Source organism: Cryptomeria japonica, chromosome 5, assembly GCF_030272615.1.
Source record: "Cryptomeria japonica chromosome 5, Sugi_1.0, whole genome shotgun sequence".
Taxonomy (NCBI): domain Eukaryota; kingdom Viridiplantae; phylum Streptophyta; class Pinopsida; order Cupressales; family Cupressaceae; genus Cryptomeria; species Cryptomeria japonica.
Window position 1 is genome coordinate 19,160,436 of NC_081409.1, and position 72,089 is coordinate 19,232,524.

General features: G+C 36.2%; 1 protein-coding gene across 1 annotated transcript; it reads left to right on the plus strand.

Moving 5' to 3' along the window:
• Positions 1–2,756: 2,756 nt before the first annotated feature.
• LOC131077947 (probable L-gulonolactone oxidase 4) lies at positions 2,757–7,824 on the plus strand. Its single transcript, XM_058015546.2, has 3 exons — positions 2,757–3,565; positions 5,140–5,395; positions 6,994–7,824. Exons 1-3 carry the CDS (start codon positions 2,876–2,878, stop codon positions 7,806–7,808), a joined length of 1,761 nt encoding a protein of 586 aa, XP_057871529.2. The 5' UTR covers positions 2,757–2,875; the 3' UTR covers positions 7,809–7,824.
• Positions 7,825–72,089: the final 64,265 nt, after the last annotated feature.

Here is a 72,089-nt window from a genome sequence, read left to right on the forward strand (position 1 = left end):
ATTATCAGTTGCCATCAATGACAACACAACTAACTAATCAAGACATCTAATCACAAAATCTCAATCTCTTCATCACAAATAGTCTTCTATCCTCTACCGGTTTAGTCAAAAGTTTTCAACTGCATCACCTCATATGCATTAGTTATGCCAATCATGCCAACAGTAATTCTACTGGACCTCGGCATTCCTTGAGTATTCATGGGTAAGTAGACTTTGATTGGGAAGGTGACATTGATAGTAGAAGATCCACCAATGGATATGTGTTCATGATGTTTGGTGGTGCAATAAGTTGGATGAGCAAGCGGCAAGTTGTAGTCACTTTATCCACAACTAAAGCAGAGTACATGGCATCTACTCATGCTTGCAAAGAAGCCATTTGGCTAAAGAGATTGTGCTTGGATATTGGTTTTGATGCAGGACATATTATTATCTATTGTGACAGCTAGAGTTCTATTTGTTTACCGAAGAATCCTACTTTCCATGCCAAACACAAAGCATATTGATGTACAATTTCATTTTGTTCATGATATCGTAGAAGATGGAAAGGTGAAGCTAGAGAAAATTGATACTTTGGTTAATGTTGCAGATGCACTAACGAAGCTAATGAGCACCCAATGAGCACTGAGAAGTTCAGATGGTGTGCTAGTTCTATGGGTCTTGGGGCCTTGAGCAAATGACAGAGTGTTTTTTACTCTTGACAAGTCTTTGACAAGTGGGAGAATGTTGGGATTAAGGTGTCTCAACCTTAGAGTCCAAACATGCTAATTTAATTATTTATTTTATTTTTCACTCCACTTTGGAAGTCCTAAATTTTATGGAACTAGTGTCATAGGTTGCTATGTGGAGACTATGACAAATTTCTATTATGACTATGATGGTTTCTAGTTCAGTGGAAGAGTCATAGAGAGTTATATTTTGGCACTCTACATTTATGGTTTGAGTTCACTTTTGACAAGTGGTGTGAGGTAAGGAAGGCACCTATTTGGTCATGGTAACTTCTATGTTGTATTTACATTACATTTCATAAGACGACCATTATGGAAGAGATAGGTGATGTTGCTTTGGAAGTTGCTATGTGCAATGTGTCATTAGATTAGCAAGGTGTTGCTTGTGATACAACTTACCTCATGGGCTTTGAAGATGGTTTTGGAAACCATGGGCACATACCTCTTTGTGATGAGCTCTATTAATATGTTGATGCCTTAGTTGTTTTGTAAGAGATGGGTTGATTATTTCTAAGGCGTTGTTATGCTGTCAGAATTGTTTTTGAAATCTTTGTTGTAGCTACTCTTAAAGAGCATTGGTTGTGTGCATTGTATTGTAACTGTTGTTGTTGTTGATAACACAATTGAATTTGGCTTTTGGAGTGTGGTTTTTTTTCTCGAAAGGGTTTTCTTACTTATATCTAGTGTTGTAGTTTTATTTGTCAAATCTGATTTTATATGTGTTTATCTAATTTGCAATAGTTTAAGAGTTTGTAAGAAATTTCTACATCACCTCTCGTTAGATTTAGCATTTGGAAGCGTTATTCCACACTTAGACTTCCTTTCAATATTAATATAATTGATTATCTAATTAATTTAAAACTACGACTATTAACACAAACATAACCAAAGTCATCTAAATTTGGTCCACAAAATTCTTTATTATAACCTCATTAAATTAAACCAATAAAAAAAATGCAAACATTATAATCTTACTAGGATTTAATACTTGTTAATTATTAGATATTTATTAGTCAAATAAAAAGTTACGTTGAAAAATGTCTGGAAGGATAAATCAATATGATAAATCTTCCCATATTCAGAAAGAGCCAATAATGTTTATTTGAACAATTTTAAACCATCTTTTGGAAATTATTTTTCCCCGAGAAAGCCATCTCGAAACAATTGATAATCTTCCTTTGTATAGACAGGTCATCGTATTTAGCTGAACAGACTTGAGTCATTCTTACGATGATTTTTCACTCAAACAAGCCACATCGAAGCAAATTCTATTTTTTTTTTCAAGGTTCATGAAAATTTGACCGACATGTGAATAAGAATTTGTTTTTATCTGTTTTACAAACAAGTAATCTCTGCTAATTCAATGGTAGGTGCTTCAAATATAATCTAGAAAAGAAAACACTGTTTTGGTTTACCTCTTAGTCAATTGATTATTCCTGAAAAGAGTGTTGTCATCAGAACAGGTAGTTTGCCAAACTAAGTGAAAAATACATTTGAAGCATGGTTAAATACTTCCCTGGACATAAGGATTGAAAAAAACACACTACTGTCGGACATCAGAACAGGTAGTTTGCCAAACTAAGTGAAAAATACATTTGAAGCATGGTTAAATACTTCCCTGGACATAAGGATTGAAAAAAACACACTACTGTCGGACAAGTCGTTCCTGATTTAGCCAGAAACACACTAATGTCGTAAAAAATATATTCCTGGTTTACCTAGAGAAACAGGCAAACCTCATGCTCACAGCATTGTATTTCAATCATGTTAAGTCCAACATTTCAGCAGGTTGGTAGAGAGATAGATAAAATACAGATGCACTACTTTCCAGATGGCCAAACCAATGTCACAAGACCACCATGTTTCAACTTGCTCAATGTTATGCACAATATAGACTGTTCCGACATTAGATTTTCACAATCTATTATTCTGATGATTTGCTGTTTCTGGATTCAATTGTGAGAGAGTTTTGACATCAATATTTCAGATCACAACCTGTGATCCATCAAATCAAACATAAAAGTCTTCTTCTACCTTATCATGGATTCTATACGGAGAGATGTCAATTGTAAGAGAGTTTTGACATCAATATTTCAGATCACACCCTGTGATCCATCAAATCAAACATAAAAGTCTTCTTCTACCTTATCATGGATTCTATACGGAGAGATGTCTTTTGGGTTGTGGCAGTTTTATGCTATGTTATGATTCTGTGCAGGGTAAGGAATGTAAGATGTAGTCCACCTGGTTCTGTAGTTGAGTGTTCCAGTGCGTCGAACAACTGCACAGTTCAAAATGGGTATGGTGTTTTTCCTGATAGAACAATCTGCAAGGCTGCACAAGTTGTTTTTCCTTCAACAGAAGATGAGCTCTTAGCCTCTGTTGCAATGGCTGTTGTGAAGAAGCAGAAGATGAGGGTGGTAACAAGGTATTCTCACAGTATTCCTAAGCTCGTTTGCCCTGGAGGAGACTCTGGTTTGGTCATAAGTACCAGAGATTTAGATCATGTTGTTTCTGTTGACACTTCTGCCATGAGAATGAGCTTTGAAAGTGGGGTGCCACTGAGAAAGCTTGTGGATGAAGCTGCCAAAGCAGGCCTTGCTTTGCCACATTGTCCTTTTTGGGAGGGTGTGACAGTTGGAGGCATGTTAGGCACTGGGGCTCATGGCAGCTCTCTGTTTGGGAAAGGCAGTGCAGTTCATGAATATGTTGTGGGGATGAGATTGGTAGTCCCTGCTTCTCAAGAAGAAGGATATGCTAAAGTCATCCTGCTTACAGAGGATGATGAGGATCTCAATGCTGCTAAAGTTTCTCTTGGGGTTCTTGGAGTGACATCTCAGGTGAAAATCTTTTCCTAGTAGGAAATCTAAGTAATTGAAATTTGAAAGAAAAAAGTCACTAAGATTTGCTCTATATAGACGCTCTGAGCAGAACTTTTTCTTGGAACACAACTTCAATCTAAGAGAATTGCATAACTCTCTGTCAGCACCTACTTGTTGCTTGCTTCTGTCTTTGAACTATGTTTTCAATCAAATAACTTTATTGCTTTATCAGATTGAAGAGGTTTAACGTAGGATGCCATATATATTAAACATAGCCTTATTTATCTTCACCAATCTTATCTTTCCTGCAAGATCGTTTGAGCTTACTTTTCAGAATCTTCACTAGTTAAAGTTACTAAAATATATTGGGAGTATGTTGGATATTTTTAATCCGCTGAGGTATCCGCTGAGGTTATTAGTCATTGAAAACATTTGATTTTTTAAGGAAGTTTGTTTTTTTGTTTTATGGTAAGTATTAATGAATTTTTTTAGGAAGAATTTTGGTAATGTATTGTGTTTAGTTAAATTTTTATGTAATAGTAAAGAAGTTTTTAATTTAAAAATTTTACACTTAATTTCCAATTTTGTATGTTGTAATTTTATTATACAAGTTGAACTACAAGTTAGATGAAGGAAGATTTAACTAATAAACCAAACAATTTTTTTTACAAGTTAAAGTAAAAATAGATTTGATGAAAATCTTTTTCAATAATCTTAAAATATATTATTAGTAGTTTATGCAGGCTTCAATTTAATATTATTTATCACTTCTAATATTATTAAAACTATTAATTTAATAATATTATTAAAAACTATTAATTTAATAATATTATTAAAAACTATTAATTTAATAATATTATTAAAAACTATTAATTTATTTTACTTAAATTATATATATTTATTAAATTTAAATTAACTTTTACTACAAAACTTAAAAGATAAAAAAAATATTTAAAAAGAAAAAATCGACTATTTATGTTGGTATTATGGTTCCATTTTTCTTTTAGATTATTTCCTAACCTAGAAACTGACATCATCATTGAACTGTACTTTTTGATTTAGTCATTTCCTATTTTTATAGAAACCTGATAATAGGATAACCCACTGAGTGAATTAATACTAAAACAGTAAAAATCACGAGGTAACAATTTCAAAAACAAATTAACATTTTCTCAATTGAATGATCAGGTCCCACCTCCTTTTTTTCCCCTGTTTCTGTTCTTTTCGTACAACTCCCACTCATTATAATTGTGTTTTGATGTTTTGATCCAGCTGGTGTCCTGTTTGAACTTTCCAACAGTAAATATTTCCACCATCTTTTACGAATATATATAACACTAGTTATTAAAAACAAATTTCCAGATTCGACTGCTCTACAATTAGTAACATGCTGGCGAGTCAGGAGGTGATTCGAACTTGAGCACTGTACCACATCCTTTCTTATTAAATCTTTGGCCATACAGAAGGTCCGACAAGATTCCCTGAACTTCAATTTCAAAGTTCCCTCCACAGTGACCTTCATTTAACTTCAAAGCTCTTGCTGGAGACAAATTTTAAATGATTTTCTTAAAGTATGCTCTGCTCTGATACAGGTCACACTTCAACTGCAGCCATTGTTCAAGAGGTCCATTACAAATCTTGAGAAAGGTGATCTAGACGTAGAAAATATGGTACTCACATTTGGCTTGCAGCATGAATTTGGAGGTATATCATGGTATCCTTCACAGGGAAAGGCAGTATACAGAGTAGATGACAGAGTTCCTATGACTGTACCAGGAAACGGAATAAATGACTTCACTGGATTCCAACCATTCTTCACTTCCCTTCTACGCACAATACGTGAAACAGGTACTCAAATATTCACAATACTAATTTAGAGAGAAAATGTATTGGTCCTACTAAATTAATACATAAATGATGGATCTTGGAACAAAATAGCATATAAACATGCCATGTCCTGCAAAAAAAAAACATATTCAAAATAAATCATTATATATTTTTATTGTTGTGGGTTGTTATTTTTTCTTCAGTTCATGTGATATCTATAAGTTGATGGTCATATAGATGCTGATAATCACATGTTTGGAGATTCTGATAGGACAATTACCATAGGCACTGAGCCAATCTATTCTGAGAGTAAGCTCCACAGTAGCCAGAGATAGCATTGCCTATAAGAGGTAGCAATATCAAAACCAAGGATAAGATAGCAACATATGCACAATTGTAATGCTTTTCGTACATGGTGGAGATACTAGCATGGCAGTTGGGAGAATCATTCCAAGTACATAATGGCTACAAGCTCAACCAACACTCTTTGCCAGAACCCATTCTTACCATGAGATCTACTAGTGGCTACTAATCTTCGGGTGTTAGAAAAAGGCAATATAAAATGCCAGGGATAATATCTACATATATGGGTACATGGATCATCTTTTTCTGTATATGTTAAATGTACTAGTAAGCCAGTGAGTTGGCTGACCTACACACTGCATAGGCATTAGCTTGACAAAAAACTCTTTGAACCAATCTACTGTTTGTTAAATTTTTTAATAGATTAGTTAATAGTAGAATTAAGGATCACCTATTTGTTACTGGGTGTTATACCGTGTTCGGTTTATCTGGTGACCAGTCCATCTATAGTTCAGGTAGCTCATTTATCACCTTCTACGCCCCACTGTAAGTATTCAGGGCTCTTAGTCTGGCCTGGTTCTGCTAACAAAAAAACTCTTTGAACCATTCTATTCTTTGTTAATTTTTTTGGATCACCTCTTTGTGTGTTCTAATACTGTTTCCAGGTTATTTGATAACCAGTCCATCTATAGTTCAGGTGGACCAATAAAGAGTCAAACCCAGGATCAACCATTTCACTATTAAAATACTCTACCACTGAGCTACCAGTCCGCTCAGTCCACTTATTGACCTGTAATTCTTTGTCCAACACTCTTACCATCAAATGCCCAGATAATAGAAATGTGAAATACTAATCTATTATATTAGATGTCTTATAAGCTCAACCAACACTATATAAACTAATATATTCTCACTAATAGTTCCACGACACAAGAAAAAGATCACCATAAGCTCAACCACAAGAATAGATACATATACAAGCACAAATTGAAATTTTTTTCTCCAAAAATGGTTAAGATATTATGGAACAATCCAGCCAATTTTAGGGATAGCAGTATTCCATCCCAAAGATAGCATCCCAAGGTTCCAATCTGACCACCCACTGCTCAATAATGGAGAAGTCTATTCAACCAATTATTTAGCAAGTTATATAAAGAAAAAAGATGCATCTGAAAATGTGTGAAAGTTTTTTTTTTCCTTTATGGTTCATTGGCAGTCTTCTTATCTCTTCCAAGCTATCTGTACGAATAATTCCTGTCTTTATTTCTTGCCCACAATTTACAACTAAAAACTATTTGGTGTTCCAAATTTGACAGAAGAAACAGAAGAAGAAACCAGTTGTGTAGACTGCTTGTGTGTCTTCTCAGAACTACAGGTAGCTGTAATCCTTGGACTTGGAAGAGGGCTCAAGAACATTGGCGAGCATTTTCTTGGGTATCCAGTAATAGGCTTCCAAGACAAAATGCAGACTTCTGGATCATGCCTTGCTAGCCCCGAGGATAAGCTATTAACAGCTTGCCCATGGGATCCTAGAGTAAAAGGCCAATTCTTCCACCAGATTGGGGTTTCTATAGGCCTATCTCGGATTAGAGACTTTCTTCTTGACGTCAAAAACCTTAGAGACATGGATCCTAAAAGCTTCTGCGGGGTGGAACTCTACGATGGTATCCTAATTCGTTATGTGAAGGCTTCAAGTGCTTACCTTGGCAAAGAAGAAGATTCCGTAGATATGGACATCACATTTTACAGATCGCATAACCCAAATATTCCTGCCCTGTACACTGATGTTATACAAGAGATTGAGCAGATGGCGTTTTTCAAATATCGAGGAGTGCCCCACTGGGGCAAGAACAGGAATGTTGCTTTTGTGGGTGCAATCCAAAAACAAAGAAAAGCGGAAGAGTTTAGGATGGTTATGAAAAAATATGATGCAGAGGGTTTTTTTTCAAATGAATGGACGGACGCTGTATTGGGTATAAGAAATCAAGATATTGTGATTTATAAAGATGGGTGTGCTTTGGAAGGACTCTGTGTGTGTTCAGAGGATGCTCATTGTGCTCCTCAATATGGGTATTTGTGCACATCTGGAAGAGTTTTCACAGATGCAAGGGTTTGCAGGAAACAAGATTGAGAGGGAGTAAATTTGAATATAATTGCATTGTTTTTGTATGACAGAAAAGTGATAATAGTGTCAAATTCTTGAAGAGAGGGGTCATAGTTGTATGGGGTCCAATAGTCATTATACCAATTGTGCTAATAATATTCCGTCTTGCCATGTATTTATACTATATATTGTAAATAAATAATCTACATGTAAATAATATCCAGTTTTGCCACATATTTATACTATATAGTGTAAATAAATAATTCACATGTAAATAAAAAAATTGTCAAATGTTATCAAAATAGACCAATACTTGAACATAAGAGAACCTATAAATGTTATATAAAAAAGGCATAAATACATTAATTAACAAGTGAAATAGATCATTTTTTGTTTCAAATAAAATATCATAGCTATCCACTATAAGTGCGTCATTTATAAAATAAGATACTCACTTAAACAAGTATTGTTATCATAGTGAAAAAATATTATTCTTATGCGTACAACTATTGGGGTAGCGATGTATATGCATTGAAGTATTTCATATTAATAATTTGTCTCATCACAAATATAAAAGGTGAACACAATAAATACCTTGTTTTTCTCCATGAAATGTGACGGATTGTCCAAAGATTTAAGTGTTCAACAATTGGTCCCTTTGTATTCATATAAGTTCTATTTTATATGATAATATGTTGCTTTTATAACAACAGATATATTTTTGTGTTCAACTACTGGTCCTTTGGTGTTGGATATAAGAGTTAGAAATAACACACATTTATGATTACTAATAAGTATTTGGTTCATTTAAGTTTCATATAAGTTATATTTTATATAAAAATGTGATATTATATTAATTACAAATGATATTTTTTTATTCAACAACTAGGGATTTTTAGATTAAGTTTTGGTCAAATCTTTAAAAAGTCATTACTTGGACACTTCGCACTAGATGTGTTATTTTGATGACTTGCATGATGAGTCTTGCCTTCAAACCTTAGTTGTAGATAGTTAAGTGTCCATATTACATTTTAAAAAAAAACGGAGGTCTTACTATTGGCAATTGACACTCATCTGGTGACTTCCAATGCTTGATTCATGGTTTAGGGTTGTCATTGATGGCAACTCTTCTTGTAGATTCGATCCAGTGGTCGCGATTTCTCTTATCCGGAAGTAGGAGTTAACTGGTAGCCAGTCAACTGGTAAATCAGGGTTATTCCAGTGCAGTTTTGGTCCAAAAATATTTCTGGTGATTGTGGTGATTGATTTTATGATCTCGGTGAATGGGAAGATCCTTAGGAAGTGTGTGATTATACTCTTTTGGTCCGGTGCTATTTTTTGTTAGAGATTGAAACCAACATATGACTACTCATTACACTTTTGATAGCCGACTTGGAGGAGATTATTTTTGATAAGACAGGATATATAAGATTGAATTGGCGATTGGTTTTCGGGGTATTATTGTTGTGGTGATCTGTTTTGGTGCGATTGAGCGCAGTTTCACGTGCGCATTTGATTCACAGATAATCTGGTAGCTGACAGAGATAGAAATAGAGTATTTGTAGAGCGAGTACATTTAGAGATCTAGTGCTTAAGAGGAACTCATTCATGCATTGGCAGATGCTACTTCAAAGTTCATTTCACTTTATTTCATTATTGTAATCAAACTGTAAGTCAGTGAGACTTCCCTAAGGGTTGTAGCCTTCCGGGCAATTATATTTTAGCAGTGAGCTCTAAGCAATGAGCTTGAATGCGAGTACATTCTCCATCTATGTAATATTTATGTACTTCTGGCCATAGTATATGAATATTGTGGGTTTCAGCCCCACTATGGCTTTTCCCTTTCCAAGTTTCCAAGTAAAAAATTTCGGTGTTGTGGATTTGTGGTTTATTTATTGCTTGTTTATGTTCTTTACTGTTATACATTGCTAACCAGTGGATAAAGAATAAGTTTGTGAATTTGAATTCCGGCAAAACGTTGATTCCTCCCCCCCCTCTCAGTGTTCCTTGACTTGAACAATTGGTATCAGAGCCTAGTACTTGTGAAGAAGCCTAACCGCTTGAGGAAGGTCTGGGAGATTGATTCAATGGATTCCAGTTTTCAGAGACAACTCAGTGTGGCACTTGATGATCTTGATGCAACTAGAAATTGTTAGCAAATGAACACTCCAATGAGAAATTGTAGGTGATTGAAGGTTTTGTCATTGATGGCAACCTTGCAATCATATGATACCGACAAGACAGAATACCAGCACCGGAAACGACAAACTCTACACCGGCACATAGAACACTGACAGTGAAAGGAAGGATACCGGCACCCTGGCCGACATGAATTTTGTTTATAATGTATTTTGTAATTAATTGTAAAATCATTGTAAGCTGACATGGCAAGTTGTAAAATGACTCATATATGTATGAGATCATTGCAAAACATTTTGTAATAAGGAGATAGGCGAAATTATGCAGACCTATTATGTGAATTATAGGTTAAGGGTTTATGTATGTAGTAGAGCTTAAACCGGTACTGGATCTAGCATAGCAGATGCTAATCTGAAGCAGTACAAGACATTGGATTAATATAATCCATTTTTGTAAGTCAGTGCGACTTCGTTTGTAATTGAGCAGTGAGCTCTAGGCACTTGGCCTTCCTGCATGTGCAGGCCCCATATTGTAAGAGTAATATTCCCTTATTGGCCAGTAAGCGAATATTGTGGGTCACAAATCCCACCGAGATTTTTCCCACACCGGGTTTCCTCATTAAAATACTGTGTTATGGTGTGCTTCTCATGTGGTTACTGTTATTCTTGCTTGCTGCATTATTTTTGGTTTACCGGTACACAATTTTAATATACTTTTCATGTTTTAAGTCAAGTAAATTTATTAACTGGTTAGATACTGATTCACACCTCCCCCCCCCCCCCCCTCTCAGTATCTTTGGGAATCCTAACAATTGGTATCAGAACCAGGTTCTCTATTTTGAAAAGCCTAACAGCTTGAGGAAGATCTTGTCACCAGTAGAGATGGAAAACTTGAGAAAACAATTGGAAACAACTCTTACAGACTATGATGCAGAAAAGGTGAAGAATATCAAACTTGAAGATGATTTAAAGGTTGCTCATGATATTATTCAAGCACTTCAAGAAAATCTTACCATTGCAAGAAATAAGAGAAGAGAACTTTGTGAAAAGATGCAGAATGAGAACGATGAAAAGGAAACTCTTAATGATTTGGTAAACAAGCTAAGACAAGAGATCAGTACAACACATAATGAGATACAGGATATGACTATGAGATTTTGTAAAGAAATTGAAGATAGAAAGAAGAATGAAGAAGACTTGGTTAGAAGACTAAATGATGCTGGAAATGGAAACACAAGACTCAGTCATGAAAATGATATGTTGAAGACAGATCTAATGCACACACAAAATGACAGAACTAAACTCATGAGACAAAAGGACTTTTTGGAAAATGAATTGGCTACTGCAAATCAACACAAGGAGAAATTCAAGAAAAGTTTAGAAGAAATTGGTGACATGTTGAAGAATCAGAAACCAAATGGTGATACAAATGGCCTTGGCTTTGAAACTGGTGAAAGCTCCGGTACTGCAAACAATCATGATCATAACAAACCAGTAAGACAACCTACTGCTTACAAATTTATTGGAAAATGCTTTAACTGTAACAAGTATGGTCATAGAGAAAATCAGTGTAGATCTAGAAATTATCAGAACACTAATACACCCACCGGTCAATGTTCTAAATGCAACAAAGTTGGTCATAATTCAGAGAATTGCAGAATGAATGTGAGATGTTATGTTTGTGGAAGATTTGGACATTTATCTAATCAATGCAGAACACATACCGGCATAGGATATGGGAAAGCTATTCAGAAGAACAATGTGGCTTGTTATGCCTGTAACAAGATTGGACATATTGCTAAATTTTGTAGAAGCAAGTCCTCACCGACAAATAATAAAGGTCCTAGTTTAAAAGGTAAAGAAAAAGTTGAAGAGGTAAAGCAAGAATTCTCAAAACAATGGATCAAAAAGTCAGATCAGAATGTTGATGTGAATACTCCTCCACCGGTAGAACAAAGTAACAATCCACCGGCAGGAGACTCTTCATCTAACTGAAGAAAATTCTTTTGGGGGTTTAGCAACAAAATGAAAAACATGCTATTATTCCTTCGGTTGATGGTGAGAAGTTGAAATTACTTCTATATCGACAGATGAGTTAAGTTGTGACTTAACTGGCAAGCATTAAATGTGGTAGTTGGCAAAAATAGCATTATAAAGCAAGTGTTTTGGCTCCTTTTTCATTCACCAAACATTCAAATCCTCGAGAGCGCGAAAATTCCCGAGCAAAGGTATTCTAAACAAAGAAGTAAAGCAATCTATCAAATCATTCATCCTTAAGGCAGATTGAGGTATTTATAGCTATGTCATCTTCATCCACTCCTGAATTTATTGCAAACCCTACTGTTGTTGAGGTTGTTAAGCGCCCTAGACCTGTTTTCAAACTGGTTCCCGAAATTGCAAAGAAAGATGATAGCATAGGTGCATTTTCTCAAATCCCTAAAGGAGTAGTATATGCTGAAGACCCTAGAATGTATATACATTGTCATATTGATGAACTAGGTGATGATGAAATCAAAAATATGTATAAGACTGTAATCTGTGATGAATCCAAAAATGTCAAACCTGAACATAAGATAGTAGAAACCCTAGTTTTCACTAAAATTCTTAGTATCCCGGATTTCCCCAAGGATATAATAAGGATTGTGTTAAGAAGAGTACATGGTGAATTTTTTTGGTTAGAATCTATTCATAAAATCACAAAAGAAGCAGTAAAAGTTGTAATAGGGTTACCCTCCACCGGCAACAGACCTGACAAAACTAAGAAGGTCTCAAATGACTTAGTGACAAACCTAACCGGTGCAACATTTGATAAGAGATCTCTAAGGGTAAACGATGTAAAGGATATAAATATCAGATTTATCAGTATGATCTTAGGTTACAAGGCTACACATGCGAATAGGTTAAACTCAGTTTCTAGCCTATGTATTAAGAGTGTCTATGATATGGTCAATGATAATGCAAGGATAGACATATGTGAATGGCTTAAAGATGAGTTGATAGACAATTTGGGAAAGATTAAAGGAGATAAGAAAGGAACATTCGGATTTGGAAACTTACTTATTTGTCTGATGCTATACATAACCAAACAAGTACTCGGTATTGGTGCTAGAGATTTTGGATTTGATATACCGGTAGGAAAACAACTATCGGAACTATTGAACAATATGGGAGAGAATAGGGAGAAAAACATAAATGAGCATTTTCAAGCACTAAAGGCTCGAATGAAAACTAGAGTAAGGCTATCACAAGCTATTGTGGACAAGTATAAAAAAGAAATCTGTTTTGTGATAAAGAAAGATGAAATTTGGATGGAGGCAGTTATCCCTAGAACCATCTGGGTAACTGAAATGGGCTATGAGACAGATGATAACATCATAGAAACTTATGCAAAAGCCCCCCTTGAAGCTCCTAAGTAACCGGAAGAGAAAGTATTTGGTAGTGCAGAAACAATTGAAAGAACAATACAATCAAGGAAAAGAGAAGAAGGTGAAACAAACTATTGCTCCTAATGACAAACTTCTTAGCGAAATAACTGAGGATGGTAAGTTGAAGAATATCAATAAAATATACAATACACTATCAGCTGATGATAAGGAAAGTATAGAGAACAGTGTAATTTTGCACTTAGATATATACAAGAAATTCTTAATGGAAGTTGTTGATGAAATTCCAAATGACTTGTATAGGAGATTAGAAGCTAGAAGATTATCTATTGTTGAACTAGATAAAAAGATTAAGATTGAAAAATTACTGGCAGTGCATCCAATCAACTCACCTAATGAAATAGATAAATTAATCAGTGAGGCTAACCAGACAGTGTTTTCTACTACTCACCGGCATGTAGCATTAATGGCGGGCAGAGTAAAGGAAGTTTATGAGGAAACTGCTGATGGATGGGATATTTTCTTTGTGGAGAAAGAAAAAGAGGAAGAATTACTCAAACCTAAAACCATCAAAGTATATCAAAAGGACAGAGACAAGGGTAAAGGTAAGGTAGGCGGACCACCAAGCTTAAAAATAACTGACAATATGCCCCCACCTCCTTCAGATACTACTCCACCTATAGATATCACTGAAAATCAATCGGCCACTAAGAGTATGGAAACTCCGGTAGAAGATACAAACCCTGAATCAAAAATTTTGTATACAGTAAATGTAGATACTTAGGAAGTTAATTTCGTGGTTGATAGGGAGACCACTGAGGATAAGGACAAAGATGTGACTACTGAGTCACCGGCTGCAGAGGTTGAGTTAAACAAAGAAAAAAATTCACAACCAGAGAAACCGGCAATGGATACCACTGAGAAACAATCTGAAGAACCGGCTAAGCAAAGTTCAGAGGCACAAACTGAAGAACCGACAACTGAAAACTTAGAGAAACCTTCTGAGACATGGTTAGAGAAACCCAAACCGGTACAGGTTGAAGCACAGGTACAGACAAAGACAATGGCACTGACACAAACTGAAAAGCCTAAACCTTTGTTTGTGGAAATGAAAACACAAACTAACCTACGAGAGGTCGAACAAAGCAAGGAAATAACTACAACCGGTAGCATGGCTATTGTAAAAACTATTGGAAAAACATCTGGTACAACTATGACAGAATTCAGACCTACTAATTTAACTGAGGTCTTATTAGATTCAATAAAGAAGATCACGGAATGCAATGCACAAGCCTATAAGGCTATTGATGATACCATACCAATTCTTAAATTGATAGCACCAAAGTGCAGTGTTGAGAATAAAGATTCTTTAGGTCAACTAGACACATTGTCTAAGTTTATCACCGGCAACCTAGTAACTATTGATCAAATGAATGAGGATACATTTAAGGAGAGACTAATAAAAGAAAAAGAGAAATTATTTGAGGATATTGTAAAGAAAAACAAGGAAGAAATGGACACCCTTTTACCGAAACTTGGAGAAATAATCTATGACTTCAAGAAACTATACAGGGACACTTGTAAAATGAATGTCTTAACAGAGGATCTTGACAAGGCGATCAGAAAAGCACAAGAGAAAATAAATAATATTGCTAACAATCTGATTGGCACATTAGATTCATTTTTGGAATTAGAAAAGAAAATTGCAGAGTAGGAAGAGAAAATCAAGAAATTAGAGAAAGACAAACAGGAAATAAAGGACAAGGCAAAGGACTTAAAATGCAGACTTAGTCCAAGACTAGAGTATCTTATTTCTTTGAGAAAAGAAATATCTGAGGCTCTGATTCCCGTACTAAAGACATCGGAAGAGAAAATGCACATACTCACCGGTACAGTGCAGAGAACACAAGAGGCCATAAAAGATTGCAAAACTTTTAGCAATGGCATAAATTTAGTTTTGACATATATCTTTCAGATTGTAACCCATCGGTTACAAAAATCCAAGCATGACTCCATTGATAGCGAATGACAACCTTTGTCAATGATGTCAAAGGGGGAGTAGTGGGATGAGAAAAATGGTTCATCTGCTCAGGGGGAGCATACAGTTTTGGTAAGACAATTTTGGCAGACTATTTTTGGATATCATTTTGGACACTTTTTGATTTTTCTCATGAGTGTTGCCATCAATGCCAAAGGGGGAGATTGTTGGCAAATGCACACTCCAATGAGAAATTGTAGGTGATTTAAGGTTTTGTCATTGATGGAAACTTTGCAATCATATGATATCGGCAAGATAGAATACCGACATCGGCAACGACAAACTCTACATTAGCACACAGAACACCGACAGTGAAAGGAAGGATACCGACACCTTGGCCGACAAGGATTTTTCTTATAATGTATTTTTTAATTAATTGTAAAATCATTGTAAGCCAGCATGGCAATTTGTAAAATGACTCATAGATGTATAAGATCATTGTAGAACATTTTGTAATAAGGAGATAGGCGAAATTATGCAGACCTATTATGCTAATTATAGGTTAAGGGTTTATGTATGTAGTAGAGCTTAAACCGGTACTGGATCTGGCATAGTAGATGCTAATCTGAAGCAGTACAAGACATTGGATTAATATAATCCATTTTTGTAAGTTAGTGTGACTTCTTTTGTAATTGAGCAGTGAGCTCTAGGCACTTGGCCTTCCTGCATGTGCAGGCCCGTATTGTAAGAGTAATATTCCCTTATTGGCCAATAAGCGAATATTGTGGGTTAGAAATCCCACCGAGGTTTTTCCCACATCGGGTTTCCTCATTAAAATACTGTGTTATGGGGTGCTTCTCATGTGGTTACTGTTATTCTTGTTTACTACATTATTTCTGGTTTACCAGTACACAGTTTTAATATGCTTTTCATGTTTTAAGTCAAGTAAATTTATTAATCGGTTAGATATTGATTCACCCCCCCTCTCAGTATCTTTGGGAATCCTAACAAAAATGAGATATGAACTTTGAAGAAGAACCTGAATGATGTTGATGAATTCATTAATAACCTGAAGGATCAAGCAAATGTCTTTAGAGAGAAGAGGAAGGAATTGATGGACAAGTTGTAGGAAAAATAAGATCAGATCATGGAATACTAGGATAAATTTGATGAAGTTAACAAGTTTGAAAGAGAGAATGTTGCTTTGAAGAATGAGATGCAATCCATTGTGATGAGGTTGACTAAGGAGATTGAGGACCGGAAGAAGAATGAAGAGAATCTGGCACAATCATTGAAGGAAGGAGTGGATGAATGCTTCAAGCTTACTTATGAGAATGATCAATTGAAGCTTGAGTTGACACAGTACAGGAATAATGGTCAAGAACTTGAGAGACAGATCATCACCTTAAGAGATGAACTTGCTAGTGCAAATGAATACTATTGACGGGTGTTTTGACACACTCACTAGCAGTCAGGTAGTTTATGTGAACACTCACCACCTCTCCTAAAAAGCAATAATTTTTGGGAAACTAACCACTCCAAGGTCTCTATAGTTGGGTCTTGACGGTAATGGGCAACTCAATGGTTGATGTGATTGTACTTGTCAAGGGGCCTATTGGTTGAAACAACTTCCAATACCTTAACCCCTTTTTTTTGTATTTTCTGATTTACATTCTCTCTCAAAATAAACAAGAAAATAACAATGAAATAAATACAATAACAACTGAATTATCCACACGGTGAGAATTTCATAACCCAGTATTATCAGTATCACTAAATCAACATTCAAATGAAGAATTCTAGAAAATATATAAAGTCAGACAACTTCACATATCAACGGAAATGAATAACATCAAATCAATAATCACCATATCAATCTAATCCTCATATACCATTTCCATGCACAATATGATTCATAAAATAATAAAGCATCCAAAAGAACTAGTTGTTGATCCAAATAATAGAAGTTACTAGATAATGAAGAACATAACCATATAGAACACACAAGTAGATCAGGCAATCCACAAGCTACTTTTTGTATTAAACTTCAAAGAGTGTCACAAAACCTTCTAAACTCATAAAAATCTACATCAAAATCTCTAAATTGGACCTCAAATCATCAATTCGCGGACCCTTACAATGAAATAACTTTTCCAATTTATAGAGTTTTTTATCCTACTTTCTAGGAAATAAATCTATTTAAATTAAGCACCACAAAAGAAAGGAGTTGCAGTTGACATGCAAGTCTCTGCCTTGAACTCCAGTTAACTACTACGAATGGTGACTGGGTTGCTGCAATCTAGGATTGTCGTTGCACCAAAAGATCGAGCCTGTCAATGCCCGATACAACCACTAGACTTATAGAATCTACAGGAGGCTATTAAACCATGTCGCAAATCCGTGCGAGGGATGCTAGCCCACTACCAACAATCCCCCTGCAAACGTTACTCGATGCGACTTACATGATTCTAACCCGTGACCAAGCTTTGATACCACTTGTTACAAGCTAGGGTTGTCATTGCACCAAAATATCAACCCTGTCAATGGCCAATACAACCACTAGACTTATAGAATCCACAAGAGGGCATTAAACCATGTCGTGAATCCTCGCAAGGGACGCTAGCCCACTGCCAACAATTCTTAGCTACTGGAGAAAAAGTCTCATCATAATCAATTCCTTCCTTCTGAGAATATCATCTACACACCAATCTCGCCTTATTACTCACAACTTGTCCATCCTCATTCAAATTATTCCTAAAGACCCATTCAGTTCCAATAACATTCTTATTTTTAGGCTGAGGAACTAAAGTCCATATGTTCTTTTCTATCTGATCTAATTCCTCTTCCATAGCTCTCATCCAACATTTATCTTTACAAGCTTTAATGATTGATGCCGGTTCAACTTGAGAAATTTAACATACCTTATCAGCTACCAACCTTTATTCTTGTCATTACTCCTTTTTTCTTGTCTCCAATGATCTGATTTTCTGAATGATTTAACCTTACATACCTAGGAGTCTTTTGACTTTTTGTTTCTCTGCTCTAATACCAATTGTTATGATAAGCAGTGGACAACTGAGAGAGAGGGGGGGGGGGGGGATGAATTAGTTTTCAACATATTATGAAATTTTGAGCACACAATACCTTTTACCGAAATGCATAAACCAAATACCTTAATAACAGATATATCAATTAAGCACAAACATAAATCACAGAACAATTATCAACCATCCACAACACATAACACCGACATTTGTACGTGGAAAACCCAGTAAAGGGAAAAACCACGGTGGGAAGCCTACCCATAGTCAAATAATACTTTTGCAGTAAGTATGTGATTAGAATAAGAGAGGCATGCACATGTAGGAAGGCCAATAGCCTATAGCACACTCCTCATCACAAAAGGAGCTTCACTAACTACAAAAGAAATCTAGACTACAATCTGGAAAGATGAATGAACTGCAAGAATAGCATCTCTTATGCTTGAGTACAGTTCCAGTTAAGCTCAATACCAAAGGTCTTAAACCTCTTACACAAACCCGATTCGATCACCTATGATCGACAAAAACCTCTGCATATGATTCTAACTTTATTCGCACACAAATAATCTCATAACACACATATCATGATCTACAAAGAGATCTTACATCATATTTATACCAACCCGGGACCTAAACAATTAGGTCGGCCACCAAAAAGATAATACAATAAATCTGTTACATAATCCCACAAACCAATGATAAGCCAAGTCGGCCTAAGACCAAAACAACATAAACCAAACAATAAATCCAACCGGTAATGCATCGGGAGCATCAAATAACACGTTACATAAACTGGTCCATAACCTAGTAGAATAAGACTAGACCTATAATAGGTTGTCATAAGCCAAATGAAACACCACCGATCAACTGGAACACAAACATGATAACCATCAACATCCTGATAGCCTTCTAGAAGACGCACCAACACCACTTATCGGATCCATCAAAAGATTTTCAACAAAGCTTTGTCGTTAAAACCCTTACCGATAACCAAAAGGCTTACTAGAACAAATGATAGCATCCGGATCATCAAATCCCAAACCAACTGAATGTGATATGCATTAGGAACACATGAATAACCAATCCAAACCAAATCCTCAAGCCGGAACATACCGGAGAAGATCTCCAGATCAACATCATAAACCAACCACTCTATCGGAACTGGGTAGACAGAAAAACAAATAGTGTTGACATCAATAGAAAACATCAATGCAACACATAATCAATTCCTCCAAATTGCCAACATGGGTGACCATTACGAAATCGGTGCTCCATGAACCAACACTTCGTAATCATGCAAAACTTGCTCAATAATTAAAGTACATGATGGAGTAGTAGTTGAAGTCCCAGTACTAGTGACATGCAAAATTATCAAAAATATCATGCTACCATTAGCAACTATATGTTTATATTTTACTTCTTTTTATAGCTCTTGAAGTTACTAATGAAGCATGCAACTACCTCAGTAGGAGGATCAACAACATATTTGATTCTGAACTTGAACTTCTTTAAAATCTCCTTTGTGTTCTTTCGCCTATCTACCAACTTCTCTATTATCCCTCTAGCCTTTTGACATTGAGTCACCAAGTATGTATATCTATCCATTGACTCAACACTAAACTCAACAAAAATTGTAAAATAATGTGCTACATATGAGTCCCACTGATTGAGTATCTTGTCCTCCTCCAAATGTCCAATACTAAGAATACCAAGTCCAAAAATACCTAACAATTTTTCTACAAACTTTTCATATTTCTTTATCGAACCAAGGAGAGGAAGATGGATATCTGTTATGCTCTTTCCATACTGCTAAAGAATCTCAATCTTTAATTCTAAAATGTATATATAAGACTACAAGTTCCCAATACTATCTCCTCCCAAGAGATCTTCCTTCATTATGATATCATCTCCAAGATTCAAAATCTTATTCAATATCTCATATTGTTTAGTAAAAATGTTCAGCTTTTGCTCCCATTATTGAGAACATGAAGCGAAATCTCCTTCTATCTACGAGGCTTTCATATATATCACCATAGTATTTTGCAAAAACATTCTAATTTTAGAAGCATTATCTTGTGCCCATGTTTTTGTTGTTGCAGCCACCTTTCTCATTTTAAAGAGTGTTCTCACGTCACCTTTCAGAAGTGATGAAGCTGAAGGTAAACTATCATTTACACATGCATCTAGTGGTTTGCCCATTTCTACAAGTAGCTTCTTATATTGTTCCAATTGCTCCTTAACTTATGACTGAGAACTGTGTTCTTTCTCCATTTTGCTCCTTACCACACTGGTAGCAAGTTCCAAAGTATCTAACTCTCCCCTTCTTGGTCTGTTTACCCAATCTAACCTGTGAAACTTGGTATTTCGAGGAGCTTTCCCCTTCAACTTGTATAGGAGCTGCAATATCAACAATCACCTCACCAGATCTGGTTCTAGACAAATTATGTATTGTTTTTGCCTTCTTTGTTTTCCTTGGCTCTTCAGTGATTGATTGTTGCAAGGTGATGTTTGGCAATACTACTTTCTTCTTCTTCTCAAAGGTGAAACTTAACCACTGTGGTGTGTTTTCATCCTTATCACCTTCGTGTGCTACGATCTCCGCAGTCACCTTGTGTACCTTTCGTAACTTCTCTTCTCCTTCATCTTTCTCTTCCTCTTGATTCTTACTTTAATCCTCTTCTCGCCGAGAAATTTGAACATCTTGGGCTGAAGTAATCTATTGAGCTTGGTTTGTTTGAAGAGCATTATCAATATTCAACCGGTGTTTTTTTATGCAACTCTCCTAACCTTACACTCACTTCTTCCTCAAACCCTTTATTGGCTTTATCTATCTCTTTCAATCCTCCTTCACCTTCTATTTCCTTAAACAAATTCTCTTGGTCCTCAAGATTTAAAAAAATCTTTCATCATGTTCATCATCAAGCTCATCTTGTTCTTTCTCCCCTTTAGCCGACTAGTTCTCTTGTAGATTCTACTCATCCACATCCATAGGATAAACCTGTTCTTGTTCAGGCACCTATGAGTGTTACTCAAATCGAGAAGATTTCTTTCTTTTCTTTTTCTCAACCTTCCTTCATGCCAATTATATAATAGGTTGTTGATCCTCCTGATTAGAATCAGACTCAATATTATGAATGGTCTCCCTTTCAATAGTAGGAGTCATTACAGGTTCAATCTTTTGTATTAATGGGGGTGATGTTAGTGCTGTTGTAGCAAATGTAATAATGGGTGTAGACATCGGCGTTGTTAGAGGAATTATAGTAGTTGACGATGTAAAAATAGGAGCTTGTGTCATTGTAGTAGGTGAAGGTTGAGTCGATGTTGTTGTTGTGTCAGGAGGAGGTTGAGTTGATGTAGACATTCCTTCATCAACCTTTCCTTTCTCATATTTCTCCATGGTGCCTTCTCCTGACATTTTCCCAATAGCAACCCTAACAGGATGTATTTTTGCCTGTGGCATAGCTCTTAATCCCTCCCTTATTCCAAAATTTGCTGCTTTCTTTAACAACTCAACTTTTTGCATTTGTTTCTTTACTTGTTCCATAAGCTCTTTTGTGGTTGGCAAAGGTCCCACAGCTTCATCAGGTTCCGTAGATGTGTTCTTTCTAGAACCAGAGCTCGTTCTTCGAGCATATTCTTTGTGTACCTTTGACTAAGGATTATCAGTGGCTGATTCTTTATGTTTTCCCTTTGAGACACTAGGCCTAATCCTCAAACTCGGGTATTGTTTAGTTCTTTTTACATTTTTTGTGTTATTAAATCTATATCTACTTTTTCTTGTCCCAACCATCTTACTGGGGAAAGGGGCTTCTTATCAATTCTTTTGTCTTTGTATGTTGGGTCTAATAGCTCACCATCATCCCTCAATTCTTTAGGAAGATTTGTCTCTATTTCAAAATATCTTATTTGTGGTACTGTGAGCTGATAATAACTCTTCTCCCTAACTTCAAAATTGTCTTGAAGGTTAGCCCAGAAGTCTTCCAACTTAGGTTTATGTCCATCATATGCTTTTGGCATCATTTGCTTCAATTTACCATATGGATCATAGTATTCACGACCATAATTAAATTCTTTCAAATGTAAGTCCTGTAACTCTTGCTCAGCTTCCTTAGCCACTTGGATTTTTTAACAAGAAAAATCACCAATTGTTACGGAAAAATAAACACCTGTTTGGTGCTTTGAAGATAATAATGATTGCAATCCGACCATCTTCCTAACATACTCCAAAAGTATCACCCTATTATTACAATACCTGGGCAGCAGTATGAGATTTCTTGTAAAGCCACTAACTCTGATATATCTAGAACGTTGATTCTGGAGGAACCAACATCCCCATTCCTTTATTACTTCCATTACCTCTGGGCTTATTCTATAACCTTCATCGCCTGTGAGCTTTGTGATAAAAGGGAAGAGGAAGGCATCATTTATCCTCTTAAAATGTGCTTTTACATTGCTCAAATGGAGTTGAGTGTAATACTCCCATACCTTCTTCTGCCCTTCTTCATCCCCAAGTTGACCTTCTATTTTTAGTCCTAGAAACTTACCCGCCCAAGAAGCTACCCAGATAACATAAGAAGTAAATAAGAACTTCTTCGTTTTATGCATATCGATCAATTGATTGTATATGTTATCTAATAATATTTGGGCCCAGTCATAATATTATTTCCCAATCAAAATAGTGGTCATAAACTGGAACATCCATGGGTGAAAGTGTCAGCAATCTAGTTTACTGAAGACCTTGCTCAACATGATTATCAAGTCTCGTTGTGGCTCCTTGAAATCAGCTCTTAGAATATCACTTGCCTTTAAACCTGTCTCTCTCTTCTTCTAGCCAATGTTCATTCATATGTCTCTTGCAAGAAGTTGTATCCTTATCCCAAACCTCTGCAGCCTCCTCCTCAGTAGTCAACAACACTTCATCACTAGAAGGAATACCAAATACCAAACCTAGCATGTTTGTTGATAAATCTATCACTGTCTGGCCTTTGTCATCTACAAATTTTGTGGTGTCTGCATCATATAATTGTGCAATAGTCATAATGAACTCTGGGGCTTGTAAAGATTGTGGAAAGTTTTTTACCTCCACTAGCCCTGACCTCTTGATCCTGCTATAAGGAGTATCCGGCCTTGGTTTGTCCACCTGTGTTCTACTATCTTCCAGCTCTATATGACCTACTTCAGTATCAGTTACCCATTTGATCCGATCTTCCAATTAGAAGCATAAGTTTGGCCCCGGTAGTGGTACTTCATTGTTATAGGTAGCTTATCTAGATCTTTAACCTTCTTGTTGGATGTTGGGTCCATTTTATTACTCTAGTCTACAAGAAAGAACCAAAAATTAGCTTATCGTATAGTCAAAACATCAATTTTATCACTCACTTTAGGACTTCGAGGTTCCAGGATTCCAAAATGGAAAACCCCTTTAAAGACAACTAACTTCGGAACTCCGGGGTTCCGAGGTTAGGATAAGATAAAACCACAAAGCCTCGGAACTCTGGGGTTTTGGGGTTTTGAGGTGAAAAATATAAAACCACAAAGCCCGAAACTTTGAGGTTTCGGGGTTTTGAGGTTAAGTGGTTAGAACGGTTCGCGGGATTTTGGAGTTCCGAAGTTCCGGGGTGTAATTAGTTGAAGGTCAAAAAAAGGTGTTTCGGAACTCCAGGGTTCCGAGATGAAAAAGTGGCTTAAGGGAAGAACTTCAAAATCCTGGGGATCCAGAGTTTTGAGGTTGTTTCGAGTAAAACAAGGGATCCCAGGGACCCAGAATCCTGAGCCTAGGGCACGTGAAAAAAAACACAAACACGCAAAAAAAGAAAATATAAACTAGAAAAACACATAAGACGGGAAGAAATCCACCAACCCGGTGGAAGAAAACACACGAAACTCAACAACACAGAGGCACGAACTCAGGAGGTCAAAGCTGAAAAACTAGAAAGCTTGAATGTACAAATGAACTTTGAAAAGTTCATTTTCCCTATTTATACCTCCCCATAGGTCGTCTGTACAACCGCCTTAAATACAACCTTGGGAGTTTGGGGTTTCAGACTACTGAGACGACAGACAAAAAAACATGAAAACACCTTGGGACTCCAGGGTTCCGGGGTGTGGTTCAACATCAAACAGGGCACCTCGGGATTCTGGAATTCCAGAGTTCTAAGGTGAAACACGAAATAACTTTGGGATTTCGGGATTCTGAAATTTCAAAGTTCACAAACAAACAGGTGACAAAACACGAAGAACTCAAGGTTCTGGGATTCTGAGACTTCAACGAAAAGAACAAGGCAAGACCTCGAAATCCCGGGATCCCAAGATTCTGAAGTCTAGACAAAATATAGGAAATAAAAGGCCCACCTTGGAACTCCATGGTTCCGAGGTAGAACTCAAAACAAAGCAAAGGACACCTAGGAACTCTGGGGTTCTGGGGTTCCGAAGTGCAAAAAGGAAAAAACTAAGAAAAGCAAAACTACAAAAAGAAAAGGAAAGGGGACCCATATTTTAAAACAAGGAAACTAGTGGGGTTAGATATGCAAGGCATAACAAGTACAAAGACAAATTCAAAGCTATCTCAGTAAGGCTTGATGAGATGCTGGATAGTCAGAGACATGGAAAGGACATGCGAGGACTTGGATTTGAGAAAGGTGAATCCTCTGGATCTGGACAAGGCAATGTAAAACTTGATCAAAAGAAGAGCAAGAATCTCCCAGTAAGACAACCTAATGCTCATAAATTCAATGGTAGATGCTTTACCTGCAATAAATTTGGTCATATGGCAAGTCAGTGTAGAAGTAGTATGAATAATGGAATGATGAACAATAACAATATGACGAACAACATGAATAATGCTTCTACCTTTACCGGTCAATGTTTCATATGCAATAACTTTGGTCATAAGTCAAATATGTGTAGAGAAGTAATGAATAAATTTTAGATGAAAAGATGTTATGCTTGTGGAATGTTTGGACATATCTCTAATTAGTGCAGAACAAGACCAAATCAGATGAACTTCAGACCTATGCAAAATAATATTGTTTGTCGAGCATGCAACAAAACTGGTCACATTGCAAAGTACTATAGAAACAAGAACAACTCTATAGTAGATAAGAACAAATCATATGAAAAGGGAAAGGCAAAGGTTGATACGATCAAAGATCAGCATAAGAAGATGTGGGTAAAGAAAGATGAACCTAGTGGATCTGTACCTAAATCTGGTGCAAAACCCTCATCCAGTAACTAGGGCTTTCAGCCTTAGGGGGAGGCAAACTCATGTAAATCTTGTAGTACCCCTTGATGAGATTTGTAGTCAATGGATTACAAATGGCAGGAATTGAATTTTAGTTGATATTCGAGATTTAGATGGCTGATTTTGGTATCTGGTAGCTAAACAGGGCATCTGGTTGGATACTTGAGGTGCATTTTGTTGGCAATTTGGAGGAATTAATTATGTGTTGCATTGATGTTTTGTCATTAATGGCAACACCGACAGTTTTGGTTGTTTACCGGTTTTTGGTTGGTTCTGGTAGAGTGGCTGGATTATGATATTGATCTGATATGCTTCGGTATGCTTTGGTTTGTGGTATTGGTTTGGATATATCATTCATGCTATTCAGATGTGTATCACGCTCAGTTGGTTCAGGATTTGATGACTCAGATGATATCATTTGTTCTAGTAAGCCTTTTGGTCATCGGTAAGGGTTTTACCGAAAGAGCTTTGTTGAAGATCTTTTGATGCACATGATAAGTGGCATTGATGCGGCTTCTAGATGGCTTTCGAGATGTTTTTGGTTATCTTGTTCGTGTTCATGTTCGTGTTCCTATTGATCGGTGGTATTGGATTTGGTTTATGGTGATCTATTTTTGGTCCAGTGTTATCTAGGTTATGGACCAGTTTATGTAACGTGTTGGTGGATGTTCCTGATGTGTTACCGATGGGATTTGATGACTGGTTTACATTGTTTTTGGCCTAAGACGACTTGGTTGATCATTGGATTGTGGGTTTATGTTATGAATTAATTGTATTATCTTTTAGGTGGCCGACCTAAATTTTTAGGTCCTAGATTGGTATAAATATGATGTAAGATCTCTTTTTAGATCATGGGCATATATGTATGGGCTTAAGGGATTATGGGATAGAGGATTATCTATGTGCGAATAATGTTGTAATCATATGCAGAGGTTTTGGTCGATCATAGGTGATCGAATTGGGTTTGTAAGAGAGGTTTAAGGCCTCTGGTATTGAGCGTAACCGAAACTATACTCAGGCATAAGAGATGTTGTACTTGCAGTTCAATCTTAATTTTGGATTGTAGTCCGATGTTTTATGTAGTCATTGATGCTCCTTTTGTGATGAGTAGTGCACTCTAGGTTGTTGGCCTTCCTACATGTGCAGGCCCCTTCATATTATAATCACATACTTATTGCAAAAGTATTATCTGATTGTGGGTAGGCTTCCCACCGTGGTTTTTCCCTTTACGGGGTTTTCCATGTACAAATCTTGGTGTCATGTGTTATAGATGGATGGTAACTATTCTATGATTTATGTTTATGTTTAATTGCTATATTTGTTGTTCCAACATTTTTTTTATGCATTTCGGTATTGAGTTTATGTGTTCCGGTAATAAGGTTTTGAATGCTTCAAGTTCTATAATCTGGTGACAACTGATTCACCCTCCCCCCCTCTCAGTTGTCCTCTAGTTATCTGAGTTGTCTAATACATTTATTTCAAAGTGAAATTAGGGTTTGCAAAGTTAAAAGGGAAAATACGAGAGTTACTCTTCACTTTGTGAATAGTGTATTTCGAGCTGCAGAAGAATGTGGTCAGGACTTCCAAGCGAATAGAGAGATAGAAGTGATCCGGCAAGTGAACTAGGGGATTCGCCAGTCAATTGAGGTATTTCTCAAAGAACATTTATGAGTTTGAATTTCTGAAAAATTTGAAATGGCATCCTCTTCTTGCATTGCTACACCATTGGTTGTTGAGGTCAAAGATAGAACTCATCCTGTATTTAAGAAGCATCCTTATAAATCCATGGAGGACATCTTGGATGGAGATTTCTCTTTGGTTCCACACGGAGTCTTGCACGTTGATGTTATATGGGCATATATTCACTGCAAAATCGAAGAAACTGACACTGAAGATATTTTGGATCTCTATACTGATAGTATCATGGACAAAATCGGTAACCCTAAGCCGCAATATATACAATTGCAGAGAAAGGGTTTCACCTAGTTCATGAAATTTATGTCATTCAAAGAAAAGGAATGGGTAAGATACGTGTTGAGCAGGATTCATCACGAGTTTATATGGCTAGATAAACCCTACAAAATCACTCCAGAGGCAATTAGGGTAGTTACATGCTTGAATCAAATTGGTGACAAGCCAGGGCTATGAAAAGTTACAAACCCTACCATTAACAACTTAACTAGTGCAAAATTTGATGGGAGATTAATGAGGATCAACACAATTAAAGATGATGATGTTAAGTTTGCTGCAATGGTCATTGTCTATAAGGTATATGATGAATAATGATGAACAATTAGTACCAAACCGGTACTGAGAGGGGGGGGTGTGTGAATCAGTACAGGCAAAAAATTTCCCTGAACCAGTTTGACTGCAAAGACTGCACTTAACTGGTAAACAGTAACACCGGTCTAAATCAGGGTACTGTCTGTAAAACACAGTGAGAGTATGAAAGACAAACCGGTAAACACTTAGATCTCTACACAATCTAATATCTCATTTCCACTTCAACTGTATGCATAAACAAGTAATATATCATCAGAAATATAATGACTACCAGTTCAACATGCTTTACCACTTGACATAAAATATTAAAGCATCACATGAAAAGCATCACACATGACACACTGATTTTTTCACATGGAAACCCAACTGGGAAAAAACACGGTGGGGATGAATACCCACAAGTTGTTCTTTGAACTCTTTTGAAGTCCACTCTGTTAGGAGCCTAGTCCAGTTAAAGACTTTTACAAAAGGTTCTGCTAGGAACCGATCTTGCTAGGGATCACTCGGTTAAGGGATGGCTAAATACCTGGTTAAAGGTTAGAACCCTGTTAAAGGTTACCTCGCAAGAGGATTTGAAGAACTCATTGAATTGAGTCACCTTGTTAAAGGATTTACACAAAAGCCTATTAAACCTACCCGGTTAAGGGATTTTCCAACTGCTGCAATGGTTAGAAGTCAACAGGTAATACACTGATCTGATAACAACACTCAATGCCAAGGCAGATCCACTTTAGCTCCTTTGCTTCTGCAATCACACTCTGTAGGTATCAATACACTTCTTTGATCTGGAAAGAATCAAGTATCTCTTCACTTGGATATACACATAGCATTTTCCAATATCTTCAAAATGAAAAACATCATCGACCTTATAGGAAATAGATAGGTAGGTAGCATAAACCCTAAACCCTAAACATTTAGGTTTAACAATCCAATTGGTTCAATCATGACCGTTAATCATACTGCATTGAATGCAATAGTCTTGCACAGATCTCAAGACGTTCTCCAACATTCATTCTTTGACGCTTCAGGAAGTTGATAACCCATCATGCTCTCTTCACCCTTTATAGAGACTTTGGACATTCCCGAGGTAGATAGGATCAATATCCATGCAAGATCCTCAAGGGAATCCTTCACGCACACAAGGCTAACGTGGCAACACTATCTGATCTTCATTATAATGCTAACTCATCACAAGATATCATCGGTTGAATCACATAGGCTTGGAATGCATCAACCGGAAACCCTGAAGTTGAGACTACCAACTGGTAGTCATGCAAAATGAAACCCCGATACAAAACATACCATATACCGGTTCTCATTCCAACATACCACTTCATTTTTTCACATATACCGGTTCACAATATCATATGGTTCTCACATATACCGGTTCACAATATCATACCAGTTCTCTTGCCAGTTTGTTTACTTCAATATACCGGTTCATACTTCAGCATATTGACATCAATGACAACATATAACATCATCATGTCATCGAGCTCTGCACATATTCCAACAATCTCCCCCTTTGGCATTGATGGCAATATACAAAGATATCTCTCTGCTTCACATCTTCTCCCCAATACTACAGATATCTTCTCTGCTTAACATCTTCTCTCCCTTTGACAACAATGCCAAAGTGGAGGCACAAACCGCTATGTTCCACTATGCTGCTCCCCCTAAGGAGTAGAATCCTTCAACACACCAATCCTGAAAAAGATTTATCAATGCAATACCTGACTGATGTGGAGCACACACCTTTAGTTCACCTCTTGAAGGGGTAGCACCCCTAATTCACCTCTTAAATAGGTAAATGTAGCCTTTGGTAGAGGCTTGGTGAATATGTCTGCTAGCTACTCCTTACTGGAAACATGTTCCAATATAACCTCTTTGTTCTGAACCTTCTCCCTCAAGAAATGATACTTGAGCTCAAAGTGCTTGGTTCTAGCATGTAAAACTGGATTCTTGGAAATATTAATTGCACTTCTGTTGTCACAAAATATACTTACTAGTTCAGATACAGGAACTTTGAAGCCACTTAATACATGCTTCATCCAAATTGTCTGGGTGCAGTTCATAAATGCTGCAACATATTTCACTTCTGCTGTAGACTGAGAGATACAACTCTGCTTCTTACTCATCCATGAGACCAGTCTACCACCAAGAAAGAATGCACCACCGGTTGTGCTCTCCTGGTCATCCACATTACCAGCCCAATCAGCATCTGTAAAGACTTTCATGTTGAAATCATTACTGTATGGATACCATAATCTATAGTCAATAGTTCCCTTCAGATATCTAAGAATCCACTTGACTGCTACCAAGTGGGATTCTCTTGGACTTTTCTAGAACCATGCAATAATGCCCACTGCATGTGCAATGTCCAACCTGCTATGTACTACATAGTGCAACTTACCAATCATTGATCGATATTCCTTCTCATTCACCAATGTTGAGTCATCCTCTTTTGATAATTTACAACCGGTCACCATCGGTGTACCAACTAGTTTGTTGTCTTCCATGCCAAAGGTCTTCAATACCTCTTTGACATACTTGGACTGAGTGATAAAGATACCATCTTTCACTTGTCGAATCTATAGTCCAATGAAGAACTTAATCTCCCCTATAAGTGTCATCTCAAATTCCTTCTTCATCTCATTTGCAAAATCATGACTCATCTTGTCATCTCCACCAAAAATTATGTCATCAACAAATACTTCACAGATCAGAATCTGATCTCCTTCTGACTTCAAATAGATATTTCTATCTTCACTTGTTCTTTCAAATCCAATCTTCACAAGATGGGAGTGTAAGCGTTCATACCATGCTCTAGGTTCCTACTTCAATCCATACAAGGCTTTATGTAGCCTACACACCATGTCATTATCTTTTGATAGGGCAAACCCATCTGGTTCCTCTATATACACCTCCTCTTCAAGTATTCCATTCAGAAATGCAGATTTTACATCCATTTGATATACTTTGAATCCCTTGAAGGCTGCATATACAAGAAGCATACGAACTCCTTCCAATCTAGCTACTGGAGCAAAGGTTTCTCCATAGTCTTCTACTTCTTCTTGACCATATCCCTTACACACCAGTCTCGCTTTGTTTCTTACCACTGTGCCATCTTCATTCAACTTGTTTCTGAAAACCCATTTGGTGCCAATGACATTTTTATGCTTAGGTCTGGGTACCAAAGACCATGTACCATTCTTTTCTATCTGGCCAAGTTCCTCTTCCATTGCCTTGATCCAGTCTTCATCATTATGTGCCTCTTTAAATGTTTTAGGCTCAAATTCAAAGATCATGCAAGAATTTTCTCTGACCCTTCTTCTTGTAAGAATTCTCGCATCCTTGTCTCCTATGATCTTCTTTGGATCATGATTCAGCTTTACATACCTAGGAATGATCTTAGCTGTTTCCTCTTGCTTTTCTTCTTCATCCTCAACTTCATCATCATCAAAATCTACCGGTGTAGGAGCACTGTTACTGGTACTAGGTTGTTTTGCAACCGGTTCCCAGAAGGTTACAACCGGTTCATCTACCACTCGCTCACTGTCGGTTTCCTCAGGTTTCTCAGAGGTTTCATCAACTCTAATATTAATACTTTCAACAATTCTTTGAATCCTATTGTTGAAACACTTGAGAGCTTTACTCTTGGTGGAATATCCTAGGAATATTCCCTCATCACATTTTGCATCAAACTTGCTCTGATGTTCACTCCTCTTGATATAACATTTGCTGCCAAACACTCTAAAGTAGCTTACTACAGGAGTCTTACCAGTTCAATACTCATAAGGCATTTTATCCTTACCTTTCTTGATGAGTACCCGGTTCATAGTGTAGACTATAGTGCTCACCGCTTCTCTCCAGAAGGTGTGAGCAACCTTCCCTTGAATCAGCATCATTCTGGCTACTTCAACTACAGTCTGGTTGTTCCTCTCTGCTAGGCCATTTTGCTGTGGAGTCCTTGGGGCAGACAATTGCCTTTTGATGTTGTTCCCTTCATAGTACTTGTTGAATTCACTGGAAGTGAATTCTCCTCCTTGATCAGTTTTTAAGCACGTAATCCTCTTACCACTTTCCTTTTCAACTAGTGCTCTGAAAGCTTTGAACTTTCCAAAAGCTTCAAACTTATCTTTCAAGAATGTGAACCACAGCATTCTTGAGCAGTCATCAGTGAGAATCATAAAGTACCTATCTCCCTCCACACTCCTAGTTTTCATAGGACCACACAAATTAGTATGCACAAGATCAAGTAAATTGTCTGCAGTGAAGGGTTTACCTTTGAAGGTTGAGGAAGACATTTTCCCCAGTTGACACTCTCTGCACAAAGGATTCTCTAGCTTGCCCAGCAAAGGCAATCCTCTAACTACCTTGATCTTACTGGCCTTCACAATATTATCAAAGTTTACATGACAGAGTCTCCTATGCCATATCCAGCTATCATCAAACTTAGCCATTAGACATGTACTGATATTTGCATTCAGCTGAAATAAGTTACATCTGGTCTGCATACAGGTGGCCATTAGTTCACCACTCTTTTATTTTATTTTGTACACTCCATCTTTGAATTCTAGAGTGAGTCCATTATCATTCAACTGGACAACACTCAAAAGGTTGTGCCTGAGACCTTCTACCCAATACACATTATCAACATTGCTTTTTCCATTTAGAGAGATGGACCCTCTGCCTTTTACCATACATGGTGCATCATTACCAAATCGGACTACACCACCATCATACTCTTCTAGAGACAGAAACTTACTCCGGTCACCAGTCATGTGGTGAGAACAACCACTATCAATAATCCACTCATTGGAATTATGAAAGTGGGAGACAAGAGCCTTCTTGTCTGACACATCTTCCTTAACTACTACAAACACAATGTCTTCACTTTCTTCATCTTTTGATTCCTCATCAGTGACACCTTCATCAACTGCCACAAAACAGTTTCTCCTGTTTCCTCCTTTAAACTTCTTGAACTTCTCTGGTTTGTCCTTATTATCACCATTAGGACAGTTTACAACAATGTGTCCTATCTTATTGTAAGAAAAGCATTTCAAAGGGAGCTTACCTCTGTATTTACCAGTTCCCTTAGGAAGTCTCTTGGAAAGAAGAGCTTCAAATTCCATCAGGATCTCCTCATCATCCATTTCTCTGCTTTGTCTTGGTTCACAACTGGTACTAGCTTCTTTTCCCTTTCTAGATGGTGCAGCAAATGCTCTAAAGGCTGATTCAGTCTTCTGACTACTGCCATCATAATTATTTAGCTCATATGCATTTAACTTAGCAATGATGGAGTCTAGGGATACCTTTGTCTTGTCTATAGACCTCAACTCCTGAATAGCAGCAACCCTTATTGCATACACCAGTAATAAGGATCTCAAGACTTTGCTAACAATAGTGGAATCATCTATTTTACCTCCTGCACTCTTGATGTCTCCATCAATAGTTTTGATTCTTATTCCATATTGTTGAATGGTCTCTCCTTCAACCATCTACATGTCTTCAAACTTTCCCCTAAGGATCTCTTCCTTAGCCTGTTTCACATGCTCATCACCACCATAGATATTCTCCAGAGCATCCCATACTTATTTGGGATTATCTTTATCCTGAACATCAATAAACTCAATGTTAGATAGACTGCTGATAAGGGCTTCCATGACTTGCCCATTCTCCCGAATCTCTCTTTTTTGATCATCGGTGAGAGTACTGGTAGGAATAACATAAGCATTCTCAACATATCTCCAGTGTTGAGCACCCATGCTTCTGATGTAGATCTTCATTCTGTCCTTCCATATCTTAAAGTTATCTCTGTTGAACTTTGGACCTTCCCTCTTCATCATTAGAGTAGGATCTTTTCCTCAAGCGGTTAAGCTTACAACATAGAGGACCTGGAAGACACTTTGATACCAATTGATGAATAATTATGAACAGTTAGTACCAAACCGGTATTGAGAGGGGGGGGTGAATCAGTACAGGCAAAAACTTTCCTTGAACCAGTTTGACTCCAAATACTGCACTTAACTAGTAAACAGTAACACCGGTCTAAATCAAGGCACTACTGGTAAAACACAGTGAGAGTATGAAAGACATAAACCGGTAAACACTTATATCTCTACACAATCTAATATCTCATTTCCACTTCACCCGTATGCATAAACAAGTAATATATTATCAGAAATATAATGACTGTCGGTTCAACATGCTTTACCACTTGATAGAAAATATTAAAGCATCGCATGAAAAGCATCACACATGACACACTGATTTTTTCACATGGAAACCCAACTGGGAAAAACCACGGTGGGGATGAATACCAACAAGATGTTCTTTGAACTCTTTTGAAGTGTGCTTTGTTAGGAGCCTAGTCCGGTTAAAGACTTTTATAATAGGTTCTGCTAGGAACCGATCCTGCTAGGGATCACTCAGTTAAGGGATGGCTAAATACTCGGTTAAATGTTAGAACCTTGTTAAAGGTTACCTCGCAAGAGGATTTGAAGAACTCATTGAATTAAGTCACCTTGTTAACAGATTTACACAAAAGCCTGTTAAAGCTACCCGGTTAAGGGATTTTCCAACTACTGAAATGGTTAGAAGTCAACAGGTAATACACTAATCTGATAACAACACTCAATGCCAAGGCAGATCCACTTTAGCTGCTTTGCTTCTGCAATTACACTCTACAGGTATCAATACACTTCTCCAGACTAGCAAGAATCAAGTATCTCTTCACTTGGATACACACAAAACATTTGCCAACAACTTCAAAATGAAAAACATCATTGACCTTATAGGAAACAGATAGGTCGGTAGCATAAACCCTAAACTCTAAACATTTAGGTTTAACAATTCAATTGGTTCAATCTTGACCGTTAATCATACTGCATTGAATGCAATAGTCTTGAACAGATCTCAAGATGTTCTCCAATGTTCATTCTTTTTTGCTTTAGGAAGTTGATAACCCATCACGCACTCTCCACTGTTTACAGAGACTTCGCACATTCCCGAGGTAGATAGGATCAATCTCCATGCAAGATCCTCAAAGAAATCCTTCACGCGCACAAGGCTGACATGGCAATACTATCTGATCTTCATTATAATGCTAACTCATCACAAGATGTCATCGGTTGAATCACATAGGCTTGGAATGCATCAACCAGAAACCTTGAAGTTGAGACTACCAACCAGTAGTCATGCCAAATGAAACCCTGATACAAAACTTCACATATACCGGTTCTCATTCCAACATACCACTTCACTTTTTCACATATACCGGTTCACAATATCATACTGGTTCTCACATATACCAGTTCACAATATCATATCGGTTCTCTTGCTAGTTTTCTTACTTCAATATACCGGTTCATACTTCAACATATTGACATCAATGACAACATACAATATCATCATGCCATCGATCTCTGCACATATTCCAACAGTATATCAGTCTAACCAACTGAATTTAATATCTGGCACAACCATCCATGTAGCTTACCAGATGGTAAAATAAGATGCACACTATAATCTATGGAGTTTCATGTTGAAGGAGTTAATGATCAATTTGAAGAAAATTAAGCAAGAAAAAAACATGTTTTCAAATTTGGTTCCTTGGTTATTTATTTGGCACTTTCTTTACTTTTTGAATCAGACCCCCTCGAAATCGGTAGAGTGTAGTAGGCATTTGACAAACCAGTGGCCCAACAGATTAGGTAGGGTCTTGATAGTCTTGGAAATAGGGACAACCAAAATGCTGCTTTGTGGGCATTTTTCAAGACTTTTCAGGATAAGATGAAGCAGAGGGTCATAATCCCTAAGGAGATTGTCAGCAAATATGAAGGGACAATTTGTTTCATGGTGAATAAGGATGAATGTCTCATGGAGGCAGTTTAACCCCAGATGGTATGGATCGTGCCTATGGGCTATGAGGTCGATGTAGGAACTCTATATGCTTATGCACAACACTTGTTGAATGCTCCGATAGACTCCAAAGAAGAAAGGCTCAAAACTTGTATAGAAAAATCCATCAAACTTCACACCAAGTTCACTGAATTGACAAGGAAAAGTAAAGTTGCCAAGGTGGTGGAGGAAATCCTCATGGAGGAAGGTCACTCTAGGGAGAAAGTCAGAGTTGCAAGAGATTCAATAGAAAAGGAAAAGAAACAAAAGACTGCACCAGCTCTAGCCAAAGCTAAAATGACAAGGTCTTCTCTTGCTCTGGTGAAGACACCTCTGGCTCATTCAGAACCCTCTAGTTCATCAGCAAAGGGAAAAGGTGTTCTGAGGCTGAAGCAAAAACCTCAAAGGGAATATGGAGCAGTATATCTGGTGGCATTTGAGATGGAGTCAGATGCAAAGATTCAAAAGGCTCCCAAGAAAGGAGATTTTGCAAGGGTGATCCGGAAATGTCAATCCTATGATGAGAAGAAAGGGAAGAAGGAGAAGAAAGCAAAATCTGATCCTATTCTGACTAGCAGGCCTAAGAAAGGAAGGAGAACCAAATGTGACTTGGATGAGGCAATTGAATCTAGTAAGATGGAGACCGCTAAAACCAAGTATCATATTATTTCTCCCTTATCTGTTCAATAATTTTAATAGATGAAATCATTAAAGATGGAAATTTGAAAAATATCTATGTATATTATAAAAAGCTGGATGACAATGATAAAAGGCAGATTGAAGAAGTTGTAGTATTGTATATGGATGTATTTAGTAAAACTTTAATTGAATTAGAAATATATCTTCTGAAAGATCTATACAGTCTAATTGATGGTAGAAGAAAATCTGCAAGTCAGATGGATGAAGAGATGAAAGAAAATGAATACCTCAATTAGTGTACCAATATCACTATTGAAGAAATTGATAAGTTGATTTTGCTAGCAAATAAGAAGGAATTTAGAAGCAAGCACAGAGTAAACAACCTGATGGTGGGAAGAATAGAGGAAATAAGGAAAGAAACCATTGAAATATGGAAGAAATTTCTCACTGAGAATCGGCTTGTAGAATCCGATTCACATGATGCATCCACTCAGGCAAAAAATCCTTTGGTGCATGATGTAAATAAGACGGAGGACACTCAAGATGTTGCAAGGCAACAAATTTTGGATTTAGCGGAGGTTGGTGCACCAAGTGGTGACATCGGTGCACATAAGTCACCCTTAGAGGATAAAGGCAAGACAGGGGATGATGAGGCAAAGAAAAGGGAAGAGGAGAAGCAAGAGGATCTAGACAAGGGGAAAAGGAAAGTGTCAGAAACTCCAATATTCATGGCAATTGACACTTCAAAAATACAAAGCCAAGGGATTTTTCCTCAATTTAACATTAGTTTTGACAAGCCTTTCAATCAAATGTCTCTGACTGAAAGGATGATTACTGATGTTTCCCTCCAAGCTCAAGCTAGTCAAAAGTTAGCACAATCTGAGTTCAAAGAAAAGAAGCTTATTGAGAAATCTTTTGAAGTTTTACGACAGATGGTATTGGAATTGCAACTTGATGATAATGTCAGTTCATTCGGTAAGTTCCAAACATTGATAGATCACATATCTTCTCAATTCAATTCTTTGACCAAGGCATCAGCTAGGCGGGCTTTGGAAAAATTCAAAAATGCAAGAATACAAACATTTTTGCAAATGATTGATAGTGATAAGGTCCAGCTAGAAAAAGAATTGAAATTAATTGATGAGGCCTTATAAGAAGGTGGTAAGATTTATAATTCTTGTCTAATTTTGACAAATTTTACTACTGAAATAGACAAGAAGTTAGATAATTATAGAGGATTGTTAGCCCAAATTTCTCAGGCATATGATCCCACAGTAAACTTGACCAGAAATGTTGAAGGTCAATTTTTGACGATTATGGAACAGATTGGGAATTTTGAGAAGGAAAAGGAGAAAATGGTAAGGTGAGAAGGTGAACTCCAGAACCTAATTGGCCCCTAGTTAGACACATTGGTGTGCCATAAGATGGACTGTATTCAAAATATGTCTCATGAGATTCCAATTGAGTTGCATGCAATAGAATTCCATGCTTATGTTTTGAATGACTTTGTTTCAATTTTGGAGAAATTGCACGTAGGTGGAACACCTATTTTGGGTTTCTTAAGGTTGCATATGTAGATGTACTTATGTATAGATCTAGTCATCTAGTGTGTATATATGTATAGGGAATTTTGCTTCACACCCCAACTTTGGCATTGATGTCAAAGGGGGAGAGATAAGGTGAAAAATGTATAGATTGGCTGTGTATGGAGTGTACAATTTTGGTGATGCAAATTTTTGGATTTTTGATCTAAAGGGGAGCCTTACAATTATTTCATTCTTGATCCGGTGTACAAGTCTTAGGTTTCAACACTTAGCCATTTTTCACGAGTATTACCATCAATGCAAAAGGGGGAGATTGTTGGCAATTAACACTCATCCAGTGACTTACAATGCTTGATTCATGGTTTAGGGTTGTCATTGATGGCAAATATTCTTGTAGATTCAATCCGGTGGTCATGATTTCTCCTATCCGGAAGCAGGGGTTAACTGGTAAATCAGGGTTAGTTCCAGTGTAGTTTTGGTCCAAAAATATTTCCGATGATTGTGGTGATTGATTTTGTGATCTCAGTGAATGGGAAGATCCTTAAGAAGTGTGTGATTATACTCTTTTGGTCCGGTGCTATGTTTTGTTAGAGATTGAAGTCGACATATGACTACTCATTACACTTTTGATAGCCGACTTGGAGGAGATTATTTTTTAAAAGACCGGATATATAAGATAGAATTGGCGATTGGTTTTCAGGGTATTACTGTTGTGGTGATCTATTTTGGTGCGATCGAGTGTAGTTTCACGTGCGCATTTGGTTCACAGATAATCCGGTAGCTGACGAAGATAGAAACATAGTATTTGTAGAGCGAGTACAGTCAGAGATCTAGTGCTTAACCAAAACTCATTCATGCATTGTCAGATGCTACTTCAGAGTTCATTTCACTATATTTCATTATTGTAATCAAATTGTAAGTCAGTGAGACTTCCCTGAGGGTTGTAGCCTTCCGGGAAATTATATTTCAACAGTGAGCTCTAGGCAGTGAGTCTAAATGTGAGTGCATTCTCCATATATGTAATATTTATGTACTCCTGGCCATAGTATATGAATATTGTGGGTTTCAACCCCATCATGGTTTTTCCCTTTCCGGGTTTCCAATTAAAAGTTTTGGTGTTGTGGATCTATGGTTTATTTATTGCTTGTTTATGTTCTTTATTGTTATACATTGCTAACCGGTGGATAAACAATAAGTTTGTGAATTTGAATTCTAGCAGAACACTAATTCACCCCCCCTCTCAGTGTTCCTTGACTCTAACAATTATGATATTCCATGTGACATCTACATGTTGACGAAGTTAGTCCTAACGACTATTGGTCCCTCTCCCCTATTACAATGTTCATCTGTGTTCCACTCTTCACTTCCAACTTTTGGGGTCTCTCACTAATCAAAACAAAAAAAATAATTTGTATGGTGGTGACATGTGAGTTAAATATATAGAGCTATTTGAGCGATTTTTCTATAATCACTAGCAATTTTATTTAAAAAAATACATGGAATGTGAATAGATTATTGATGTGTTGGTGAAGTTGAAAGGTTCTTAATAATCCCACCACTAAATAAGTCTTGCTGGTGAATTTGAAAGGTTCTTAAAGAACCCTCCAAAGAACAAGACTCTGATATTGAAAAGAGACAAGGCTCAGATTGTGCATATATTTGTAAAGAGTAGGGGAAAAACACCATAGTGTATAGGGAAAGGAAACGTGTAAGTGTAAAAAATATAGGAGGCAAGATAACCTAATTTATGTATAATTAGTTATAGTCTCTAGTAACAAAAGATATAATTCTTCTTTCAATTATTCAAAAAATTAACATAAAAAATGAGATTTATCATTGTATTCAACTTGCACAAAAATGAAAAATGCATTCTATTGATTCAAATATCTAATGTAATAGTAACCTCTTAAATCTCTATGTGTGGATGTAGTCCAACCATACTTCTTCAACTTGTGATGATAAAACTACTCATGCCTAAGCCTCTAATTTATAGAACATGGTCTTAAACACAATCACCAAGTGATATTCAAAATCACAGAAGGGATTAAATATGACAAATCCCTAAAGAAAAACATGCAAGGAATTATATGCAATAGATTCCACACCACCAATGGCATTATACATGAGTGAGAGTCTTTATGCATATTGTAACTCTTCAACTTCCCAAAGTGGAGCATCATTTTCAAGAAGACTAGTTAACTTTGGAACTTATATTTTAATGCTTTTACAAACTCATGCTAGTTTTTCAAAAGAACCTCATTGGTCTTGAAAGCTCAACCATTATACATACAACATTAGATCATTAGTATGTTTGTGACTAGAATGTGATAAATATACAATAATATTTCACCAGTGTTACAAGGACTTGTAATGTTTAAACTACACCTAGTATAAAAATCGAGTTTGGTGAAGAAAAGCATATATGAAGAGGTAATTATTGAAATAATAAATTTAAAAATTCTATTAGATGTATTGATGGTCAATCGCTTATAATCAAGTACCCAAGAAGATTTTGAAAATAGTTTTCTCATGGAACATGCATTTATTGTAGTCATAACTACCTAATTTTAATATTAAGAGAAATCCTTGACACTTGTAGGAATATCTCCCAAGAAATCATTCAAAAGATCCAAATGATAGAATTGAAGAAGAAGTTTATAGTTTAGAGAGTACAAAATAATACAAATAATGCGATGTGACTACAAATTTTGGAGAAAATGTAATGAGAAAATATAAATTTTCATTTTCTAACATTTAAATTTAATTATTTAATGCCCAAAATTGATATTAAAATATGAAAAAAGATTGTAAATAAAAATTATTGTTTTATTTTTAAAATTACTTGAAAAGGTCATTTGAAAGTTTATAAATGATTTTGAAACTTGTGACATGGTGCTATACACATGAGATGGAAAGAGTAAGTTTATTATGGTGGAGATATGTTGCTAGAAAAATTAAATTCATAAAAATTATAACCATGAGATCAAATGTATCACACTCATAGATGCAAAGTTAACATTTAATATGTTTCCTAGGATGTTAGGTTATACAAAGTTATATTTTGGATTTTCTCTAAAGGTAGTTGTTATATTTTACAAGGGCTGGAAACCTCTACTTATAAAAAAATTATAATTCTTCTTGTCTTTCTCTTAATTTTTAGTTTCAAGCAATGAGTTATGATATTTTAAATTTATATTTACACTATATTTTGAGATTGATGAAGATTCATATGTGCTTAATATTGGATCATTTGTATTTTGTTTTCATTTTCTTGAATCCTTAGACATTTGCACATCCTTCTGTCAATGGTCAAGTAAAATTTTAATGAAACAAAGTTAGCTAATAAAGTTTTTATCATTTCAACAAATTTAAAATTTGATTTATCATAAAATAAGCTTGTTATTTCTTCAAAGTCTAGGTCATCTTGCATTTTTTTATATTTGGTTAAAACAAGAAGGAATATTAGATCAAGAACTTGAAAAATTACTATTATAGAGTGAATATCTATCTCTTACAAGTTTATTTTTATTGTTGATGAGATATAGGGTGTTGCTATTTACTAAGTTGTCATTAGTTTTATGGCCAAAGTCATCCTATATACTCTAGTCGGTTTATACTACCGAAAAGTCCAGTCGATAAATACCAAGGCTACCGGACTTAGTTACAGAAGAGAGACAAGTCACCGAGATGATATACACCGAGCTATGAACCAAGATGAATACAGAATGACTACCGAGTAAGGTTAATATGTCTACCGAGCAGCAAAGAAGGTATACCGAGTTAATCTGAACTGAGTGGAAACATGTTACTAGATTCAATGAACCTGGAAACAGATGTGAAACTTATTACAAGATTCGAGAAGATGAAACCGTTATTACATAGGAAATTGCATTTAAAAATTTTGTATGATTTTGAGGAAGAATATCCAATGAAATAATTTCTATGTTTATTCATTCAATAAAACATGTTTGTATGATCGAATCATGAACAGATCACCATCTCAGAGATCTATATAAACATAATGATTTGAGTATTTGAGACATGACATGGAAAATCAAGAGAGAAGATACGAAGTGATGATATAGTGAAGAAAGAAGACTGACAGAGATATTCAGAGGTTACCAAGAAGGTTTTAGAGAATAGTTTAAGGGACAAAATATACAGAAGTGGTTACCAAGTTTATTTATCAATTACCGAGGAATGTTATGAGCAAGGTAATTTTATATTGAGCACATAGAGTCTGCTTTAAAATTTCAGATGTGAAGTTGCAGATATTTTGTAAAGATTTTGATTGAGTTATTAAGTTGTGTTAGAAACCTTTAATAGGGTAAAAGACTCTAATAAAGTCTATAAATTGTAAAGCCTTTAACCAGGTACAACATTTTGTAGAAATGTTTGTAAAATCCTTTAGCAAGGTAGATCTAAAGATCTTTATACTCCTAACAGGGTAAACTATCGGAAATAGCTAAACATGTAGCTCTAACCGAGCAATCTTGATTACTGCAATAATGAAGTTGTGGGTACCATCCCCACCGCAGTTTTTCTCTCTAACCAAGAGTTTCTGCGTGACCAAAAATCTTTGTGTTATGGAGTGAAATTTTGATGGATGTCATTTCTATGATTATGTTTCAGTATTATATATTTATGAGATCAGCAATACTTAGTTTGTGTTTATCAGTAAAATTGTTTTTCAAGAAAAGTTTTGAAGTACTGATTCACCCCTCCTCTCTTAGTACATTAGATTTCCAAGTCAGACCTAACAATTGGTATCAGAGCCTAATTGTTGGTAAAGGGACTAACAGCCTAAAGAGAAAGATCCTATCAATGGAAGGCTATAAACAATCACGCGGGATTGTGAATCTTCAAGAAGAATTGGATCATGCTAATCAAGTGATTGCAGATATGCAGAGGGAAATGCAAAGATCACTGAAAGTCAAAAGAAGGTTGTCTGATGATTTACAGGACTCACAAGAGTTGGTGGAACAAATTGAGACATCATTTGAGAATAACATATCAGAAGAATCTGAAGAAATGATTGCAGAATTGAGAGAAAAGAACAAAGCACTTAATGAATAGCTAAAAGAAATGAGAAGGGAACATGAGTATTTTAGCACACAAATGACTAAAAATATTGATGCATTGAGAACAACTGAAGATAATAAGCGAAATATAGAAGGAGAAAAACAACAGCTAGAAGCAATGGTGTCTGCAAAGAATGACGAAATATCAAGGATGACTAAAGTTCAACATAATCTATCTGATCAATTGGATTATGTACATCATGAAGCTACTCTAAAGGAAAATGAGATCCAAGCATTGAAACTTGAATTATCAAGATTGACCGATGAACTAGAAGTAGAAAAGAAGTCAAAAGAAACATTGAGAAAAATCCATGAATCGTCAAGAATATTGGATGAGCAATTATATATGAGAACACCCAACAAAGCTACAGGACTCGGTTACAAAGGAAACAACTCTACCAAGAAAGGAGAATCATCAAAGAAAGCTGGAAACAAAGATAACATGAAGGATAAGAAGCCTATTTGCAACTACTGTGGAAAACAAGGACATACTGCCAACATTTGCCAGATTAGAAAAGGTAAGCAACCAGATGTTACTAGGTTTGATGGTTATTGTTATAATTGCAATAAGTATGGTCACACATCTAAGCAATGTAGGACAAAGTTTGTTAACAATTATCAGAAGGCAAAATTCAAGGGGTTTTGTAAAAATTGTAATAGATATGGACACAATATCGAGAAATGTTGGTTTAAGTAGAAAAACTATATGTGGACTCCACACTGAGCAAACACTAGAAGTTACCGAACTCACACAAATCTCAATCGGCAATACACTTCAGTACCATGGGATTACAATACAAGAATATGGTGTGAATGTTGTGGAAGATACAGACATATAAGTGCAAACTGTATGATAAGGTTTGAAATGAACAACCGGAGATCATGGAGAAATCTCGGAATGACATGTTTTCATTGTCACAAAGCTAGACACTTGGCTAAAGATTGCAGAGATCAACCTAGAGGAGATACTGAGGAGATAAGAAGCAAATTACAAAAAATTTGGAAAAAGAAGGAAAATGTGTCAACTGATGAAGGAAGCACCTTACCTACCGAGTTAGGTGCATCTACTTCAAATTAATCAATAAAGGTATGGAGGGACTGCATTCTCACAAGGTAAGATATTAACAGTTCCTATATAATCATGTACGTAATTCCAAAATCTGCATAGCTAAGATGCAATAGCAAGTTTGAAATATTATCTAGTCTTTTGAATTACCAGAGAAGTCGGCAAAAGTTTTAAACCTGTCTAGTCAGTAAAAGCTAATAAGAGAGATAGTCGGTATAGTGGAACCAAGTGCATTTAATACCTATTTTACCTAACCGCACAAAACCCGATAAGGTCAAAAAGAGGTACTTAAAGTATTTTGCACAGTCATTTTTCACTTACTAGTTTTCCAAGTGCAGAGAAAAGCGAATCAAAAGGTGATCAAACATTTCCAAGAGTGAATTCAAGGTATTTAGCATAATCTAAACCACATTTTTAGCAGTTAACCGATCAAAGTCAAGTTGTGAATATTTGCGAATTATTTACTAAGTTGGAAGCATTTTCTGGTTATTTGAAACACTAAGCTATTTTGTAAGTAGAATTTCAAGTTTGAAATGGCTCCCAAGGTACAGAAACCCGTTGTAGTAGAAAGCATTGAGAAGCCTACACTGAAATACACCTTACCTCCCAAAGTGGCATCTAAACCCGATGAGAAAACTGCATTCTCTCTTATTCCGGATAGGGTTCTGTTGATCAAAGATGTTAGATTTTATACCAAGTGCCGAGTTGAAGAGCTAGGTCATAGTGAGATTAAGGATATGTATGACAAAATGTGCATCGATGGAAACCTAGATAGCAATTTTGAGCATATTAAAGTTAAGGGATTGACTAAATCCCTAACCTATCCTTGAGTCTTCAAACCCCAATGGGTCAAATTTGTCTTGAGCTGTGTGCATGATGATTTTATGTGGTTATAGGATCAACCTTTCAAGATCACCAAGGAGATTATTCACATGATAACCGGATACCCTATATTTGACCATGCCCAAGCATAGAAGATGATTTCACTGGAATTGATAACATTAACAGGTGTTGAGTCTGATAGCAGAGGTCTTAAGTTGAACAATGTGGCTGATGCAAAACTAAATTTTGCTATTAGAGTTATTGGTTATTGTTTCTTCCAGTCTGCAAGAGAAAACAGTGTACCGTGTGCAGCTGTAGATTTGACTTATAAAATGGTTAAAAAAGGTATGCAAATTGATTTATGTGAAGTGTTATTGAAGAATCTTTTTGAAAATCTCAATACAATAAGGAAACTGAAGAAGAAGAATACTGTAAACACACTAAAGTTTGGGTCACTCTTAGTGTGTATGTTCTTCTATTTTCAGAAATTCTTTCCATCAGTCGGTAACATTGTTTGGGAATTACACCGACCTATCACCCATCAAATAAATGATTTCATCAATCAGCTAGGTGATAATTTCAATATGATAATGGATGATTACTTCAATAGATTCCAAGAAAAGATGCATAGCAGGTACATGATTCCACCTCAGCTAGTGGAAAAGTACAAGGATACTATATGTTTTGAAGTGGATACCGACTACTATTATGTCAATGCAGTAGAACCCAGGACTCAATCATTACCGCCTATGGGTTATGAGATAGATTTTGACATTGCTCAACAACAGATAGATGCCTTTTTAGCACTTACAAGGCATGCTACTGAGATCAGATATGGCACCTATGAAGAGGTGAAAGAAAAAGTAAAAATGAGCATTGTAGTACCAAAGGCTGCTTGAAAAGCCACCAGAATGATCAAGGATTTAACTAAGAAGTTTGGAGAAGGTTCTACCTCCACACCTACTAAGACAACAAGAAGGAAGAGTGATCAACTTTCGATCGAGGAAGAATCTGAAGCTCAAGAAGCAGCAATTACACTGAGCACCGAGTTGCCAAAGGGAAAAGTTTTGAAAAGAAAGAAACAGGATACAACCGAGGTGTCACCGACCATGCCAGCAAGGCAACCAAACACTAGATCATCTGCTGCATCACCCGGTAAGAAGCAGAAGAATGTAGAAATGCCTAAGGTTACAAAAACTTATAGAAAGAAGACCAGAAGACTAATTTTGGATAAAGAGGAAAATGACACAGAGTCAAAAGATGTAAATAAATTTCAGGTTGTGAAAAGCACAAAGGAAGATGTACATAGTGTTGACAATTTTTGTGCAAAATTAAAAGAATATGGTGGATTTGGGTCGTTTAGATATGTAAAATATGATACAAGAACATATGAAGAGAAGAGGCAAATAGAATAGATAGTAATTTGTGTACTTCTCAAGTTCCGAGTAGTTCCATTGGAAGTGGTTGGTTTTCTTCCAAAAGCATTGTACTCACACATTGATAATAGATGGAAATATGCTATGGACTCGGAGAAGCAAATAAGAGAAAGATTTTTGGTTCATCTCTTTCCAAATATGTTGGTAGACGACATAAGAGATCATTTGAAAAACTACCAGACAAATTTTCAAGTAAAACAAAGGGCCTTGAAAATGATGAATTGCCTATATCTTGAAGTTGAAAATGAAACTAAAGAAAAATGGAAGAAAATATTCAGGATTCAGGCTGAAGAACCAAAAGGTGAAGTAGAAATAGTTGACATCACCGAGCAAGATCCTGCTTCCACTATTCAATCAGATGAGGATGTAATGGACACTGAAGCACAGGAAGGAGAAATGATAGAAGGAAGCTCCTATGCCAGACTGATATCAAGTGAATCAGTTGTGGAAAAGATTAAGTCCTATCCTCCAATCACCCAACAAGTTACAACTGAGAAACTTCAGGACACAGATCAAGGAACAAAGGGTCAAAAGGATAAACCAAATGAATCTACCTATCAAGCCACCAGCGAGCAAACTTCCCAAGTACCATCAAGCACCGAGACAATTGCCACTGAAACTCCAAGCAAGGAAACACTGAAGGTTACAATAGAGGCTATTGGAACTGACAAAAGTGTTGCCTCTACTGAGCAACATATCGAGAAAGGACAAGTCTCAAAATCCATTGTACCCATTCAACCAGAGAAGGCATCATCATCAAAGGAGAAGAAAGAAAAAAGATACAGTTTTAAGATAGATCTGTCAAAGCCCATTGTGTTACCGAATGTTGACATTACAAAATTGAAAGGGCAAGCACTGATAGAATTCGGTGATCTTTGTAAAGCCAAAGCAGAGCAGGAACGACAAATAGATAGTCAGTAGAAGAACCGTGTACTTCAGAAGGTCAAAACATTATTGATAGACATGATACCTGAAGCTACCATCAATAAAGATGTTGCCATCCATGTGTAATTGAATGAACTACTCACTCAATTGGAGGAATCAGGCGTAGAAGCATCAGAATACCTTAGCGAATTGAAAGATAAAGAACTAACTGCCAAGATGATTGAAGAAGTGCAGAAAGAAATTGCTATAGGTAAAATAAAGCTTATTAAATTCATTGGTGAGTTGTCCCCTCAACTCAAGCATATTATTTCTTTATTCTAGAAGTTATGTACATTCTCATTCTTCATCAAAGATGTCAAGAATAAGACTGAAGTCATTGAAAAAGAGATTACCGATCTCTCAAGTAAATTGACTACCGAGCCAGATTCTCTTCAAATTTTTTACACAAGGCTACAAACCCTTATGGCTCAACAGTTCGAACTTCGGAATGAAGAACATAAAATAAGGATGGATATCATGACTCTTCAAACATTATTTATTCCCCATTTGTCATCAGTTCAAGAGCAGATCAACGAAGCTACCCAATTGTCAACTCAAGTAGAGGGAAGCACTTTAGATGGTTTGATCACACTGTCTGCTGATATTACAGCTCAGAATACAATACTGGAAAGTGTTAAGGATGCACTTACCAACGCTCTTACAGAAGCTCGTACAAAGTATAAATCTATTTTTGATCAGTTGCCCCCACCAAATGGTAACTAGTTTTGATGTTTGTCAAAAAGGGGGAGTGTACCGAGTATACAGAATATCTGAGTGTACAGAGTTTATCATATATACCGAGTGTACAGTTGAAATTGTCAAGCGGAGCATGGAACATCAAGAGCATAGAATACAGAGTATGGAACATCAAGTTATGTACAAAATATTGATAAGGGGAGTATGTATTTAATCAATGTATATACTGACATTCTAGTTTATTTTGCAAGTATATAGGTTTTTTGTTATGACTTTGAAAGGATTTTTGTCAAACATACCAAACTAATGTCGAAAGGGGAGATTGTTTCTATTTACTAAGTTGTCATTAGTTTTATGCCCAAAGTCATCCTATATACTCTAGTCGGTTTATACTACCAAAAAGTCCAGTCGGTAAATACCAAGGCTACCAGTGTTGGTTACAGAAGAGAGACAAGTCACCGAGATGATAAACACCGAGCTATGAACTGAGACGAATACAGAATGTCTACCGAGTAAGGTTAATATATCTACCGAGTAGAAAAGAAGGTATACCGAGTTAATCTAAACCGAGTGGAAACATGTTACTAGATTCAATGAACCTGGACACACATGTGAAACATGTTACAAGATTCGAGAAGATGAAACCGTTATTACATAGGAAATTGCATTTAAAGATTTTGTATGATTTTGAGGAAGAATATCCAATGAAATAATTTCTATGTTTATTCATTCAATAAAACATGTTTGTATGATCGAAGCATGAACAGATCACCGTCTCAGAGATCTATATTAACAGAATGATTTGAGTATTTGAGACATGACATGGAAAATCAAGAGAGAAGATACGAAGTGGTGATATAGTGAAGAAAGAAGATTGACAGAGATATTCAGAGGTTACCGAGAAGGTTTCAGAGAACAATTTAAGGGACAACGTATATAGAAGTGGTTACCGAGTTTATTTATCAATTACCGAGGAATGATATGAGCAAGGTAATTTTATATTGAGCACATAGAATCTGCTTTAACATTTCAGATGTGAAGTTGCAGATATTTTGTAAAGATTTTGATTGAATTATTAAGTTGTGTTAGAAACCTTTAACAGGGTAAAAGACTCTAATAAAGTCTATAAATTGTAAAGCCTTTAACTAGGTACAACATTTTGTAGAAGTGTTTGTAAAATCCTTTAGCAAGGTAGATCTAAAGATCTTTATACTCCTAATAGGGTAAGCTATCAGAAATAGCTAAACATGTAGCTCTAACTGAGCAATCTTGATTACTGCAGTAGTGAAGTTGTGGGTGCCATCCCCACCGCAGTTTTTCTTTCTAACCAAGAGTTTTTGCGTGACCAAAAATCTTTGTGTTATGGAGTGAAATTTTGATGGATGTCATTTCTATGATTATGTTTCAGTATTATATATTTATGAGATCAACAATACTTAGTTTGTGTTTATCAGTAAAATTGTTTTTCAAGAAAAGTTTTGAAGTACTGATTCACCACTCCCCTCTCAGTACATTGGCTTTCCAAGTCAGACCTAACATAGGGAAATGGAGTATATCCTTACAACACAAACTAGGAACTAGTTTCAAACTCTTTAATTGGGGGAACGACAAATTAGGCTCAACTGTAGTCCTCTAGAAGAACCATTTACTGTGACTAAATATTCCCTTTTGAATGTTGATTGGATATGGTTATGATAACAAAGGATGCAAGAACTAGGTTAAATGCTAAAAAAATGACAATATTTAGTATAAATAGACATACAAAATGAAAAGTCAATTCAGAAGTATATATCTAAAAATGAGATACAAAAAGGAATGCGTCACTAAAATCTAAGCCTAAAAGTGTCTAACAATGGAGCTAGGCACCCTAGACTTGGGTGTGCCTTCATCAACTGAGAACTATGGATTCCAAATTAGGATTCTGTATAGATCATTCTCCCAAATTTAAGTACAAAACTATCGCACTATGGAGCAATCCTCCATAGATAAGGAGTTTTTGCCTATTCAAAATCTAGAGTTGTAAGTCTTTGTCTGCTCTCTACAAATATGAAACTTTTGGCTACCAAATCTATAACTAAATAATTTACAAGCTTGGAACAATAAAAGAATTTGAAGCCATAAAAGATTAAGATTGATTACCTATAGGTCTAACACAAGTTAATTCCTTATTAAATTCTAAATTGATATATTGCAATTGATCTTGTTTAGATGGTTTTATGCTCTACTGAAGTTTCCTATTTTTCTTTGCATATTGGTTGTTTGCATCGATCTTGTGTCATACCAAAATAACTGCAAGACTTCTTATCTCTTTTTACGGCCACAACCAACATCAAACCAACAGTTGATGCTAGTGTTGATGTTTATTCACCCAACATGAATGGCTCCACCAAACTTTTGGCAATTGACACTCATCTAGTGATTTTTTATGCTTTATTATTGGTTTAGGGTTGTCATTTATGGAAACTCTTCATGGAGATCCGATCCGGTGGTTGCAATTCTTCTTATCTAGAAGCGTGTGTTAACCGGTAGTTTTTTAGCTGGTATTTCAGGTAGAACAACACATTTTTGGGTCTGGAAGATTTCTGGTGATTGCGGTGCATTGAATCGTTCTCTTGTTGATTGGGTCGTATGAGAAACATCATTTTATTACTATTTTGATGATCTAAACTTATCTTTTTGGATCTTGTCAAGCCGACATGGGACTACATGTTACATTTCTGGAAGCCGACTTGGAGGAGATTATTTTTTATATGACCAGATATATAAGATTGAATTGGTGATTGGTTCTTCAAGTATTACTATTGTGGTGATCCATTTTAGTGTGATTGAGCGTAGTTTCACATGCGCATTTGATTCCTAGGTGATCCAGTAGCTAACTGAGACAGAAATAGAGCATATTACAAAGCAAGTACAATCAGAGAACTTGTGCTTAACCGAAACTCATTCTTGCATTGTTAGATGCTTCTTTAGAGTTCTTTAATTGTATTTCCTCATTGTAATCAAATTGTAAGTCAGTGAGACTTCCCTGAAGGTTGTAGCCTTCCGGGTCATTGTAATTGAGCAGTGAGCTCTAGGCAGTGAGCCTGAATGCAAGTGCATTCCCCATCTATGTAATATTGATGTACTCTTGGCCATAATATATGAATATTGTGGGTTCCAGCCCTACCCTAGTTTTTCCCTTTCCGGTTTTCCACGTAAAAGTTTTGGTGTTGTGGATCTGTGGTTTATTTATTGCTTGATTATGTTATTTACTGTTATGCATTGCTAACTAGTGGATAAAGAATAAGTTTTTGAATTTGATTTCTGACAAAACATTGATTTACCCCCCCTCTCAGTGTTCCTTGATTCTAACAATTGGTATTAGAGCCTAGTACCTCTAGGGAAGCTTAACCGCTTGAGGAAGGTCGGGGAGATTGATTCAATGGATTCCGGTTTTCAAAGACAACTCAATGTGGTACTTGAGGATCTTGATTCAGCTAGAAATGAGATCTATACCTTGAAGAAGAACCTGAATGCTGCTAATGATTTCATTAATGACCCAAAGGATCAAGAAAACATCTCTAGAGAGAAGAGGAAGGAATTAATGGACAAGTTGAAGGAGAAAGAAGATCAAATCATGGCATATCAGGATAAAGATGATGAAGTTAACAAGCTTGAAAGAGAGAATGTTGCCTTGAAGAATGAGATGCAATCCATTGTGATGAGGTTGACTAAGGAGATTGAGGACCGGAATAAAAATGAAGAAAACCTGGCACAATCATTGAAAGAAAGAGCAAATGAATGCTTCAGGCTTACCTATGAGAATGATCAATTGAAGCTTGACCCAACACAGTCAAGGAATAATGGTCAAGAACTTGAAAGATAGATTGCTACCTTAACGGATGAACTTCCTACTTCTATTGAATACAAAGACAAATTCAAAGCTATCTTAGCAAGGCTTGATGAGATGCTAGAAAGTTAGAGACATGGAAATGACATGCGAGGACTTGGATTTGAGAAAGGTGAATCCTTCGGATCTGGACAAGGAAATGCAAAACTTGTTGGCCATTTGGTGGAATTGATTATGTGTTGCATTGATATTTTTTCATTGATGCCAACACTAGCTGTTTGGATGCTTTACTGACACCCTTCTGGTCCTGGTAGGTTGAGTGTTTTCTGGTTAACTTGGATCTAGCATGATTCGGTAGGCTCAGATATAGTCTCGTGATGGAATTAGATTCTTCATAATACTCATGCTCATATTTGGTCAGTTGGTTTTGGTCTAGAGATTGGATGTTATCCTGCTTTCTTAGAAGATTGGTTTCTAGTTCTGATGAGGGTTTCACTGGCAGATATTTTGATGGAGATCTTTGATGAATTGCATAAGTGGTGTTGGTGTAGCTTATGGGTGGAGTTTCAGGATGCTATTGTTGATCATATTCGAGACTTGGCGGATGGAGATCATTGATGTGGCGTGTGGACCTATACTTGCTCTTGGTTGATCCAGGTTATGGAACGACTTTAATGTAACGTGTGGATAAGACCTATTAATGTATTTCCGAGATGTCTTATGTGTTGATATTATTTGTTTGGTCTAAGGCCGACATGGTTTATAATTATATAATTGGTTTATTGTCTGGTGGCCGAGCTGATCATTTATGATCGAGGGTTTGTATATATAGATGTAAGATCTCATTGTAGATCATCATTGTTATTATTAGAGGTCATGGTCAAGGAATGTAATGTGCGAATAATGTAATATCATTCAAAAAGAGGAGTTGGTTGATCATTGGAAATCGAATTGGGTTTATGTAATAGGATTTAGTCCTTCGGTATTGAGCTTAACCGGAGTTGTACTCAGGAATAGGAGATGCTATCTTTTGCAGTTCAACACTTCTCTAGATTGTAGTATGGATTTCTATGTAGTCAGTGAGACTCCTTTTGTGATGAACAGTGCACTCTAGGCTATTGGCCTTCCTATAAGTATAGACCCCTCAATTGTAATTCACATACTTATTGCAAAAGTATTATCTGACTGTGGGTAGGCTTCCCACCATGGTTTTTCTGTTTACCGAGGTTTCCACGTACAAATATTGGTGTCATGTGGATGGCATTTATTCTGTGATTATTGTTTATTCTTAATTGGTTTATTATCTATTCCGGTATTTAAGTTTAAATTGCTAATGGTTTCGGTAATCTGTGACAACTGATTCACCCCCCCCTCTCAGTTGTCTTCCGGTTGTTTGAACTGTCTAACAAAACCTAATCAAAAGAAGAGCAAGAATCCTCTGGTAAGACAACCTAATGCTCATGAATTCAATGGGAGATATTTTACTTGCAATAAGTTTGATCATATGGTTAATCAATGCAGAAGTAGGATGAATAATAGAAATGAACAACATGAATAATGTTTCTACCTTTACCGGTCAGTGTTTTATATGCAATAATTTTGGTCACAAGTCAAATGTATGTAGAGCAGTAATGAATAACTTCCAAAATAAAAGATGCTATTCTTGTGGGATGTTTGGACATATCTCTAATTAGTGCAGGATGAGACCAAATAAAATGAACTTCAGACCTAAGCAGAATAATGTTGTTTGCGGAGCATGCAACAAAACCGATCACATTGCAAAGTACTGCAGAAGTAAGAACAGTGCTCTGGTAGACAAGAGTAACTCAAATGAGCAAGGAAAAGCGAAAGTAGAAGAGATCAGGGAGAAGCATGAGAAGATGTGGGTAAGAATTGATGAATCTAGAGCTGACAATGGGTCTACACCTGAATCTGATGCAAGATCTTCATCTGGTAGCTAGGGGTTTATGCCTTAAGGGGACATTTGCATGCAGATTCTAAGAACCACCTCTTTGGTGGCCTGCAATAAATTATGGAAGATTGTAGAAGGATTGAACCATGAGTGGAGATGATATCCAGAAGTTTCTAAGAAGATTTTCTGATTAGGTATGCGATTTCATAAAAATAATGATAATCGATGGCTGCATTTATTATAGTGGAAAATTAGGTTTTTCGAAGGATAAAAGTGCATTTTGAAGTTTCATTTATCACAATGCAATCAAGCGAGTAGAGAAGAGATTAGAGAAAATCAAGTTGGTGATTTCAACAACAATTTCAGTGACTCCAAAGCAAACTCTAGTGCCCTGTTGTGAAGCAAGGTATTTATATGTTCAGGCTTTCAATTTTCTACAAACCCTAGAATTTGAAATGGCTTCACCTTCTGGTGTTGCGACCCCATTGGTGGTTGAGATTAAGGATAGGTCTCGACTAGTTTTCAAGAAACACCCTTTTAAGTCGGTTGAGGATGATCTAGAAGGTACTTTTTCATCTATGCCCTATAGTGTTCTCCACAACAAAGACATTAGGGCTTACATTCACTATGATCTTGAGGATCTTGGAAATGCAGATATGTTGGATCTTTACAACAAGCATTTGGATGATGGTTTGGGAAATCTCAAACCGGAATACAAGGTGCTTCAAGACAAGGGTTTATCAAACTTCATGCATTTTCCATTATTCGATGAGGCTGAGTGGATCCGGTACATTCTTAGTTGGGTACATGATGAATTTATATGGATTGATAGGCCACACAAAAGTACCAAGAAATCTATCTGAGTCATAACTGGCCTAGTTGAAACCGGTGATGTGCCCAGTCTGAGGAAAGTGTCAAATGACACGGTCATAGCCACCCCAGGATCCAAATTCGATGGCAGGGCAATTACCATTAATGACATCTTGGACAATGATGTGAATTTTTCATTAATGGTAGTCGGTTACAAGGTTTACCAATCCAACAGGTGTAACTCTATCTCTGGTACTGCTATTTACTCTGCATACCTGATGCTTAAGGATGATAAAAGGCATGACTTGTGGACTGCCCTCCTGAATGAATTATTGAGAAATCTAAAGAAGATCAAATAGGACAAAAAGCACACATTCAAATATGGTACACTTCTTGTTTTCCTGGCCTTGTACTTCTTAAATGAGATACCCGATATAAAAGGTAAGATCCAATGGGCCTATGATAGACCAGTAGCTATGCAGATCAAAGAAGGATTATGGGGAGTTGGAGATGCAACAATGAGCATATCTGCTCTCTGGGGATATTTTAAAACCTTCCAAGATGCAATTAAGAACAGAGAGAGGATCCCCAAGGAGGTTGTTGAAAAATATGAGAAAACCATTTATTTCATGATCGATAAGGATCAGTGTCTAATGGAAACAGTGGAGCCCCGGATAGTATGGATCATGCCCATGGGGTATGAAGTTGACTCTGTTACACTTGAGGCATATGCCCAACACCTACTAAGTCAACCGGTGGATCCCAAGGAAGGGAAATTTGGTAGTTTCAAGGAGAAAGACCTTAGTCTACACATGCAATTTACTACTCCTACTTGGAAAAGAAAAGTTACTAAGATGGCAGAGGAAGTGGTAGTTCAGATGGGTTTCACCCGAGAGGCATTGAAGAAAGAAAGGGAAAGTCATGCACAGAAAGAGACTAAATATGCTCTTGTTCTGGTAACCCAACCTGCAAAATCTAGCCCATCTGGGAAAGGTGTATTGAAGCAAAAGGAGAATCCTAAAAGAACCTATGTTGAAGTATCTCTGGTAGCCTCAGAAAATAAATCTAAGGAGGAAGCAGGAAAGGCCAAAAAGAAAGGAGAATTTATGAGAGTGGTGAGGAAGTCGTAGACCGGTAGAGCCCAACAATCAAAGAAAGAAAAATCTGATCCTGCTCCTACTAGAAGATCCAAAAGAGGTAGACATGTCAAAAGTCAACTTGACAAAGACCTTGAGTCTGGCAACATACAAGGTAAGTACACAATTGTTCCTTCACTATCAGCAGATCAGTTGATAGATGAAATAATATTGGATGGCAATGGCAATTTGAAGAATCTTGGAGCATACTTTGAGAATTTTGATGAAGGTGATAAGAGAAAATTTGAAGAAGTAGTTGTACTATATTTATACAAATTTAGTAAGACATTGATTGAATTAGAAAAGACCATTCCAAAAGATTTGTATAATCTGATTGATGCAAGAAGAATGACTGCAAGTAAGATTGACAGGGAGATGAAGGAAAGATAACTTGTAAATTTATGTACTTGCATTACTCATGATGAAGTCAAAGACTCATTGAAGAGGCCAATAAGAAGGAATTTAGAAGTAAAAACATGATTAACAGATTGATTATCAGAAATGTGGAGGAGGTGAGGAAAGAAACAGAGTATATATAGAAAAAGATAATTTAGAATGACCCTGTGTACAAGGATGCACTCAAGTCATCTCAGTCGGAAGAGAAGCAAAGTATTTTCGGAAGTCAGAAGGTTAAAACTCAGTCTGAGGATCATCCAGAAGACTAGTATAACACTCCACTTAATGCTGAGACCGGTGATGCTCCTTTGGTGGTGGATAGCTTTGCAGCCCCTAAAATCCAATAGGTTGATACTACACCAAGTGGCAACATCGATGCAATAAATAAAGGGGATAAGGGAGAGAAGAAGGATGATGAGACAACAGAAGCTAAGGTTGTTGAGGTTGACAAAGGAAAAGGTATATCTGATCCAGCAATTGTCACTCCTCTGGTTACAGGGACCCCACCTTAGATTTCTATTAATCTTAATGGTTCTATTGATCTTGGAAAGATGTCACCTGCGGAAAAGCTTATGCTCACAGTTGCAGTACAAGCCTAGGCTAGCCAAGATCAAGTGAAGTCAAAAATTGAAGATAAAAAGCTAATTTTGATGTCTATAGATGTTTTGCATAAGGTGGCCCCTAATGTATAGTTAGATTCAAATAACAGCCCCTTCGGTAAATTGCTACAATTGATTAACATTGTAAATACCAATTTTGATTCTTTGGAGAAGACAACTACACAGAAAGTTTTGGATAAATTCAAGGATGTTAGGAAGCAAACATTCTGGAAAATGATTGAATATGATAGAGTGACATTAAATGAGAGACTGCAGATTATTTCTGACACATTGTCAGAAGCCGAAAAATTGTACAAATCTTGCCTGATTTTTCCTAAGTTCACTGTAGATATTGATAAGTCGATAAGTGTTTGCCAAGGAAAGCTTGTTGGCATTTCTCAGTCCTTTGATCCTAATGCAACTCTAACCAGAAGTATTGAAGGGTAGATTATAGCCTTAAATGATCAAATCTCAAGCCTTCAACCGGATAAGGAGAAAATTTTGAGAGAAGTAGGTGAACTCCTGAATTTGATTACCACTCGGTTGGACACCATTTGATCTAAGAAAGTTAGAAATTCATGCCACTATATTTAGTGCATTTATCACAGTTTTGGACAACTTGAAGAGTGGGTGGGATACTCATCTAGGATTTTTGAAGACTACTTATGCCGATATCTTCAAGTATTTATAAGTATCTTTGTTTTGGACAACATCCCATCTTTGGCATTGTTGTCAAAGGGGGAGAGAGACGATGAAAAATGTATAGTATTGGAGAGTGGAATTCTTTGTCTAAGGCAGAGCCTTAGAGATTCTTTTAATTCTTTTGAACCAGTGTTCAGTGCTCAACACTTAGTCATTTTTCACGAGTGTTGCCATCAATGTCAAAGGGGGAGATTGTTGGCAATTGACACTCATCCGGTGATTTACGATGCTTTATTATTGGTTTAGGGTTGTCATTGATGGAAACTCTTCATGGAGATCCAATCTGGCGGTCGCAATTCTTCTTATCCAAAAGCATGTGTTAACCGATAGCTGATTAATCGGTATTTCAGGTAGAACAAAGCATTTCTAGGTTAAGAAGCTTTCTGGTGATTGCGGTGCATTGAATTGTGTTCTTGTTGATTGGGTCATTTTAGAAACATCATTTTATTACTATTTTGATGATCTGAACTTATCTTTTTGGATCTGATCAAGCCGACATGGGAATACACATTACATTTCTAGAAGCCGTCTTGGAGGAGATTATTTTTTATATGACCGGATATATAAGATTGAATTGGTGATTGCTTCTTGAAGTATTACTATTGTGGTGATCTGTTTTGGTGTGATTGAGCGTAGTTTCACGTGTGCATTTGATTCCTAGGTGATTTGGTAGCTGACTGAGACAAAAACAAAGCATATTGCAAAGTGAGTACAATCAAAGATCTTGTGCTTAACCAAAACTCATTCTTGCATTGTTAGATGCTACTTCAAAGTTCTTTAATTGTAATTCAGTGAGACTTACTTGAAGGTTGTAGCCTTTCAGTTCATTGTAATTGAGCAATAAGCTCTACGCAGTGAGCCTGAATGCAAGTGCACTCCCCATCTATGTAATATTTATGTACTCCTGGCCCATAGTATATGAATATTGTGGGTTCCAACCCCATCATGTTTTTTCACTTTTTGGGTTTCCATGTAAAATTTTTGGTGTTGTGGATCTGTGGTTTAGTTATTGCTTTCTTATGTTCTTTACTATTATGCATTGCTAACTGGTGGATAAATAATAAGTTTCTGAATTTGATTTCTAATAGAACATTGATTCACCCCCACTCTCAGTGTTCCTTGATTCTAATACGAACAAGCATCCCCAAAAATTTGTTTGAAATTTTTTTCATGGTGTATGCCTTTTGATAACCTCGTGCATGTGGTTTTACCCATTCTAGAATTTGATTATGGATATAATTTGTTACAACTGTTACAAGTGTGGTTGTTATTGTACCAAAAGATTGACCTGTTAATGTCCGATACAACCACTAGACTTATATAATCCATAGGAGGTAGTTAAGCCATGTTGCATACCCAAGCATTGTGTTGCACAACACAAGGAGACCAAGGGCACACACCTTGCAACAATACCCCCCAGCGCAAGTGAGGGGTTTGAACCCGTGACCAAGCTCTGATACCACTTGTTACAAGTGTGATTGTTATTGCACCAAAAGATCGACCTGTTAATGCTCGATACAACCACTAGACTTATAGAATCCATAGGAGGCGGTTAAGCCATGTCACAAACCCAAGCGTTGCATTACACAACACAAGGAGACCAAGGATGCACACCTTGCATCAACAACAATACATTCTTATTGATTATTTTATTGGGAGGGTTCCCCATGATCGCATGCTCAAGGATTGGGTCACCAAGGCATGGACCCCTCATGGGATATGCCTTATTGGCATCCAAAATCTTACCAAAGGCTTTTTTCTTTTTCGATTTGCTAAGATCAACCATGTTCATCTTATTTTTCATAATGGCCCATGGAATGTTAGGCCATCTTTACTTGTCTTTCAACCATGGTCTTGATAATTTTGTGTCTTTAATAACAAGAAGATTTAGGTCCAAATTTGGGTTGAGTTTTGAGGTCTCCCTCTACCTTGTTTGCATTTTCTTCATGTCATTGCTTCATCCCTAGGGAAGGTCATTTGTGTTGAACCATACTAGTTCTATCATGTTCAACCCAAAAAAAGGGTTTTTGTGGAGGTTGATTTGTCTTGTGACCTCAAAGACATAATTGACATTTAGATAGCAGGTCTTCACACACTCAACATGTGGTCTATCTAAATATGCCTAATACATGTTTCCATTATCAATTTGTTGAACAAAATATTAAGGATTTCTCATTGGTCACTTTGAGGAGTAAAACCCCTCTCAGGTTTATAGAGCCTTCACACACCTCTCTTGAGGAAACTAAACTTGAAGAAAAGTGGACGACAATGATGCATAAGGGAAAGGCCACCTCATCTATGAATGTGTCAGCCAAGCCTTAAAAGGCTATTATTTCTTAGACACTACCTCCAATTTCAAACCCTTTAGACAAGGGGAAAGAAAGTATTGTTCATGATGCTACTAAGGCCTATCTTCCTCCACTTTTTGTGTGAACTTCTCAACCAACCTCAATGCTCACAACTCAAGATCACTTCTTGCATCATTCTTGTAGCCCTTTTGGGAGTGTTGAGGAATATGAGTTTGTTACAAAAAAAAGAAGGAATGGATTTATTGGTTTTCAACTAGCATCAAATTTCTTACAAAACTAGTTATCCTCTCTTAAGGATGATTATAGCATACGAGAGTTTATTGCATGAATTTTATCTTATGGAATGTCTGAGGTCTCACTAACCTCGCTCGGAAGTATTTCATGTGGGATACTTGACTGAATTATCCTGGTATTAATGTGTTATGTCTTCAAGAGATTAAGATTTCTTCTTACATGCTCTTTGCAACGTGGCAAGTTATTTGGCCAATTGTTTTTGCCTCCAAACACAAAGTTGGTCATGGAAGGGTTATTGCCCTTCTTGTGCCATGTTGGCATTCTTGTGCGATTGACCATGGGTCTAATCGTACTCAATGGTCGGTGTGTATCCTCATGTCAAGCAAAAATAATTATTTTTGGGATCATTAATGTTTATACTCCTAATGACGCTACTGAAAGATCTACCCTCTAGTGATGGATTACAAATTCAATGCCCCTCATCACTTGAGTTATATGTGGGGATTTCAATATGGTTGAGGTGGAATCTGACAAAGAAGGATTATTTCATTTTCATTGGACAGGCAGTGAATGAGAGACATGGTTCTACATGCATAAAAAATTTGTTCTTTATCATCTCAATTCACACCACCAATTCACACCACCACCATCCTCTAGTTGTGTGGCATATATGGAGAAATTTTGGGTGAGAAATGATAGTCCTTAACAGATTGATCGTGAAATGATTACATCATGATCCTTTTTTGTTTTTTCCTCTTCGCAAGCTCTTTGTGGTAGTACCTATCCCTGAGGTCACTATGTTAGACCACTAACCCATTAAGTTTGGCATTGAATGGCATGTGGGATCGAGGTGGCCTTCCAAAATGCAATTATTTTTAAATACTTCGTTGCTAAGTGGCAGGCCCACATTGGCCCACATACAACAGATTTGGAATCTCGAATGTTATCCCACTCACTTTTTTGGGTAGATTCCCTAGTGGAACCATGCAATCCAATGCATGTCATGCTTCCTTCACATTTATGGATGCCAATTTTCTATTTTTTGTCAACAGTCCTATGAGTCTACCATCTTGGATCTTTGACATGCCATGGAAGATCTTGTTGTTGATCTTTTTTCTCTAGATTTTCAAGTTTGGGTGGCTCAATTGCTTCAAAAGAAGCAAATTATTGATGCTTATTTTGCCAAAGGAGCTCAAATCAAGGCCAGACTACATGGATTAAAAATTGATGACTGGGCCTCTAAAGAGTTTTTTTTGGCTCTTCATGCTCATCACTCTTCACCAAGCATAAAAAAAATAGGGAATATCAAAGGTTCTCTCTAAGATACCAGATATTCTCCAAGAGTTTTTGTGCCATTATGTGAAAGTTTTCACTGCATAAGAAACTTCCCCTTAGCAAGACAGTGCTCTCCAGGAATGTCTCAAATTTGTGTCATGTCGGCTCTTTGAGGTCCAACATGTTTTTGTGAGAATTTTCTCACCCTAGAGGATCTTAAAGAGGTTGTAAGCTCCATGGAAGATGACAAAACTCTTGGTTACAAATTTTACAAATCCCTCTAGCCTTGTGTCAGTTCCAACCTTCATAAGGTGTACTTGGAAGCTTTTCATAACTAGTATTTAGGTAAATTAATCAATAAAAGAAAAATTCAATTGATACCTAAACTTGGCAATCCAAAGGACATTTGCAACTAGTGACAAATCACTTTTCTCAATGTCTCCTACAAAATCATAGCCAAGGCTTTGGGTCTTAAAATATATCATTTTCTTCTTCAAATTATTTGCCTTAAGCAAATAGGCTTCATCAAATCCATATTTATTTGGATAACATTATTTTTTGAGAAAGTATGAAATGAGCTTGACATTCAAAAAAGAAAGCCATTTTCCTAAAAATTGAGTTTTCCAAATCTTAGGATCGTATTGAATTGCTTTTTATTTTTGATGCAGGAGCATCCCCGATTGATGAGCAATCTTGCATCAACCAAAAATATTTCCTTTCAGTTTTGTTATTGTTTAGTTCCTTGTATAGTTTTTTGTATTTTTACCAATATGTACTGGTAGTTGCTTGTTCTTCATGGCAGATCTTGTTTGTAGCTTCCTGGCGGTTTCATATGGTTGATTCTAGATTTCTAGTTCATTTGGGTTATTCTTTAGTCAATTATCACTCTCGGTTGCTTGCTTTTGGGTTCCCGGGACAATTCTTGTGCTTACCAGTTGGTTTTTCTTCATTACAGGTGTAATTATTGGCATGTGGATCCATCTTGGGTCTTGTTTGATGTTCTTTGGCATGTGGTCGACCTTCCTACTGAACCGCATCACTTGGTTGTTATTTTCCAGAAGGATTTCTTAAATCTTAGGGCCTACCTAATTACACATTTCGTTTTCCTACATTGGTGGATGTAATCCTTTGAGGCCGACCCGGATATGTTCCGGTGGATATAAATATGATGTTATGTAATCATTTGGAAGGGAAAAGGAAGTAGAACTAAGAATAAGGATTGAGATTTGCATGTTGTGATCCGGTTGATTCTTAGAGTCCCAGTTGGATTGTATCTGGCTTGAAGCCTGCATATAACCGATTAACTACCAGATGTTCTTTGATGATAATATGAAGATTGTGGGTTGATTTTCAGAAGTCCTAAGGATGTAATCAATTTTTTTATGTGAATTTTTTATGTTTCCTTACTACTTATGTTGTGTCTCTCTTGCTGCATAAGTTGGTTGACTCTTTTGAGGATTCTTATTGGTTATGGCTGCATCAATTTTGGCCATGTTGGGGACTCTTGGTTTCAGCCCTCACTTTATCCAATGTGTACAAATACTTATTCAACAGTAGTGGATTGCAATAGGATAGATTCAACCCACTTCATAAGGTAATTGATAGTTTTTATGATAAAGATAATGTCCTTTAGAAGAAGGGAGAGATATTTTCCTAATAATATCAATTCCCTAAGTTTGAAACAACCAACGAGAAGCTTAAGCTAAGAGTTCTTGTGCAAGAGCTCTAATAAGATTGTTATGTTGCTAAAATTGAGGACATTCCTTGACAAAGGAAAAAGAATCTTGTTTGATTATTTTTCAATAGTGTTCTATATGACTCAATTTGTGAACTAGAGGCTTACCACTAAAGTTTCCACCTCCAAAGCCTAAATGAGCTTCTTGGCGGGTGAGGGGTATCTTGACTTTATTCAAAAAGCAAAGAAGGCCATTATAAGGCCTTCAGTAAAGAATGTTAGATAAGATGATATATTGAGCTAAAAGCTTTCGAATTCAAACACGGGTATTCTTATTAGCATCATCAAGAAAACTTTCAAACTTCAGATAGCTATAGATATGAGAAAACCATTCCCTTGAGTTTATATGAGCACCCATAAGACTATCAAGTTCAGATTGATTAGAAACAACAAGGGAGAGGAGAGTGTGTAAAGCAAAGTGATATCCATTTGCACTATAGTCAGTTGTGCAAGGGAGGTTGGGCTCACCATAGCATCCACATGATAATTTTCTCTCCTGGATATGCTACTGATGGTATGGGAAGAGAAATGACCAAGGAGAGTCAAAGCCAAATCCCTATACTAAGATAGCTTAGACTACTTAGCACAATATTCTCCCATGATTTTATTTATGATAAGCTCAGAATCACTGTGAATGTGAATATGTGCAACATTAGAAGCAATCATGGAGCACAAATCAATGATAAGGGCTTCGTACTCAGTGATGTTATAAAAGCAATGAAATTCAAGTCAAAAGGAGAGAAGATATAGTCTTCCTTCAGGTGAGATCAATACTACACCTGCTTTGAAACTAGTTTGACATCTAGACCCATCGAAATACATTTCCCATATAGCTTCACAATTGATCGTAAAATTCTCATCAGGAAACAAGTAGAGAGTAGGAAACGATTTAGGTAAAGGAGCTTCCACCAACTGATCAATGACAACTTGACCCTTGAATTATTTTTGAGTCATGAATTTAAGATCAAACTTAGAAAGCAACATTACCCATTTCACTAATCTTCCAAAAAGATCAACTCTAGAGAAAAGATGCTTAAGAAAGTCATTTTAACAATCATTTGAGTTTTCGCATGAAGGAGATAGTGTTTTAACATCTATGTCACAAAGACAAGAGGTAGACATTGTTTTTCCATGGCTTAATATCGAGTTTCATAATCAACAAGAATACAACTAATGTGGTAGAATGCCCTTTCCCTACCATCATAGTCATACTAGGCCAACAAGGCTACTAAAAAATTTGATGATGTTGAGATATAAAGGAGAAAGGGTAGATATCTTGTATAGCTAGCATTAAGATAGGGGGATAGGCCAAGTAGCACTTGATAGAATCAAAAGCCTTTTGGCACTCATCATCCCATTTGACACATACATCTTTCTTCAACAAATGCATGAATATAAGGGAACAATCAACCAATTGAGATACATATCTATGAATTGTTTGGATCTACCCTTGCAAACTATGAAGTTGTGAGATGTTCTTAGATGGAAGCATGTTAACAATTGCATCGATCTTATTTGTATCAACTTCAATTCCATGATGTGAAATAATGAATCCTAAAAGTTTTCCAACCTCAACACCAAAAATACACTTAAAACGATTTAGTCTCATCTTATAGAGGCAAATGCCTTTCAAAGATAAGATAGAGATCCTTAACATCATCTTGATGAGTCACAGATTCTGCCAAGGCTTCACTAACATAAACTTCTAGAATCTTTTGAATAAAGCCATGAAAGATAAGAGTCATCCCACACTAATAGGTTGCTCCAACATTCTTCAACACAAATAAAATGACTACATAAAAGAAGGTACCCCAAGGGGTTGTGAAGGTTGTCTTATATTGATCTTCCAGATTGATAAGGATCAAATTATAACCCAAGAATCCATCCATAAAAGAGAGTAAGGAATGGTCTGCAGTCAAATCAATATTCATATCGATATTTGAAAGTGAAAAATTATCTTTGAGAGAAGCCTTGATATGATCACGAAAATCAATGGAAACTTGAATACGGCCATCAATTTTACTAATAGTGACAATATTAATTATCAAAGCCTAAGAAGTGATAGGATGGATAAAAATAGCTTTTAAAATCTTTCCTATCTCAACCTTGACCAATATAGAAACCTTGGGATTCATTTTACGAATCTTTTACTTAACGCTCTTGGCATGGGAACATAGGACGATATTGTGAAATACTATAGACTCATCAGTGCCAGACATATACTCATATGACCAAGCAAAAATATAAAAATATTGAAGCAAGAGGTCAAAATGTGATTTGAATTATTCCAAGGAAAGGCATTACCCAATATTAATTACCTTCTCATAATATTTAGGATCCATGATAACATCAGTAGTATATCCTTTAAGGAGAGTACTACGGTCTTTGGGATGAGGTATAAAAGTATTCTCAACATCATAAGATAAAGATTCCTCCTTATCAGTACTACAAATATATTCACCAAAATATGCTTGACTATTCAAACAATATGGGAATCAACATTTATGGCAATAAGAGGGTTTCCTCTAAAGATTCCTTTGAAGAGAAAATATCTAAATTAACTTTATTAGAAATTGCACCAGTATCAACATACTCTGGATGAATAAGCTTAAGAGGAAGAGGCTAGACAAAAATCATGTTGCATTCAACCATTTTTTCGTCTTGCAGGATGTAGTACGATATCCAAGCCCACTATTATGATGGTGGTGCTCATGTTCCAAAGGAACTCAAATACCTTTCTCATTAGTTCTACAACCTCTACCACCATAGCCATATTTAGAAAGTAGATCAAACCTTGTCCCTATAGATGTAATGCAACTATCTATAGTTGGGGGATTGATGTAGAAGAAATGATCAACATGATAAGTATCACCCAAATTTATAGATGCATAATCATCTTTATGAAAGAGATATAAGGAGTTTTCAAGAGGATCGGATTCACTTTGTATTCATTGATGTGAGAATAAATGAAATCCAAATATCCTAGTCATTTTCCAAACATGCATTTACTTTAGATGGAGAAGATGACTTAACTAGAGATGAAGAAAAAGTTGAATGAACAAAGGTAGACTTAGGGCCTTCTACTTTAGGAGAATATACCTTCAGAGGGTCATCTTTGGGAGGACCCTATTTCTTGTGTAACTCTTCTTCAAGGGAAATCTCCTTGTAGGCTTCCTCTTTAGGGGATACCACAGAAGTAGAAGTCAACACATTAGAAGACAACAATGGAATATAGTTATGAAAAGACAGTGTAATCGTTTCCTAACCAACTATTGTCATTTGACATAAGTGCATAGCATTAAGGTCAACCTTGATAGAAAAAACCTAATTCTTAGAAGGGTAGATGAAACTGCTCCCAAAGTATGCAGCCATAGTCTACCTATAAGAAGATTATAAGGTAGAGGTCCTGGCATCACATATATCAAGGTTGGAATAGTAACCAGACTGATCCTTGAAGGAGAAATAATAGTGTCCAAAGTAGTCTTACCAGTATTATCAAAGTCATGAATGAACAAAGAAGATGAAACAAGAGAATTTGGATCCACCTCGATTTTTAGTAACAAGTCTATACTACTAACGTTGAATGTTGAACCAATATCAATGAGAGTCTTCCTAATACCAACACCATTGACATAAACAATCATCATCAATAGATATACTAGATTCCTTACTTGTAGAGGTAGGAGTTCATATGCATATAATGCAATATTTGATGTATCTGCATGAATATGATCCATCAGTGCATTCAAATTTACAAGCCTAGAAAAAGAGGGAAACAAAATATTTTGAAGAGCTTCTTAAAGCATACCCTGATAAACTGGAGTGGTCTGAAGAAAATCCCATAGTGAGATCTTAGCACTCGAAGTTTCTCAATAAGTCATAGCCACTAGGTTTCTTGGAGATGAGCTTAGGTTCTTGAGGAAGGTCTTGTTGGGAATGTGGTAATGAAACATTAGATTGATTAAAATTCTACTTATTTCTTTTTGTATTGTACGTATGAGCTGATGAGTGCAAATTATGTTCCATTTTATGCCATATTTTAGCCTATTTCATGTATGTTCAAATTCATTTCTATATTTCATTTCCATTCCATTTTATATATCATTCTACCATTTACATTGCATATGATTAAATATTAATAAGTGATATTTAATTTAGTGTTGAGTTAAAATATGGAACTTAATTATTGATTGTTTTTACTAATAAGTATTGTTATTTTTTAGCCTTGGAAATATATTTTGCAGCATGCATATTTCCTATCATATAGAACCCTCCTGTCACTTTCTGGCTAGGAATTTCTTTATTTTACCTTTTCACCCATAACTTCATTCTATCATATTTTTAAAAGATGATGTTAGCTTCCAAGGTAGTGTTGTTGTTGATTGTGCATGAGATTTAAATAATCACAAGAACTCATGAGAGAGCTGAAATCCTGAGGTTTCTTATTTTTTGTTTACAAAATAGTTTATGACCAGCAGTGAAGATTATTCAATGAATTTGGGTGGTTATAGTTGGTTCCATCTTCTGTTTTTGTTTTGACCATATTTCCATCTCAACACTATCTTTTTAGTATGGATCTGTGATAACAAATTTACTGTGCGAAGGAAACAAAAAATATTCACATTTGCATTTATAACAATATTGTTTTTAACTTGTGATTGGCAGTCAAGGCTTCACGTAAGCCTCTAAATTTGTAGTTTATTGGCCACGAGCCAAAACACACAATCTATTTTATATCAAGCTTGTTATTATTTGTTATGGCCTGACCTCTATATATATGGTCGGCTAAAAGAAGTGCAGGCATATTATTGTAAGCAAAAGTTTGGTATCAACTGTATTATTTCTGATAAATTTGACAATGTTTTTCATGATCAAAGTAGCAGCGTAAGAAATTTGTTTTGTTTTATCACTCAACGGACTAAGGAGGCAGGGCCCACTTCTTGGGACGTATGGTGAATTTTGTAATTTAGCGATGTGTTTATTTTCATTCTTAATTAATGTTATTTGCAAGTGTGATTTATTATTGTTCAAATTCCTATAATTATTAAAAGTTGTTGTTCATGTCATTGGGAAGTGACTGTTCCTATCGCTAGGATCATTTTCATTTGTTGTAATTTTATTTCCATAACTGCATTCATTCCCAATCATCTAACGACTTTCACCCCTTTGTGTCATATAGCCCTGACATCTTTCGCAAGTTTACTTTATGGGTTAATAGGTAGACCAAGCTGAATCTAGTGATTAATTCATCTTATTTCTTTACTCCAGCGTTGGCCTATCATGAGTAACAAAGTTATAAGTGTTGGTATTTTGGTATGGTTTTGTCATTGATGTCAACACCTACTGGATACACCTACTTTGGAGATCCAACAACATTCACCAACAAGCAGTAATCTGTGCAACAGTTATTGGTATATGGTTAACCAGCAGGATATAATGTTCATCGGTACCTGGAATGACATGGAAGACACTTGGTAATGTCGAAGACATCATGTGGACACTTTATTTTGAAGAAATAATCATTGGTATATTCATATTTGCATATTTTCTTTTACTGGCAAATAGGTCCAGGTTATCTAGGGTTACACCGACAGGTTTATCTTTTCCAGATCAGCATGGCATGCTATGGAGATGATTTATTATTGTTGTAAATGCATTAAGCCGATATGTTTAATCGGTTATTGCATCAGATATCATATTATTTGTAAAATGTTTTTATTGTAATATCTTGTAGAGCCGACCTACTAAAATTGGTCTTAGGGTATGGTATAAATGTAAGATCTTAATTATAAGATCAAGTGTGGAATGCAAAAAAGATTTGAGTGAAGGTATATGCAAGATCAAGCATAGGCATACACGAAGACATCATTTGAAGGTGAAGTTAGGTTTTTGTAGAAGCATACCAGCATTACACCGGTACTGAATCCAACATATGAAGATGCTATTTTATGCAGTACATTCTTATTGGATTTAACCATCCAACTGTAGTCAGTGTGACTCCCATTTGTGATTGAGAAGTGAGCTCTAGGTTGTTGGCCTTTTTGCATGTGTAGACCCCTTTTGTACACTTACCATCTGTAGTAGTATCATCTGATTGTGGGTAAGGTTTCCCACCGTGGTTTTTCCCCTTACAGGGTTTCCACGTACAAATATTGGTGTCATGTGTTGTGGATGACTTTATGTTTATGTTTCATGCATTAATCCTTACCGATATAGCGATTTACTGTTAACACTATCTACCGGCATACTTAATTGGTTTACCGGCATTAAGCATTAAGTTGGTTAATTAGTTTTTGGTTTGAATTTATTAGACAACTGATTCACCCCCCCCCCCTCTCAATTGTCTCCGGGACCTAACAATTGGTATCAGAGCTTAGTCCTCTTTTTGTAGAAGTTTAACAACATGAGGAGATCCAATGTCTACTAATTATTTCAGGAAGGACAGTCATAAACTTGATGGAACCAACTATGGGATATGGAAGATTAGAATGGAGACACATTTGAATTGCATCAGTAAAGACATCTGGGAACTTACTAAGAATGGTTATACTGCTACTGTAGCTGGTCAGACTGCTCCAACTACCCTAGCCAAAGATGAAGAAAATGATTGCAAAACAAGAGAAGCACTCTTGAGCGCATTATCTGATCAACAAATCATGGGATAGGTCTACTGCTAAAGCTATTTGGGATCATTTGGAAACACTAAATGAAGGAGATTCCACAATCAAAATTGCAAAACTTGAAAGCTTCCGAGTGAGGTATGAACATCTGAAAATGGAAGAAGATGAAAGGATTTCTGCTTTTATGGAAAGAGTAAATGAAATTGTTTTGGGTATCAAATGTTGTGGAGGAACCTTGAGTGAGGATGAGATTGTTTCAAAAATCTTAAGATGTTTACCACCGACATATAAAATGAAGGTTACTGCTATAAATGAGTTGAGAACAATGCCTAAAACATCAGTAACTAGGGATACATTGATTGGAAAACTTTCAGCTTTTGAAATTGAGGAATTTGGTCTTGTTGCTACTATAAAGACTGATTTGGCCTTTAAAGAATCAACATCATCAGCTCCATCATTTAACAAATCAGACTGGAGAGCATTTTATGCAAGAGAACTTGAAGAAACTAGGAAGGAGAATGAAGAGCTTGAAGAACTTGAAGCACTATTTGCAAGGAAAATGCCAAAAGGTCCAATTGGAAGTAAGTATGAAGGTAAAGCACCCTTTAAATGTTTTAACTGCAATAAGATTGGTCATATGGCTTCAAGATGCCCTCATAGACATGCTAGACTAAGAGAAGAAGCTAGAAGAACATACAAGCCTAATCCTGAATATCAAAGATACAGATTTAAGAAGAACAAAGATAAATCTTGTTACATTGTTGATGAAGGTGTGACTGATGATTCTGATGAGGATCCAATAGACAATGGATGGGTTTTTGTTGCTATAATAGAAGATCAACCGGCACCTATTGCTCAATCGGTAGAACAAGCCCTAGCAGCTAAAGTTGAATCAAAGGATGAATGGATTATTGACTCAGGATGCTCACATCATATGACTAGAGATAAAGGTAAATTCTTGAACTTTCAAGAATACAATGGAGGTTTAGTAAGATTTGGAGATGACAAAGCCTATTCAATCAAAGGTAAGGGTTCAATATCTCTTGATGGTAAACATAACACTAAAAATGTCTACTATGTTGAAGGATTAAAGCATAATCTTTTAAGTGTTGGTCAATTAGTTGAGAAAGGTTTTTAGTTACAATTTAAAAATGGAAAATGCAAAATCATGAATAGAACTGGTTTGGAAATTGCAACCAGTAATTAGACTAGAGGTAATATCTTTCATTTGAATAATAGTGAAAAGGCATGCTTAATTGCACATATAGATGAAAGTTGGTTATGCCATAAGAGACTATGTCATGTAAATTTTGATTGTATGGTAAAAATCAGTACTTCTAAGGCAATTAGAGATCTACCTAAAATTGTGAAACCTCAAAACACAATTTGTAAAGAAAGTCAATTTGGAAAACAAGTTAGAGCTAGTTTCAAAAGTATTCCAGAAAAATCCAATAATGCTCTTGATTTAATTCACAATGATTTATGTGGTCCAACTAGAACTAAAAGCTTACAAGGTGATAGATATTTCATGCTAATTATTGATGATTATTCTAGAATGTGTTGGGTTACTTTTCTCAGAGAAAAATCAGAAGCACTTGGGAAGTTCAAACTATTCAAAGCAATGGTTGAAATGAAAACAGTAAGAAAATCAAATGTTTAAGATCAGATCAAGGAGGAGAATTCACATCCAAGGATTTTAATACATTCTGTGAAGTGAATGGAATCAAAAGACAATTATCAGCACCTCGGACACCACAGCAAAATAGAGTTGTTGAAAGGAAAAACAGAACTATCTTGGATGCAGCAAGAAGTATGTTATCAGAAGAAAATCTACCACATGTGTACTAGAGAGAGGCAGTAAGCACTGTTGTCTATACATTCAATAAAGTTCACATCAAAGGTGAAACTGGTAAGACCCCTCATGAACTATGGTTTGGTAATATTCCTACTCTTAAGTATTTCAGAATTTTTGGAAGTAAATGTTATATTAGAAGAGATGAGTATATTGGCAAATTTGATCCTAGAAGTGATGAAGGAATTTTTCTTGGTTATTCATCTAAGAGCAAGGCATATAGATGTTTTAATAAAAGATTGCAGAAAATTGTTGAGAGTACAAATGTAAAGATTGATGAACAATTCAGAGGAACTTCAAGGTATATAGACTCTAAACTGGAAACAGAAGTTATGACAAATGAACCTACACTGAATCCACCAGTACAGAATGAAGATCCAGTTACCCCGGTATCATTAGAAGATTCCACAGTAATTGAAGAACAACAACGAACAAAGACACACCGGTATGTAAGACTGAATCATTCTAAAGATCAGATAATTGGAAAGAAATTTAAAGGAGTCATGACAAGAGGAAGATTGGCAAATGAAGAGGTATGTCTTATTTCTCAAATTGAACCATCATCTATCAATGAAGCATGTGAAGATAAATTTTGGATTAAAGCTATGGAAGAAGAATTAGGACAAATTGAGAAAAATAATACTTGGACATTAGTTCCCCGGCCTAAAGATAAAAATGTAATTGGAACCAAATGGGTATTTAGAAACAAACTTAATGAAGATGGTA

Coding starts and splice junctions, on each gene's coding strand:
- LOC131077947 (XM_058015546.2), top strand. CDS start 2,876: ATGGATTCTATACGGAGAGATGTCTTTTGGGTTGTGGCAGTTTTATGC. Junction 3,566..5,139: donor TTCTTGGAGTGACATCTCAG/GTGAAAATCTTT, acceptor GCTCTGATACAG/GTCACACTTCAACTGCAGCC. Junction 5,396..6,993: donor ACGCACAATACGTGAAACAG/GTACTCAAATAT, acceptor CAAATTTGACAG/AAGAAACAGAAGAAGAAACC.